General features: G+C 40.5%; 4 protein-coding genes across 10 annotated transcripts; 2 read left to right on the plus strand and 2 right to left on the minus strand.

The window, feature by feature from the left end:
* The first annotated feature begins 3,498 nt into the window (after positions 1-3,498).
* atf5a (activating transcription factor 5a) lies at positions 3,499-10,010 on the plus strand. The gene is made up of 5 exons (XM_053618297.1): positions 3,499-3,644; positions 3,774-4,111; positions 5,769-6,014; positions 6,372-7,590; positions 8,003-10,010. Exons 3-5 carry the CDS (start codon positions 5,873-5,875, stop codon positions 8,187-8,189), a joined length of 1,548 nt encoding a protein of 515 aa, XP_053474272.1. The 5' UTR covers positions 3,499-3,644; positions 3,774-4,111; positions 5,769-5,872; the 3' UTR covers positions 8,190-10,010.
* Positions 10,011-11,476: 1,466 nt separating this feature from the next.
* On the minus strand, positions 11,477-24,098 carry stk36 (serine/threonine kinase 36 (fused homolog, Drosophila)). Of its 3 annotated transcripts, none has more exons than XM_053618295.1 (20): positions 23,236-24,098; positions 22,991-23,131; positions 22,492-22,569; positions 21,471-21,601; positions 20,876-21,125; positions 19,456-19,549; positions 19,193-19,359; positions 18,126-18,298; positions 17,781-17,922; positions 16,694-16,819; positions 16,347-16,523; positions 15,469-15,560; positions 15,146-15,209; positions 14,917-15,027; positions 14,737-14,811; positions 14,512-14,629; positions 14,286-14,412; positions 14,017-14,188; positions 12,447-13,916; positions 11,477-12,094 (listed from the first exon to the last, which is right to left on the minus strand). In XM_053618295.1, the coding sequence occupies exons 1-20, from the start codon at positions 23,320-23,322 to the stop codon at positions 11,954-11,956; spliced, it is 3,936 nt and encodes a 1,311-aa protein (XP_053474270.1). In that variant the 5' UTR covers positions 23,323-24,098; the 3' UTR covers positions 11,477-11,953. The 3 variants fall into 3 exon arrangements, with proteins under 3 accessions (XP_053474270.1, XP_053474268.1, XP_053474271.1); XM_053618293.1 differs by having other exon boundaries at positions 14,017-14,191; XM_053618296.1 differs by lacking the exon at positions 11,477-12,094 and having other exon boundaries at positions 12,459-12,646; positions 12,786-13,916; positions 14,017-14,191.
* Positions 24,099-24,268: 170 nt separating this feature from the next.
* On the minus strand, positions 24,269-33,417 carry pou2af2 (POU class 2 homeobox associating factor 2). 2 transcript variants are annotated; one of them, XM_053618675.1, is made up of 5 exons: positions 33,263-33,417; positions 30,561-30,661; positions 29,187-29,229; positions 28,732-29,036; positions 24,269-25,914 (listed from the first exon to the last, which is right to left on the minus strand). In XM_053618675.1, the coding sequence occupies exons 1-5, from the start codon at positions 33,273-33,275 to the stop codon at positions 25,495-25,497; spliced, it is 882 nt and encodes a 293-aa protein (XP_053474650.1). In that variant the 5' UTR covers positions 33,276-33,417; the 3' UTR covers positions 24,269-25,494. The 2 variants fall into 2 exon arrangements, with proteins under 2 accessions (XP_053474650.1, XP_053474649.1); XM_053618674.1 differs by lacking the exon at positions 33,263-33,417 and having other exon boundaries at positions 30,561-30,867.
* Positions 33,418-34,911: 1,494 nt separating this feature from the next.
* On the plus strand, positions 34,912-44,405 carry gig2o (grass carp reovirus (GCRV)-induced gene 2o). 4 transcript variants are annotated; one of them, XR_008385098.1, is made up of 4 exons: positions 34,912-35,467; positions 35,574-36,226; positions 43,181-43,311; positions 43,666-44,405. XR_008385098.1 is itself a non-coding variant. In XM_053618572.1 (3 exons), the coding sequence occupies exons 1-2, from the start codon at positions 35,392-35,394 to the stop codon at positions 36,221-36,223; spliced, it is 726 nt and encodes a 241-aa protein (XP_053474547.1). In that variant the 5' UTR covers positions 34,912-35,391; the 3' UTR covers positions 36,224-36,226; positions 43,181-43,396. The 4 variants fall into 4 exon arrangements, 3 of the variants coding, with proteins under 3 accessions (XP_053474547.1, XP_053474546.1, XP_053474548.1); XM_053618572.1 differs by lacking the exon at positions 43,666-44,405 and having other exon boundaries at positions 43,181-43,396; XM_053618571.1 differs by lacking the exons at positions 43,181-43,311; positions 43,666-44,405 and having other exon boundaries at positions 34,913-35,467; positions 35,574-37,261.
* Positions 44,406-71,592: the final 27,187 nt, after the last annotated feature.

Raw genomic sequence — 71,592 nt, forward strand, 5'->3', positions numbered from 1 at the left:
GGAAATAACTGTAGGTTTTCTTGTCGTTTCGGTGGTACCATCAAGGGTACATCTTTTGAACCGTTATTATGTGTTTTTATACCTTTAAAAGTAATTTATGGTGCATAATTGGACTTTAAGGACCACTGATGTACCTTTTTAAACCTCTACTATAAAAGACATATAAAGGTACACCACATGCACATTTCCCAGATAAAACATACATACTAAAGGAACAAAAGATGCATGATGGGACCACCCCAGCGACAAGGAAAATTACAGTCTGGTACCTTTATGTCTGAGGGTGCCTTGTTCAATCCTGAGCTTGGGTTACTGTCTGTGCTGAGTTACACATATGCTCCTTGTGATTGCATGGGTTTCCTCAGTGTTCTCCAGTTTCCTCCTACTGTCCAAAACATGCTGTTGGATTAGCTATGCTAAATTGCCCTGAGGTGTGAGCGAGTATGTCAGTGTGTAAATGCATGCTGCCCTGTGATGTACTGCCATCTTATCTGGGGTGAGTTGTCCTGCCTTCTCCACAGGATTGTTGTGCCCAACCCTGACAAAGATAAAACGGTTGCAGGTTACTGAATGAATGAATGTCTGAGAATATAGGATGGCCAGACACCCCATAATTCATAGGACAGTTCTGTAATAGAGCTTAATTTTATGCATCACAAATTATTCTCAAATATTGTTTAGTAGGCTAGACACATTCCCTAACCTGGTCCTGGACTACCCCCTGTCCTACATATTGTAGCGTTTTTCTTAATGCACCCGATTCAACTAATCAGGGCCGAGTTTCCCAAAAGCATCACAACACAAAGGTCATCATTAAATGATAGAGTGAATATCACATTGATAATTTTCTCTACCAGTTAAGATTATCTTTCTCTACCAGTTAAGATTATCTTAACAATGCTTTTGGGAAAGTCAGCCCAGTTCCTTAACAACACTTCATGACTTGAGCAGAGAAAACATTTTAAAAATGTACTCCAGGATGAAGGTTGAGAATCTATGGTGTGTTTGTTCTGTATTTTAGCTTTTGATTGCTGTGCAGAATGTGATTTGTATACACTGGTGCATGCATAACACATGTACACACCATAGTATATGCCCCACAACATCACCAATCAGATTATTGCTTTGAAATATGAGTAATTGAGGTAATGCATAAAATCTGTCGCAAGTATTAGAAAGTTTCCAGAGACAAAATATTTGTAGGTAAGAGACGTTTTGCGATCAATAATTGTTTGATGCTTTTTGTTGGCACCCTGTGTGTTGATGAGAGCCTGTGGTGCCATTGCATTTTGGATTTTCAGACTTAAGTCATAACATCTGTTAGGGCTTGTTAATTGGTTTTTTATTTCTATTGGTATGTCAGAGATTTAGCCTGCTGTTCTCTTCACTATGTTGAACAAAATGAGTGTGATGATGCCTTATACAAGCCACAGGTTCCCAACCCTGGTCCTCTAATAGCTACCTCTTGTGCATTTGAGTGTTTTCCCTGCTCTAACACACCTGATTTAGCTGATCAGAATATTAACTGGTTTTTATTTCTATTGATATGTCCGAGATTTCGCCTGCTGTTGTCGTCACTTGTAAAAAGTCAGATGTCAGATGAAAAAAAAATATGCTATAGGCTATATGAAAAAATCACTAGCCTACCTGTATTGGACACAAACATTTCTGGTCACAAGTTCATGAGATAAGTTAGGGGCAAAAACAACTATGTGATGGCATATTATACATGCCACAGGTTCCCAACCATGGTCCTGTAGAAGCCCCTGTACATTTTATTGTTTTCCCTGCTCCAGCACACCTCATTCAGCTGATCAGCTCATAAACATAGTTGAAATGGGTGTGTTAGAGCATGGGAAAACAGTAAAATGTGCAGGACAAGGAGTACCTCAGGACCAGGGATTGGAACCTGTAATATAAGCTATGTTTGTAGGCTACTGCTGTTCTCAAAAAACACAAGTCCATTTGAAGCATTAGACTTGACTTTTAGAACTGAATTTTCAATAAAAACAAGCACTTAGGCCTGCTGACTGGTCTGATATAACTTATATTACAGGTGTCTTAAACAATATGTAAAGAATAATATTTATTGTAGATAAAGGCAGCTTAAACTGATCAAAGTCTACTTGTTGCAGCTGTGAACGTGAGGGGAAAACAAGACATTTTTTCAGGGAGTGACACTTCTCCAAGTTGAGAGGCAAAGCTGTTAGAAACACGGGCCGGGAGAGGGAGCAAATCCCATCGCAAATCCCATGGCAACAGCAACCAGAAAACAGGTCTAAAATAGGGGGCAGTGTTCGCTATTGCTATAGCAACAGGAAGACGTAGCTCCTTCAATCAGCTTTAGGATTTGCTGAGGCTGGAAAAACAAAGACTGATTCTTTGTTATTAAGCACGATTAAAACGTTTAATAGGATGCAGACTTGATTTGACCCGACGACCCCAAAGGCACAGCTAGGGGCCATTCAGTGAGACATTCTGACACAAACATCTAACAAAACTGACACAAACATCTAACTAGTGCCAATTCTATAGCCTACTACACTCGGTGTAAATTACAGACACGTTCAATAGCAACGTTTCAAAGTCGAGGAAGGAAACTATATAGTGTGTTATTTTAATAGTACACATTTATAGTAGCCTAATGCATGCTGTTTAAAAACAACATGCGCGTGCGCAGAATGCATCGCCTAGGATACGCTGTTTGTCCACAGTTCTATTTTACGACATTGTTTATATTTCACGAGACTATTTCGGGGTTACTGATGACAGTTGCGTGTCCGGAGAGATGTTGATGTTGGTGTGATTTCACCTGTTAGGATACACTCCGGGAAAAAAACATGTTGGGTCATTATTTCATGTAGAAATATTTTCGAAGTAAACATATCAGATCATCAGCATGGAAAGATAATTCCAGATGAGTGCAAGCAGGCAAACAGATGATGCTGAATGTCCACCTAAACAGAGCACCAGACAGCACCATAGCATCTTAAAACAACAACAAAAACTTAATTGGCACGGATTCCCCCACCCCGGTAGGCTGGAAGTACCTTTATTTATTAAACGACCTATAAAACATGTTCCTTCTTGTCATCGAGCAAAGATAAACGACATGCGGTGGTTAATTTGTAACCTATGCAAATACACACAACCTCCTGACCTAAAAATCATGTCTTCATTACACATTAAACAGGAGCACTGCTATAAGAACAGTGCTATAAGAATGAAAATAAACTGCAGGACAGATGAAATCAAAGAGAAACAGTAAAACCAAGCTATTCTCATGCTCTGAAAAAGTTGAGACATAGGAGTGTAAAACTTCTGCGCTGGTTTACTCTCGGGATGTTTACGTGGAACATGTGCACGGAGAGCGCTGAGGTAAAAAACCAGTTGGATGAAACGTCCCACTCGAGCCAGCCACTCAGATAAGCGCAGAGCAGGATTCCAGCCAATGGCAGCGCGGCGGTTTTAGCCGCCCGAGCCAATCTGCGCGCGGCTTGCGGCGCTGATGCAACTAAGCTGCAACAATAGCCTTGTATCTCCTGGGTAGCAAAAAGTGTTCTTCCTCGACGTAGCAAATTAAATAGTCCCGTTGAATCCATACATCGTGATAACGTCTAGTTTCTGTCTGGTTGAAAATCCATGTAAGAACTACATAACAGATTCTGCACGTATACCTAGATATTATGCACCGCCTGAACATACTACGATGTTTGAACGTGTACTAGAGCACATATAAGACTGTTTAAGTGATTTTTTTTTTACATTTATAGGGCATGTCTGGATATTTAAGCTCATGTGATGTAGGCGTTGTTTGCTATGGCGGCAAGTCTGCGAGGGCTGTGCAGTTGGGGCGGAGGGATCTACAGGACCGGCACATGAGCGCATGACGCAGCCGGTTGCTAGGTGTGGATGACCTGATGATGATGCTTTCACTCAATTAAGCTTATTCTCAGTCATCAACTCCATCACAACAAAGCGAGAGCAGCTCCACTTCTGTCCTGGCCACTCCGAAGGAGACATGGCTTTTTAATTCAGCAACCGCATCGACTCCTCTCCAAGCGCCGTGCTTTGCTGTAGCAACGCACCCCAAACTCAAAAACATAATGGAGTAAGTGAAACTTGCTTGTTACTTTGCGGAGTGTATTTTAGGATGTTTTCCAGCTGCTGTTAACGGTACAAGGACCGCACAGTGTAGCTGCTTTGTTGTTTCTTATTTAGGTCCACATGTTACATTGCGAGTTTTAGATACAATAATGAGAAAGTTTTGGCTACTTTAGTTACTTTGCCAGTTCATTCAACTGTTGCCAGTAAATAAGGGCGCTCTTCAGTAACTTTGTATGACAGATTTTTGTATCTGTATGTAACAAATAACATCTTGTTACTTATCATCACTATTGGTACAGTTTAACTTGAGCTAGTATGTAAATAGGACAAAGCCATTACAGCACTTTGCTCTAGGTTGCTGTATTTTGTTTGCTGTATCTTGTGTATATACTCACTAGAAAAGGATTAAGTGTACTTTGGACAGTTAACAGTTCCAGCTTTCTAAATGGTTTCTACCTAGAATCATAAAGTAACAGACAACAGAAGAATTTTAGGGTGCTACTGTATATTATCTGTACAAAAATTGACAGCTTATTATCCCTGAAACAGCAACAGTTATCAACAGCTTGGTTAAATTTTGACACTGCATGCAATTCATCCTAAGAATAAACTTAAATGTTGACACTGCATGTCATTTTTTCCCCCCTGAAAGTAAACTTTCCGCTACCTTCGTTTTGAGTAACCCTGTTTCACTTAAGTGTCCAGCTAGATGTATAACAAAGAGTATTTTTTTTGCTGCTTGAGGCAGACTACCTTGAAAACAAAGGGAGAAGGAGTTTAGAACATTAAGAACAAATGACACTTTGCATTACGTCATTGCCTACATCCCACGTGCCCGTCGAGTTTCTGGTCCTAGAATTCAGTGACTTGTGCATGTTTTGTACGACTGAGAGATTTCCTCTTGGCTCTGATTTCTAATGATCCTGTGCTTTTGCATGACTGCTGTTGTGAAGTTTACAGAGAGCAAGCTTGTGATTTTGGGTCCTGGATTAGAGTGTAAACACACATGTGTTATAGAGTGTGTTGGAGAGTGTTTTCATGCCGTGTTAGTAGAGCTTATGATTATGTTCGTTAGTATTTCCATTAATTCCAGGCTCTTGTGTCTGTATCTGATTCTTGCTATTTGCATTACATTAGAAACTGCTATTTAATTGGTGATTATCATTAACAGTTAAGTTACAGTAGTCATTTTAAGTAGCTGTGTGCGTGTCTGTGTTAGATAGAGAGAGCGATAGGTTTATTTGGCACAGATTGAGCATCCACTTGGTTCACTGGGATCTCAGCTGAGACTATTAAGTGGGCACAGGAGACTGAGATGGATGGAACAGGTCTAGCGGTAGCCTAAATTGGTCCCCTGACAATCACAGATGTTTCCTGAGTGATGCTGAAATGAAATGGGTCATTTACCTCATCAATGTCTAGTGTAATTGTGATGGATGCATTTCTCCAAGATGCAAACATTGTTTACTGGCGTCATCAAAGGCTGTATGTATATCGACAGCACTGTGATGGTCAAAGGAGGAAAGCCCTTTCAAACAGGGGATTTCTCTTCATAATTTTCTGCAAGTTTATTACACAAAAGAAATTATATCCTAGTCATCGGAAATTATGCGAAGTTCTTCGATAGTCTTCTCTGATCCATCTTCCCTCATTTTTTTTAGGTTTCATAATGCGTACCCAGCCCTGTTTTCTGTGGCTCAACTCACTAACGACACTTTCGTGCATCACAAGCTCGGACAGTTGAATTGTAGAATCATCGGACAGAATGATGGCAATGTCAGCGCCCATATGGAAGGCTCTACTTGGATGCCCGGCCGACCCCCTCGCTCTCTCTCACCCACAGGCTAACCACAGCCAATTGGAGAGGCGCAGAGGGGAGGGGCTAGAGGAGAGTCAGCACTTAATTGGTGAGTTGCAGTGAGTACAGTTTTTTATTTTCCCAGTTTCAGGTGGGCACCGCACTGCAGCACATTTTCTCCTCCTTGAACAGTGAGTAAAACTACCAATGTGTGTCTGTTTTATAATGTTTGTGGTGTGCATTTGAACTGTTTTGAGATAAAATAATGCTATCGATTTTCATGCTTTGCATTTATGAACTATATCGATCATGCGGTATCATTTTTAACAAAATCCTGAAATAAGAAACATTATATAGCGCACATGCTGTTGTATTTTTTTTTCTTGTAAATTACTCTTATAATTCAAATTTTTTGTAAATAATGCATTAGATTTACAGGTTTTGATTATTTTCACTTTCTCAATAGGTGATGGTCTCAGTGACTGGATGACGGAAGAAGTGGATTTCTCCTCATACCTCCCAACCCCTCATTCCTCTCCCTCCCCCAATGCATCCCTTCCCCCTTCGCCCCTCCAGCATGACATCCAGGTGCCCTCTGATTTGGAGGTCATGACTTCTCTGCTGCAGGAAGAGCTTGCTCAGCTGGAGGATTACTTCCTGTCTGACCCGCTCCCAGAGAAAGTCTCGAAACTTGGCAAATGCGACAAAGGGCCACCACCAGTGGGCCCCCCATCATACTACCAGTTGCCCTATGCATCATATTCTGCTTCTAGCCAATCAGAATCTAGCCCCCTACTTGTTACCCTAGCAACTGGGGAACTAGACCTGCTGAGCTTTTGTGGGGGACCCATTGGCCGATCAAAGATGCCTAGACACACCCCTTATGGTTGCAGCCGTCCCAATGCCAACGTTTGTAGCCGCAAGAGAGTTTCTGATGGGGTGAAGGTGAGTGAAGGCTATGAAAATGGCATCTGGAGTTCCAAAGGAAATACCTCAGGTAACTCAGCTGTTGCGCATAATGGAAGCTACAGTTGTGTGGAGGATGAACGGGTGGTAGGCAAAGGGTACTGCTTGGGTAGTGCAGTGGAGATCCGAAGATGCGCCATTTTACCCAAAGACGAAAAGAACTGCCGCTACTCAGATGAAGCTATCGGTATAAGCAAAGTTGTTAGCAGCAACTATGGCTTTGGCGGGCCCATTCAAGTTCCACACAAAAAAGAAGAGATGATGATGTATGGTGTCAGAGAAGTCAACATGAATGGAATGGATGGAAGTGGAGAGATGGAGATGATCAGCGAAGGCAAAACATCCATTGGTGATGTGGTCAAGGCTAACATACCCTGGAAGACCGAATCCAACGAAGGGTGCTATCTTCAAGGAAGACCACATGATGAGGCCTACCACAACTTCCTAGGGTCCATCAATGAACCAATAAAAGCAGAAGGTGTTGAGATGCATCGTCAACATGGTGACTATCAGTGCAGCTTTCTGGAAGGTCAAGGCACTGACTGCTTGAGTGGAGACAGACACGGACACGAAATGGGTGCTCATTGCCCCAGAGGCGTCTGTGCACTGAAGGAAGAGCCCTGCATTTCAAAACCAGACCTGGATGTCTCCCTAATGGAAAATAATCAAGGAGAACGTAAACAGAAGAAGAGAGATCAGAACAAGACCGCAGCTCACAGGTATAGCTTTTCCCACTAGCAAGCGGTACCATAAAATCATAGGACTGTGTGCTAGATTAATGACCAGGTATGTCTGGTAGGTCTAGTTTTATTACCTTGGTTTTTAAAATTCTACTTGTTCAGATTATTGTATAGTTATCGTAAAGTCTAAAGCGTGTAGTAAAGTCGTCAAAAAAAGTCGACTTCTTTATCCAATTCATGCACATCGTTAACTCCACAGGCCAAAAAGCTTTAGGATAGCCGGTCGTGTAGGTGTATAAAACACATTTTGTAGCTAAATTTCAAAAACTTCAAAATAAAACTTGATTCAAGAGACAACACCAGCCACACCCTTTCTGAGACTACAAATAGATAAACAGAGCACAAATCTTCAGTGATGCCAATATTTTTATCGTTTGACTTTCTTCAACAGGTATCGGCAGAGGAAGAGAGCAGAGCTGGACTCATTGGAGGAGCAGCTTCATGGTCTGGAAGGAAGAAACCGAGAACTTCGGGACAAGGCCGAATCGGTGGAGCGCGAGATCCAGTACGTGAAAGACCTTCTGATCGAGGTGTACAAGGCCCGCAGTCAACGCCTAAAACAAGAGGCCAGCGCCTGAGCTGAACTTGGTAGCCTGACAATTGATGATTGTCCTGCAAGTAGAATTGATAGTGCTCTAGATATGGATTGGAATTTAAGTTGGAATGATTTCTGATCAAATGTCTTTTTTTTTTTTTCCTCTTGTTTTTGGATAGGGGCGGGAGGGTGTACTCTTGCACGTTATGTTAACCAATAATTTACTTTTCGTTACAAACTGACAAGTCCATCAACAGCTGCAGCACAAACTTCCACTTTTTTCAATTCCAACTCTAAGTCAAATAAATATGCACTGTGATTCTGTCATGGGTTAAATGACAGTTGGCTTTTGTGTGGGCCTGCTTTTTTCCAAGAATAGATAAAACGGGTCCTGTTTTCATGTCCTTTTCGGAATTGATGTTAACACTGAACACACAAACAAATAAAGCACATTATTTTTAGTCTACACAATGCTATAACTTATCATGACCTGCACCAATTTTAATTTTTTAGAATGCAGAGAATTTTAATTTTTTTTTTGTTAAAATTATTTATACACGGTTTCAAGGTTTGTAGCACTTGGCAATAGCATAATTCTTCCATCAAAAATGAATAAGCACTAATATCAGTAAGCAATGTTTTTCCAAACCAATTGACTTTCAGGGGAATTACTCTTTTGAAAATGAATATTCCCTCAGGAATAACAAGCCTGAATTTTTTTTTTTCCATTACATCCCCAGTATAGGTTGGTCCTGCAGCTCAGGTATGCTATCTATGTCCAAAGTCAAGGAAGTATGTCAGTTTGTAACTTGATGCTGAAGATAATAGCACTGCCTAATGTTACGTGTGTCGAGTTCATAATGTTTTAGTCTTGCATGCCTAAGATTTCATGGCTTATTCAATGCCTTTGTTCTTTCTTTTGGTTTGAACGGGATGTTAAACATTACAGCATATCTCTCTTGCTAAAGACCTGTTATATATCCTCTTTGCTTAGTCATTTCATAGAACGAGTGGCATTTTTGAGTTCACAAACTACTGTTTGGCCCAATGTCTCTGCTGTAATTGCGAAAACAATCAGGGTTTGTGATTTTATAAGGCTTGTTTGATCTAATTTCAAATGGTGTCCTAGTGGGTAGCACAAAAAAAATCTTTATAGCTCAACAGCTTTTTTATATTTCCACTAGAATGCTTGAGATGGCTTTAAAACTTTTATTTAGCTTTAGCTCAAATTTCTGTCCTTCCTAGCAATATTTATTCAACTTTCAATTTTAATTAATGTAATCTAATATTAATTGCAAATACAGTTGCATACAATGAACATGAATTTAGGGTTTTTTTTATTTTTACAGTCTATATACACTATCAAATTTATGTATCCAGCTAAGCAGTCTGGTGATATTTTTTATTTGATGTGAGCACATATGGAATAAATCATCCAGAGGCAATTAGATTTTTTTTTTGTTGTTGTTTAATATTTTTGGTTTACACATAAAACGTTTAATTGAAGCTTCATGTGTACCTTAAAAACTAGCAATACCTTTATTTTCTTAAGCCTTCTGAATACGTAGCCTAGCACAGATATTGAGAGAGCTAAGCGCCTTATCGAATTTAAATCTGCTTTCCTCTTGGCGGTATACAATCATGTTTCTGAGAAATGAGCAGACTGTGGTGTGTCATCTTGTGAAGCTGATAAATGTTGGAACTCATGAGCTACGCGGCTGAGCCACGTTGTTTTACACACGTTCACACCAGCTGAAAGACCAAGACCAGACATTTCGATGCGTCTTTTTTTTCCCCAGGTTGATTGCTTTGTGTTTTCTTGTCATTCCTTTGATTCCAATAAAGTGATTTGTGTAAGCAGTAACGCATCTCGAAGCTGATCACTTCACGAACAGATTGGGAAACTCGGTGTTTGGTTGTTTATTGTTTGTTTTTTTGGGTGGAGGGGGATTACAGACAAGCGCTATGTCTAAAACCTCATACTGCTGAACTAAAGATTATATAGTAAAATACAAAAAACAAAACAAAAAAACAAAAAACAAACCAAGAACACGGATTCATACAATTTTTTTAAGTCTATTATTTTTAAATAATTGTCAGATGAACCAGTGATTAAAGCGGAAATTTGGCAAGAGGATACTAAATACTTCCGATTGCCAGGCAGGTCTATTTAAATATTTTTGCGTCTAATTTGTGAAGCAGCTTTTAAACCCACAGGCACATACAAATGAAAATATTTATAAACTCTTGTCAGACCGTTAGTTTCCAGGTTTTTGATCAATCTAAATACTAAGTAAGCTCTACGCCAGTACAGAGAACAAGAGGCTTGCTGTTTATCCAACAGAATGTGGACATGCTTTTTACTGACAGTACTGCACCGGCAGCCTTCATCTTCTAACCGCTTCATCGGGTTTCTCTCTCTCCACACACACACACACACACACACACGGAACTGAAATAGCACATCGGCAAAAATGTTCCTCCCTCCGCTCTTAAAATAGGCAGTGTGGAAATAACCCATATTTTCCTTTTAATATCAACCTATAAACGACTTGTAGGGTAAAAAAAAAATAATACACTGAGGTGAATAAAAGTGATTGGAGAGCTCCAAAGCGGATGCAGCGTTAATTAATATGACCACGTTCCCGAGTGTATATAATTCCCCCTTTAAAAAAAAAAAAAAACTTAATATTTAACAAACCTCACATTTTATAGTAGTTTTTAGAAATCACTGTAGTGACAAAATTACACTAAACATCTGTTTGTGACCGGCAGAAACCAAATGACTAAAATTAAGCTACACCGACCGGCATTTGAAATTTGAATCAGCTTTATTTTACTTTTTTTTTTTTGCAAGATTAATTAGTATTATTTAATCACTTGTCCAGAAACAACCGAGTAAACAGATCAGCTCAGTTTCTAAAGCAAAACACCAGAAAGCGGCACTTGTCTCTTTTTAGTAAATACGGCTAAAAAGACTACAATCTTTACCACACACACACACACAATACCATACCGACATTTTATAACTTATTAAATTATTTTAAACTCAGCAAAATATTTAACCATTATAACTTTTACAAACTCGTAATTATATAGGCTAGTAGCAGCTAATATGAGAAATTAAGAAAGAGCATTAAGAACTTAGACACCTGTTTGTAAATTAATTATTTCTATCATAAGCGAGAATGCATACTTTTTATCCTTTTGGAAAAAAATAAATAAACCAATAAAGAAATTTATATACATTATATAAAATTTATATATAAAATATTACACACACACACGAAAAATATATCTTTGCTGTTCCTGTTCAATATCTAATCTGAATTTATTTTTTAAATGATTTATTTAGTGTTCATGATGTTACAAAATCTCCTAGGACAGCTGCAATTTACAAAACGTCTATAAAAATTATTGCAATGTCTTAAAAATACAAACGAAAATTAGAGTGTATCCTGACACATCTGTTTGGACAAATTGTTTAGTGTTCACTAATCATAAGTAGCATTCTACAGAATTGTACAATACTGATCATTTGTATTTTACAAGTAGGCTCTGCACACACAGCTTAAGGTTAGTCTCAATCTAAATCACATTGCCATTGGGATTGTTTACATTACAGGCTTAATGTATGTCCAAGACCAGCTCCACCCTCCTCCCCTTTAAAACAAATAAACAAACAAACAAAAAAAATGTACAGGAACAATAACTGACGTTAAGGTAACTGAGAATGGCATCGGCCCTGGCATTCTCAGTGCCAGAGAAAACTTAATGACACGTTAATAATTAAACAATTATTATTTATTAATCACACTTTTTTTTACCCTGTGTTGAGTCTACATTATGCTTCATCTCTGCTTGACCCATCCATCTGTAACTGCTCTGATATGAAGAAATCTGGGATATATGGTGGAGTTTAAGCTCAGCTTCAATGGACTTCAGAGCCTTGTGGAGAAAGCAGTTAGAATACGAGAGTAAGACATGCTGGTAAGGAGTTTTCACTTGTTGTTCTCCAAGTCCCTCAGCACAATTGTCAAAATGATGCAATGTTTCTCAAATGTGTCTGCACACTGTTCGTTTCGTTAAAGTGTACTGGGGGTAAGTGTAATTGTTATGGGGCTGCACTGATCATAGCGCAATAGTGTTGTGCATTTTATTCCTTCTGCCCATTAAATTATGGTACTGGATATTTGCCCCATAATAAGGCTGAAACATACAAATGTATTAAATTATCATTACTTTTTTTGGGCAATAATTATGCAATACAAGCATGAAAAAAACCCCCCACACCTCTCACCTGCTGCAGTGTGTCCTGTTGACTAAACGCACACAGGGTGGACAAGGCTTGCCGCCGCACTGCATGATGGGAGTCGGCGCGGGCAAGGCGCAGGAGTTGATGGGGAGCATCCGCGCTCATCAGCGCACTTTCACCTCCTGTAATGGCAGCCATGCTCCCTAGGATGATGCAGCCTTGTTGTCGAATGACGGCATCAGAATCTGAGAGGAGAGAAACCGCAGGAGATGCTGCTCCCAAGGCGACTTTGAGCCACTCTTCCCCCTCTATATAAGTACCTAAAGAACTTAAAGGCAAGCCAGAGTTGGCCTTTATCTGTTGTCTGACACCCTCAACCCTTACCCTCATTCTTCCTCTGTCTGTTACTGCTGGAGCACTGATGGTTCTCCTCCTACACTCAGTCCCTTCCTGTAAATGTTGGTCTCCCTTTGATGTGACTTCAGTCTTTCTCATCATGCCTAGCCACTTCACCACAGCTTTACAAGCACTCCTGCGTACGGAAGGCGCAGAATCAGACAAGTGGCTTAGCAAGTCTTTGAACACCACTGGTTCAATGGTCCAGTTTGGTCCTCCATTTGATCTGGGAGAGGTCTGTCCTAAATCTGGCTCTAGGCAAGTCAAGAGGTTGCAGCCAGCGGCTCGGACCCCGTCATCATGGTGGCGTAGGGCAGCTCGGAGCATGACCGGGTCCACAGGCACGGCAAAGAGGGCCGAGCCAGGTGTGCAAGTCTGACAGAGCAGAGTCAGAAGCTGCACTGCACACCCAAACAGGGATTCGGTTTGCAGCAGCATGGACAAGAGAGAACTTGCTGTCCTAAATTCAGGTCGAGGAGGCTGACCTTTGACCTCTGATGCTTTAGGATGACCCTTAATTACACTAGTGTGACCTATGGAATGCTTAGGCTGCTCTAAACTGTCAATAAACCAGCTCATGGTGCTCTTCTGCCGTGCTGTGAGATGTCTGAGATGGTCTGAGAAGCCTTTGTGAAACTCCAGGCTGTCTAGAAGCTCCTCCACACCATCACTGTGTTGCTCTATACCATCATGAAGGTGTTCCGTGCTGAGAATTTTTAGATCTTGCTTGAGCCTTGAATGAAAGCCTCTTTCCTTCATCTTCCCAGGCTTGTTTTTGGATAGCTGGGAGTGCATGTTAGAAGGATCCCTCGTGTCCCTACTTTTACTTATATTCCCTCTTATTATGTCTGTGATTCTGTGAGGGTGATTCCCATCAATTCTGCCCATTTCTAACTGGTTTTTATGTGGGGTGCCAATAAGTCTTGGCTGTTCTGCTGCACTCTCAGACTGATTAAGGTTATCTAGGGTTTGGTCTGATGGTGCACTCTGGGGAAGAAACCCAAAGTCCTGGGCTGCTGTTATGAAGCTTGGAACAGCATACTTAGGGGAGGACAGACAAAGACGGAGCAACAGAAAAAGTGGAAGCTCTAAAAGAGCAGGGGATTGGACTTGAATCACCTGGAAAAGCACATACAAGTAGAAACATTTAAAGGAATTATATTCAACCCATATATACACACCTTACAAACCCTTGCTATAAAATGGTATATTTACTTGCCTGAACTAAGCCTTCCACTAGATTCAGGCTTTGATACGAGTGGAGAATTGCCGCCATTTTCTCCTGGGGCAGCTCCACAGCAAACGGAAAGCACAGTAACTGGCAGCTCATCACGGCTAGACTATTCATATCAGAGCCACCCCACAGGGGACCCCTTTTAAGTGGTGCTGAGCTGCTAAGAATGAGAGCACGGAGGCGGGTCACAATTAACATGCCTAAAATTAAGTTCATCCTACCAGGAGAAGTAAAAAGTCTGGAGGTTAACTGACCTATCGGTAGTCAGTAGACGAATGAGGGTGCGAAGAAGTTTTTTGTCATCATCATAAAACAGGCAAAGGCACTCATAAGGCTCATTTGAGAAAGCAAACAGAGCAATAGATAAAAGGACAGAGAGACCTAGGATGAGCAAAAATAACTGACTTGAATTAAAATGCAGTTCATGGTAAATAGTACTGATCATTTTTCTATTCTGAAATAAATGTTTTTACATTTTACCTTCAACTGAAAGAAAATCTGGTTTGGATGCTGTGCTTTCTAGAATAGTGCCAACTTTTGTCCATAAGTGACACCAAACCTCTGAGTTCAGAAAATCATACAGAACACTGCTTTCACTCTGCAATCGAGGGGAAAATCTGTTTATTATAATGTAGAATTTCAAAAATGTTTACTATTATAATAATTACATGATGAAATCTCACAAAATATTCTGGATGAAATTACCTGAGAGAGAAAATAAAGAATTAATGCCAGGACGCTGTCGCACATGCCCCAGCCAGGAGGTAAAGGGTAATGAGGCTAAGAGGGAGAAAACAAACACATCATGACTCCCAGGATTTATACAAATATCACAGCATAAATAAGCATGACCTTTAACATTATGGCAGAAATTCATGTCTGTACCTCTTCTGGTCCTGATAATACATCCTCCAGAAGAGCCGTAAGTCTGTCCATGTGGATGTTAACACACACACCGTAGTGAACAAACAGACTCAGGACTGCAGCTGCTTGTGGCTAGATGAGATTAAAACCCAGAAATGCACCGATCCATAATACTGTTGGTTAATTATTAATCAGATATCGGTATCAGTAATGGAAAACGGTGAAAATGTTGCACAAGACAGGGACTTACAGCCAGAGCGTTTAGGTCTGAATTTAGAAATAATGATATCAACAGCTGGCACAAATCCTCAGCTCTAGAGAGAGAAGTAATTATTTATAAGATAACAAATAATCAAGTTAATCTAATTACTCGTAGCCATCTGTGCACATAAAAATGGCTCTGTAAAAATTTTAGTAGTGTTTTTTTTATAGCAATTTATTTTTGACATTATTCCTGTACATCAATGCATGATTAAAAAAAAAAATCTTAAAATTATATTTATTGTACTGATAATCACTTAAGTTATCGAAGCAGAAGAGGAAAGTAATTAGTGAGGGTAGGTAAAATCAGACCTATTCTCCTTCATTTGCCAGTCAGGCTGATTCTCCCAAATCGGCAAAAGCACAGCCGTCAACTCTCCTAGCACCCTCTCGCTCCACGGCTTCTGCAGTCAGACCAAATTATGAGGAGTTAGTCTCATTATTCAATAGTAATATTATTATTATAGCAATCATAACAATATTTATCAGTGTTAACCAATGACTTAATTACATCAGCCCCTTTTTGTAGAAAGTGGTAAACCAATGATGAGTAGATTTACATTTATTAACATCATTAGTGCCAAGAAAACTATAAATAAAATCCAAATCCTGGATGAATAATAATTGTTCTAAAGTCTGATTCAAAAAAAAAAAAAATTGTTGATAGGTTTACTTATTTACCAATTCTTTAGGAGAACATAAAAAATGTCCGAAGTTAAATGATTGTTTTTTTTTTTTTAAATGGTCCTACAAATTTTTTTTTTTTTACTTTTATTGTGTTAAATGTTTCATCTATGATTTATAATGCAAACCATTATTCTGAATGATGATGAATAACAGTCATTATACTGCAATTCATAACTTTATTTCCCTCATGTATTTTATTTCTTTAAACACCTTTATGAGACAACGCAGAAGTAAGAGTGGAATGATTTTCTGTGTAATGAACATTTTTAATACAAAAAAAATTGCACCTCTTATTTAAGAAAAGCTAAAAGAACCAAATTTTTAGTTTCTAAGAATAAAGTTAGGATTAGGTGCAGGCATACCATTATTTAACTACAGTAAAACTTAAGTCAAAAGAAATGCCTCACAAAAACAAAAAAATTTAATGTGCATATATGTATTCATATATATATCTGATTTAAGTGCGTTTTAATAAACAAGACAGCTATATTGTTTTCTGTTACCTCCATTACTTCAGGACTGCGAAGCATCACTTCAATCAGACTAAATAAATTGTGTAGCACGTCTATCTCCTCGCCAATTCTCCTGGCTTCAGCAGGGTCAGCGGTCAGGATAATGTTACTGAGAATCTTTAGGAGCTGAAGTATAGTGGACGGCTCTTCCAACTTTCCATTAAGGAGCTGTGCAAAGAAAGAGGTGTTCAATTTACTCTATAATTCATTTAACAATGTGTGGATTTCTCTTTTGCCACACATTGTTAAATGTGTTTACAGCAAAGCCCTTGATGATAATTAAGCTTAACCAACAAGACTCTCATTTAATTGAAAGACAAAGAGTAATTTCAGTTTGCCTGCTCCTTGCATCTGAGGAGCTTCTTCTTCAGTTTCTGATGGATGTGGGGATCCATAGACACAGACATGTGATCTGTCACTTTAACCAACCGCTGCCACTCATCATCACTGTTAACATCTTGCTCCTGGGTGAAGTGCAGAGGGACATTTTAAGTAAGCGAGGTGTTGTTTTGTTTTATAGTTTATTGCAGATCCATCAAACCTACTTATAAATATACAAGGTGATATACACTCACTTGCCATTTTAATAGAAACACCTGTACACTTGCTCATTCATGCAATTTTCCAAACAGGTGGTTTGAGCTGAAACAGGTCAAGAGCTGACAGGAGACGAACCCGATGTGGTTTTTTGCTGTTGTAGCTCATCTGCCTTAAGGTTTAGCATGCTGTTCGTTCTGAGGTGCTTTTTTGCTCAGCACAGTTATAAAGAGTGGTTATTTGAGTTACTATCAGCTCAAACCAAACCAGTCAGACCTCTTTCATCAACAAGCTGTTTCTGGCTGCAGAATTGACACTAACTGGATGTTTTTGTTTTTCCTCAACATTATGTGTAAATGCTACAGTCTGTTGTATGTGAAAATCTCAGGAGATCAGCAGTTTCTGAAATACTTAAACCAGCCCAACTCTACAACGGTCAAAGTCACTGATGTTACCCTATTCTAATATTTGATATTAACATTAACTGAAGCCCTCTGACCTATATCTGCATGATTTTATGCACTGCACTGCTGGCACATGATTGGCTGATTGGATGAACGAGCAGGTGTGCAGGTGTTCCTTTCAAAGTGGCCAGTGAGTGTATATTTACTAAATGATTAAATATGATACCTTAAGGTATGTCTACATATACACGAGTTGTTCACATTTACTTATTTCAAGATGTAGGCTAGAAGGACAACAAACAAATCAGGCTGCAATGCAGGGTCAGCCACTGACATTATTCATAATATCCAATACAATACTGATTAACAATTAAATACTGATAAACATTTAAATTACACTTAAAATGTTCAAAATTCTTTAAACACTTATTTTCTTTTCTTCTGTAAAGTCTTTGAAAAAGTAATAAATTCCACAATTACTAACATCACTGTCCATCCTAATGGAAGTCAAGCTGGTATGTCCAGGTCTGGAACGTCTCACCATCAGCCTCGGTCCCACCTCCACTGAAGGAAACTCTCTCTCATAGTCCCTGCTGATGGGGCCCTTACATGGCGCCAAACTCACCCTGAGGACGCCACAAAAAACCCCACAATTCTGTGTATGAAGCATATTTTTACGCTGTGCAGTTTTAGCCTTTCAATAATTCTTCAATGTTTTGATTCTTCTTTTATAATCAAAAATGCCTTTGCAGTGTTTCTGGTGCAAGTTGCAATTTTTTTGAAGACATCTTTTTTCATGTTACATTCAAATTCGGAGCACAAATACTACCTGGCAACACCAATGTCATTGGCTTGATGCTGATTGGCTGGTGGATGAGCTGAATTTCGACACACTGTAAAGGTGCTGCCCAATGAATGGTTGCTGGTGGGGGCTTCTCCAGCCGGGGCAGTTTTGGTGCGAGGCTGGTTGTTAACAAGCGCTTTCCCATTCTTTTCCTGGTCCTGGACAATCAAAACACACCACTTCTGTTTAAAGGTCTTCAGATCCAACACTATCCATACTATTAGAATAAACTTTAGAGGAACTTGAAACAGGATACTCATATTTTACTGGGTCATATGGAATATTTTTGTGATTTTTTTCTGTTTTGATTTCTGTAATGTGATACCATTATCAGAGACCATGTCCTCAGTGTGTGTTCTTAAATGTAAATAAATAAATGAAATGGCAATGTTTGCAGATATTCTATAAATACTCTGTCAAATATTATATGCAATAATATATTATATATTCTTGCAAGCATCCTAAACTTTTAAATACTTTTAATGCCCTGTCAAATGAAATTTAAAACTTAATTCTTGCTTATGTGGATCATAAAACAAGAAAAATATAAAAATTTTCTTCATTAGGTCACTTCGTGAAAGACAGTTAAAAAGTCTAATGCCGTAGTGTACAGTGAGTTTTTGAATAGTCAGTGACACCATTAAGAGTATTTTAGTTGAATTTGTCATTTTCACAAATTGACGACTGTGTAGCCAACGTTAGCATCAGTTTAGTACAAGCACTTGCATCATGCGACTGACTCTGTATTATCCAGTATGCATGAGAGGAGTAGAGTTTGTTTATAAAATTATTCAATTGTATTTTATAAAAATAAATAAATAACATGACACCAAAGTAAGAATTGCATAAAATAATTTACAGTAGTAGGCTTAGGGCCTTTAATTAAAAAACAAATTTAGACTTTAAGGACCTGTGGACATGCTAAATTGGAGATTCATATGATCACAAACTACAACTATGAAACTCTAAAATAATAATTTATTTTTCCATTTCATAACAGCATTACGCTCATTATATTCTCTGTAGTGAACTCGTGTGGTGTATCAACTCACCTGTCTATTCTTCTGCTTTTTGTCTTGCATGTCTCTGGCTCTGTGCAGGAATTTGCCCTTTCCACTGCGAGGTGCAGATTTTTTTGCCACCTGCAGCTGCTTCATGGCTTGGACGTCTGGACTGGGTGTTATGGTCAGGGGGCTCATTGAACCGTCATCTGGTAAAACTGGCCAAAAACAACAATGCAATATATTACTCATCTTAATTTTTGAGAGTAGTCTTAAAAGCGTATAAGCCATAAAGCACCATGAAATGCTCTCACCTATGACTCCATCTGCAACAAAAGGATGGTGAAGCAGGCCAGGCCAGGCCAGCCTCTTCTGAGGGTCTTTATTTAACAGACCCTTCAAAAAACTCTGTCAAACATTAAGGGATTGAGAATAATCTCACAGATTAGTAGCTCAATGGCAAAATAGCTTAAAATAGCTTTTAATTGCACAGTAATTCTCATGACAAACATATGGCAACCATGATTTTGGAAGTTGTAAATTATAACATAACTGCCATTACATGTTGTGTTTTACTGACACTAGTGCATTAAATGATGCTTTAACTACATTTGCTTGCATATTCAGTTTAAATATAATTGCGTTCATATTCAGGGTTAGGTTTTTATAAACAATATATAAAATAATATATAAACAAAATAAATAAATAAATATAAACAAAATTAATAGGACAATGACCCAGTCTTACACTAATTAAAAACAACAACAACAACAACAACATGTAAACAATCATGGCTTAAAATGCATCACATAAAAGTAAAGCCTTTTTATTCATTCATACATTCATTCATCTTAACATTAACAGTTTTATCCTGATCAGTATTGCAGTGTATATGAAGACTAATCCTGCGTTTGAGGTGGGAATACACCCTGGATGTCAAGCCAGTCCATCACAGGAACCTCATACACGCTCAAACTCATTCAAACCGAGGACCAATATAGAAAAGCCGATTTAATGTAGATTATTAAAATGATAAAGCGCAATAAAGATGATGACTTTATTTTATAAGTCTTTTATTGAATCAGTGTTTTCCTTTTGTATTGTAGCTTGGTTTGGCAATCTTACATTGACAAATAGGAATAGGTTGAAAGTCTTGTTAAGGTGGCAGGAAAAGTTATAGGGGTAAGTCAAAACCAGCCTATTGATATTTATTACAGACAGGTTTTGAATAAGGCACATTCAATTTTAAGAAATTTAGATCATCCTTTATATAAAGAATTTCTATTGTTGCCTTCTGTGTGTCATTTTAGAGTGCTGTTTGGAAGAACAAAACGTTTTAAGGTTTTTTTTTTGTTTCGATGGCTGTTGGTTTAATGAACTTTTCATAGGTAGATTTCCTAAATGAATTGTGATTTGTGCGATGTATATTATATATTGTCTATGTCTGTTACCTTTTGCTGCAAAACTAGTTTCCTCTAAGGGGGACAATAAAAAGTAAACAAACAAAACAAACAAGCAAAACTATTTTGTTCCTTATTTGTCTGAGTAGATTTCAGTACTGACCACAATTATCATCATCATCATTATAATAATTGTAGTCATTATCATGCAGCTCCAGACACTTCTACGAATGATTCACAGTGTTGTCTAAATGTATGTTTACCCCCACCCATATTTAAACAATTATAAAATACACCGAGAGAGATTGTTTGTGTTGTTGTGAAACTCCGTACCATGCAGTCCTGGCTCATATTCTCTGGCCATTTGACCGGGTCCTTGACGATCAGCTGCGCGAGCTGAAAGATTGAGTTGGTGTAGAACGGCGGCGCCCCCGTGTGGAGCTCGTAGAGGATGCAGCCCAAAGACCAGAGGTCAGCTGTGTGGTCGTACGGTTTCTCTTCCACCAGCTCCGGAGACATGTACAGAGGAGTCCCCTTAAAGGAGGTCAACACCAACGTGGACACACTCATGGCCCGAGCAAATCTGGAAGGAGGGTAAGATGAGAGATGTGCTGAACATTTGGGTGTGTTCGACCAGTAAGAAATCTAGTCAAATGAATTTTAAATCCAGAATTATTTTTCATCTGATTCTTAAGGTGAGAAAAGTATTAGAAAGAACTTTAAAAAAACAAAAACAAAATTAAATTACCAGCAATGCGACAAAAAACAACAACAACAAACAAACAAAAAAAAAAACAAAACAAAAACAAACAATAATTGGCAACATAAAAACAAAATTCTTAAACTGTCTAAAGAATCTAGACATTTATAGTATGGTTGATATTTTACATAGTAAATGTATGGTTGCTACACCTTGTGCAGTACAAACCCAAAGTCACAGAGCTTCACCACACCCCCTTTGCTCAGAAGGATGTTCTGTGGTTTCATGTCGCGGTGCAATATACGATGGGAGTGCAAGTAATACAGGGCAGATACCAGCTGGCAAGCTATCTCGCGCACCTACACACAGCAAAACAATGAATGTAAGAAAGATGGCTATTCGCAGAAACCAGGTGTCTATTTCAGTTGAGCTGGCTGTCATTCTGTCATCCATGTGTACTGTATTGCAACTCTGACATCAGTATGACATATATCGGAACTAACTTCGCCAGTGATTAGCTGCTTCCATCCAAATGTTTTGCAAAATTGTAAAAGAAATTTCAAAAATGTCAGCAATTGTTAACAGCGAATTTTTTGAAGAGGGCGCAACAAAATGATGTAATGAAATGACAACGACTGGAGCATGTACCTGATACATCATCATTTATGTCAAATATCAATATTTATAGTGTATACTCTTAATGCAGTGGTTCTCAAAGTAGGGTCTGTGCAGCATAGCCATGGGGTGTGTAATTTGTCTTCTTTTACATTGACAGAAATCACCATTTTTATCCAAATAATTTATTATTGAGTTCTCTATATTTATTAACCTGTTTGACTGGTCCTTTGAATTGACTGTGTTTAATCCAAATCTCAGTGACTCCAAAAGAAGTTGGCCTTTAACTGCATTCTATCAGTGGAAAGTTCAGAAGTAATAATAATAATAATAATAATAATAATAATAATAATACAAACCCTCTATGGCTTCCAAAAATAGCAAACAATATTATTGCACACATTTAAGAAATGAGCCTAATATTTGAATAGTTAGATTATTTTCAGAGGGGATCTGTGAGAATTTGGGGCTGCACAAAAATTGAGAGCAAATGTGTTTTTTTTTGGAGTACAATATCTGTATTACCATTTAGATTTTTATACATAAATTGAAAACATAAAAAAGTAGAAGAGTCAAGCCCCACAATAGAGATCAGAAATGTGGATTAATATCTGTGACAGTATCCCTTATGTACCTGGCTCTCAGGTAAACTTCCATCATCCTCCAGGATTTGAAACAATTCGCCTTCAGCGTACTCGGTCACCACTACCACCTGCCAGGGGGAAAAAATGACCTCGTTATAGTGGAAATTAAAAATGCTATTACAGTTTTATGGGTTTCCTATTTTATTTTCTGAGCCTCCCAGTAAGGCAGACGTGAAGCCTGGCCTGAGAAGCCTCTCTATGCACAATAAACCATGTTATTAGATCTGTTATTAAGTAAGAAGTTTTTTTTTGCAATATAATTAGACAAATGACCTCCAGGGGCTAAAGAGATTTTTTTTTTTTTTGGCTGCAACGACTACGTTTTGCCTAACAGTGTCTTTTACCAAGAGATTTGAATGGGAAAACTGGAAATGCTGGCAGCGATTTTCGTTTGAGCCGTTGCACTGGATTCTCCGCCAAAAAGTTATAGCACATGTATAATGTAAAATGCACAATCAGCGACGACCTAAAGAGCATTTAACATATTACCTCCAGCTGTGTCTCAAAACTGTCCAAAAGCATAACTATGTTTGGATGCTTGAGCCCTCGCATGATCTCAATCTCTCTCTTCAGGCTCCGCAGCTCTTTTTCAGAGCGACCAACTTTAGGGATGAACTTTAAAGCCACAACCTGAGGGAGGGAAAAATAATCACTGTCCTATTTTGTCTTAAAAAATGACCAGTGTCGCTTTTATATATATGGATATTTATATAGTGGTAGCTGTAAGCACAAACCTGGCCGCTAAACTTTCGACGACCTTTGAACACTCGGCCGAACGAGCCTTCGCCTATCATCTCTAAAACATGGTACTGCTCCATCATAGACAGACTGGAGTGTTCTAGAAGATCAATCAACAACTTCTGATCAACCAGATTCGATCATTCAGAAGTTAACTCTTAATTAATTTACTTTGGCAGGTTCACAAGGAAAGAAGGGATTTCAATAACATCATCATTTAGCCATTTTACTATATAACATAACCGAGTCTACACACAATTCCAACGAAAGTGAACTTAAATAAATTGATATTAACGAGCGGTTAGCTAGTCTCAGGTGGAAAAAAACACACAACAACCCCCCCCCCAGTTTAGCCGGTTAACAGTTAGTTAGCTAGCCACGCTGTGATGAGACATCTCTTCTTCCGGACAACTGTAAATAACAGTAAACTGTCCATTAACCGGTTCTACACTACCGAGAGTAAGAGTGCATGAAAGATAAGTGTTTTCTAGGCTGCAAAATTATTTATTATACAAAGCTGAGCAAACTTTGGGAAAGTTCAGTTATCGTATCACTCATCTACGTACAAACACAAAAAGCGCCTAGCAACTTTAATAGCGGATAAGCTAAGAGCCCTGTTAGAAAATGCCCTTCAAACAAACAAACAAAAAAATGTATCCGTATGTTATGATAAATGTAGTACAAAGTTTTGAATCCTTATTTCGCGAAAGCTCGTTCAGCACTTAATTCACTTATTTTGTAAACAAACACGTGAAAACAAAACTGTTTAGATCAGGCGATGCTAAGGTTTACTATTTTAGCCCTCTCATTAGGGGGCTTTAGCTTAGCAACGTTTTGGCGTCATAGCAACGAATCGCCCGCCCAGTAGACGTCAAGTGCGTATGCTAAATGGCTCTTTAAGGCTGTTTTTTTTTTTTTTTTTTTTTTTTTTTTTTAAACCAGGAACCTTTTAACCGTGAAGTCATTTTAAACTATTTTCTAAACGTCCGACTTTTTAAACATCGAGGCAATTCATTAAATATGTACAATAACATTCTGGTTATTTGTCTGGATAATTGTTTTCGAGTTACTGAGTTTTGGATTAAACCCATTCAAATCAAGTGACCTGGCAAACAGGCTAACAATTATAAAAACTTCAATATAATATTATAACTTTGATAATAGTGGTAGTTATTTCCACTACTGTAATGAAAAAAAAAAAAAACCTTTGAGAACCACTGGTCTAAAATATACAATGCACTATATAAAAAAGAAAACATGGGCCTATTAGAAAGTAGTACTGATTGTGTGACCTGCACAAAGAACATGCAAATATGTCTGGTGCTGAGAAAACAAGTGTCTAAAAATCACATGCATCATTTGTGACTAAACAAAAAGTCTTTTATTTTCCTCTGATATTTTTTCTTGACACAAGAACATAAGACAAACAATATGAACTGCAAAACCTCTCTCTCTCGCTCTCTTTTTTTTTTTTTAAACTACCTTAACTACCTGTGACCAGTCCTATGAAGTCCCTCATAATGCTGGGATACACAACAGTATTAAAACAGATGCAGATAATTTTTGTTTACCATCACAGTACCAGTTTACTATTATTGCTCAACAAATATGTATAGACAGTAATAATATAAAAATAATTATATAATAATTAACCCAAGTTTCAGATGGACAGGCATGCTTGCGTCTGTCCAAGGAAGGAGAAAATGCAATTTCTGGAGAGACAAAATGTAGTTTTGCAGCAGTTGAACCTGTTTAATTTGATCTATTATCATCTATAAAATGCTAAAATGAAATGAATCTAAAAGGTCAGTATGAACACATATTAGAAAATATCACCTGCAATGGCTCTAAGCCTTAATATTGGTGCATATCTCTTGTCTGAAGCATGTTTAATATGTCAGTACCAATTATTCTTAAAAGATTATTGAAAGATGGTTGATTACTAAATCCTCCCAAGTTATTTGCCAGAGCTATTCATAATAATGGCAAATAAATCCAACAGGAACCTGTATTCGTTTGAGGTCATCTTGAAATAAAATGACTAATATCTACAAAATAATAATAATAATAATAATAATAATAATAATAATAATAATAATAATGTAGCTGTTTCACAGCTACAGACCTCATTGATATAGGCTTTTATGCTCATTGAAAACTTCAGCTGAAAATCCACCAGTTTTGGGGTGCCATATTTCAGGTTCAAGCTTCTTCCTCAGTTCAGTTCTCCATCCACTTAAGTGCTTCAGAAACTTTTAAAAAGCCCTCCTGGTCTCATAGGGCATCCACGAGCTGGTTCCATCATCCTTGGCCCATCCTTGAGCAGTGGTGTCACTGAGAGACGCAATACCACCGCCAGCCTCATCTGAAGACACAGACGCCATCTTCACCACAGTCAGATCACCTGGATTAGTCATGTATGGAGGACAGGAGTAGCTGGAAGCTGAGCTGTAGCTGGCTGCTGGATAATGGACGTCTTCCAGTGTTTGCAGAGTGTAAGGCTGGGAGCTGGAGGGGACAGATCCACTGCTGCGGCTCGTCGAAAGCCGATACGGAGAGGAGCTGCCCGAATCAGCACCCAGAGACGGGGAATCTGCCACCGGGGCTGTGCCTTCAGGGCAAAGAACCTCCGGCTGACTGACGTGATCTTCTGAAGGCTGCTCCCATGGATCTCTCTGTGGAACATTAGTGAGGGGAAAAAACATATAACAAAGACAGCATGACGTTATGTTTTGGAAAGAACATGTTACACCTTATTTCTCGTTGACTTTCTCGAAAAAATTTATATTCTGTTTCTTTTCTTTTTAACCCCTTAAACTTCAACGACAAGTCACTACAGTCTTCTCATATTAGTTTTACTGTAGTAAGTAATCACTGTAGATACTGAATACAATGTTTTATGATGAAAAACTAAATAATGAGACTGAGACAAAGGGTTAAGAAAACATTATAAATTAGCATTTCTCCTGCTTAGAATTTCATGTTAACTCTTGTTAATATAACACTTTTCATTTTAGGTGCAAATTTTCACAATGCTTTACATGGAAAGACACTGTGAATGATGAAACAATCTACAGTCATTAATGAATTGATTAGGAAAATGGCTCCAAATGATGAAAAATTACATAAAATAATTAAAAATAGGTCATGTTAAACAAGAATGTTTTAATCTGGATTCAAAATATCAATTGAGTTATTGATTCTAATGTAGTAATTCCACTTAAGGGTTTCTAATCTGTTCATCTCATGACAGAATTACAATAATTACAAGATTCCAATTGATAAAAAAACATTCTCATCCTCATTCAGAATTTTCTGAAAGTGCAACATTGACAGTGTATAATGTCATGTTGTAAACAAGCATACCATGAAAAAGCCCTGTATGTTGAAGTCAGAAAGACAGCATTAAGAAATATTTGACTGATATACACAACAGCCAATAGCAGTCGTGATGTGTGACAACCCTACCGAATTTAAACAAACTTCACAGTAGCTTAACAAACTAGCTAAATATGGAGAATAGTGAAGAGTTTAAATGAGAGCTTTGCAGAGTAATACGCTTCTAGATAGCATTTAATTGGTCTAACATGAAGGTTAGCACAAATATGCACCATCAAAGAATGTAATAATTTCCCCAGAAATGACGAATAACTCTCTCAAACTTTTCTTTTGCATTTTTTTTCTAGATATACTATCATATTCGATCATTAATGTCCATAACTGTGCAAAAAAGTTCCAAAAAGCTCTGAAACACCAATTTTCTGGGGCGCTTAATAATTAGAAAAATTAGAAGTATAATGTCACGATTAGGGCGCACGGTGGCTTAGTGGTTAGCACGTTTGCCTCACACATCCAGGGTTGGGGGTGTGATCCCCACCGTGGCCCTGTGTGTGCGCGGCGTTTGCATGTTCTCCGGGTACTCCGGTTTCCTCCCCCAGTCCAAAAACATGCATGGTATGCTGATTGGCGTGGCCAAAGTATCTGTAGTGTATGAATGGGTGTATGAATGTGTATGTGAGTGTGCCCTGCGATGGATTGGCACCCTGTCCAGGGTGTACCCCGCCTTGTGCCCCATGATCCCTGGGATAGGCTCCAGGTTTCCCCGTGACCCTGAAGTGAAGGATAAGCGGTATAGAAGATGGATGGATGGATGGATGTCAGGATTTAGCATGTATAGGTGCATCTCAAAAAATTCGAATATTGTGGAAAAGTATTTTTTTTCCTGTAATTTAATTCAAAAAGTGTAGCTTTCATATATTCTAGATTCATTACACATAAAGTGAAATAATTCAAGCCTTTTTTGCTTTAATCCTGATGATTATGGCTTACAGCTCATGGAAATAAAAATCCAGTACCTCAAAATATTAGAATAAAGAATTTTATCATACAGAAATGTCGATCTGAGAAGAGCTCTAATCAGCTAATTAACCCAAAACACCTGCAAAGGTTTCCTGAGCCTTTAATCTCTCAGTCTGGTTCAGTACACACAACCACAATCATGGGGAAGATGAAGTCCAGTGAAGTCCAGTGTGAAGTTTCCACAGTTATTGATGATTTGGGGTGCCATGTCATCTGCTGGTGTTGGTCCATTGTGTTTTCTCAAGTCAAGAGTCAATGCAGCGTCTACCAGGAGATTTTAGAGCACTTCATGCTTCCATCTGCTAACAAGCTTTATGGAGATTCTGATTTCCTTTTCCAGCACAACTTAGCACCTGCCCACAGTGCCAAAACTACTAGTAACTGGTTTACTGGCCATGGTATTACTGTGTTTGATTGGCCATCCGACTCGCCTGACCTGAACCCCATAGAGAATCTGAGAGACTCGAGACCCAACAATAGAGACGAGCTGAAGGCCGCTATCAAAGCAACCTGGGCTTCCAGAACACCTCAGCAGTGCCACAGGCTGATTGCCTCTATGCAACACCGCACTGATGCAGCAATCCATGCAAAAGGATTAAAGCCCAGACCAAGTATTGAGTGCATAAATTAACATACTTTTCAGAAGGTCGACATTTCTGTATTATAAATTCTTATTCTGATATTTTGAGATAGTGGATTTTTGATTTCCATGAGCTGTCAGACGTAATCATCAAGATTAAAACAAAAAGGCTTGAAATATTTCACTTTATGTGCAATAAATCTAGAATATATGGAAGTTCCACTTTTTGAATTAAATTATGGAAAAACTGAAAATTTTTTTGAGATGCACCTATATATATTTATAAGAAACTGACTGTATAATAATTACATTGCTATACAGCATTATACAGTGACCATAGAATTTCTAACAGTGTAGACAAGAATCTTCAAGCCATCATCGTGTAATTACCATAATTCTGACATTAAAACACACTATTAGAAGGTAATAAACTTTTAATATACTTAGAGTCTAAATGTATGTTAATATAATGGTTAACACAACCCATGATACTTCTCTTTAATAGGCCTTTATGCTTATAATGTGACTGGATGTTTAATTGACAGCTCAGTACCAGGAGAAGATGCGATGATGTCTCGCCAGACAGAGAAGGCAGCAGTGTAGACAGTGCAGATGGGGAAAACAGTGACCCTCCACCAGCTGTGTAAGCAGTCGCACTTCTGTAATCTCCGAATGAATCTGGTTGGTAGTAGCTGTCGATGAAAGAGGGGTAGCTGGACGAGTGCTCATAAGAGAAGGCCTTGCTGCCCAGAGCAGAGGAGTATGAGTCTGAGGAGTACTGCTTCATTGGGTGGCACAGTTCGGAATCGGGCAGGAAAGGCCTCCGCATGCTGTAGTATCCAGGAAGCATGTGAGCACCTGCAGGAGGAAGCAGGAAGTCAGTGTTGCTAAACTGAATGTCAGTGAATTAGCTCTGACATCACTTCCATCAGTCAGTTTTTGGACAAGTTTAATTAGATAGTGGTGTGTAGGAGCTTTATCAGATGATCACAGACAAGATGACCTCACCTGGCATTTGTACAAAAGCGGGCTGGGAGGAACTGGCTGCAGCCTGAAAACCACATAAATTTATAGATATAATTATTATTGCCTTCAGGGCAGTGTGGTAGTCACGAAGAAGACAGAATCCTATTAAACCACATTTCCAATAACGTGTATAAACTGTCAAAAAGGCAGTGGCGTGCTTTAGACAATACAGTGTAACGAAACATTACAGAACGTTGGTGGATGAGTTTTTGGTGGCTCACTGAATATGAAATCCCCGGCGTGCCACTCTGCTTTCACAAAGCCAGTGCGAACACAGAGTCGAAGACAGGAAGGCTCTAGTACACAAGCTGATTCTGTTGAAAGCCAGGCAAATTTTGTGGTAGGATATTTGAATGTGATTTGCCAGTGTCACAATAGCACCACCCCGTGCGTGTGTGCATGTGTGTGTGTGTGTGTGTGTGTGTGTGTGTGTGTGCGTGTGTGTGTGTGTGTGTATGTGTGTACACGGTTGCCTCCGGTGTTGTGTGTGCCTTGAGGGTCTAAAGAAATAATCAGATGACTAGGAACATGTCCCAATAGATAATACTCAGAAGAAAAGAGAAGGGGGTCTTTTGTGTTGTTGATATACATATAAAGAGGCAAATAGTTATTTTAGGATAACTTTATGGAATGTAGTACCATTGTTGAGTATTAATTGTCTTCATTCTAAAAAGAATGAGACCTGTATTTTATCCTAAGGTATGTTTAAATGATGCGCTAATTTTCTAAATGAAACAAAATACTTAAGAAGATCACTACTGGTGCTGACTTTGGCATGATTGTGTGTCAATGCCATGCGCTGCCCATGAGAAATTTGCATGAAGCACGATTAGGGCCATTAGTACAAAGTAAGGAGGGGGAAGGGAGTGGAAAGGGGATGTATGTATGTACACGCAGCAGCAAGCCTAGCACAAGGAATGATCTATTTTGTTTGTCTTTGGTTGAGGTTAAGGTCTCGGCAGTGACCTAATGCTACATTTAACCGTCTGTCTGCAACAATGCTCCACTTATCTGGACCCTTTCAGGAAGACAGTGCTTGTGCGGACAGGTGCACCTGATACCGATCTCTCAGTGGTGACAAGAGACATCTAACACATCCATCACATGCCAATGCTCACAAGTAGCACATTATATTATAGGAACTCTACAACTCTCCAAAGTTCTGGATTTTACATGAGAATCTTACATTTTACTTGAATTTCTTCACCTTGAAATCCATACTATTTAGTGCTTCCATTTCATGTGACCAGCTTCCAGATGATATGATTGTATGTCAGTAATGTGAAAATACTATGTATAAGTATATCTATACTTATGAAAATTCTCTACTAGAAATACAAAACAATGAAAACTTACGTTGAAACGTGGTACATTCGTTTGCCTTGATCGTTTCTCAGCTAGCAGGTCTTTGACTGTGTGCTTGACTCTGACGCCTTGGTACACTCTCTTAGAATACTCTGATGAATACAAAATGTGTGTTAAATACATTTCTGCCACATCCTAAAAGTGCTAACAACTGACTCAACTGATTTAATCAGAAGATCAACAATGTTTAGGCTGAGACCAGAACTAAGTTTTTTCCCCCTAATTATTTTGTTTTTTTTTTTGGCACAAACACCCAAGGTGTGGTGTAGCATTAACAGGTTATTATTACTTTTTTCCCCTCAAGCATTCATACACTCCATGTGTAACAAGACACTTCACAATGTTAGGCATCAACAAGATCAGTTTTAAGCTAATCCTAAAATGAAAGATATATATTCAACTCAATTTGGGAAACCCAGATGCCTGGAAAACATAATGTCAAATTTCAACTATAGCTTCCATAATCATAAAATGTACAAAAGCCAGAAGCATTTGTAACCTCAAAATGAACAACGTCAGCAATAATATCTGTTCATTATGTATGTTAACAAAGCTGGGTTTGGAACTCTGTCCTATAACAGATTAAATGACTAGTTGAACCTTTTTTAAGGAAAAAAACTTTTCAATGAAACATATCCAAGAAAAACACGTTACTTCCTTCTTCCCTGTTAATGCATGACAGAAAAGAGGAATCTGACTAAAACTGTAAAGTAAAACTTTAGTTAGATTAAAGTTTTTTGTTGTTGTGATCTTATATGTTTGCATTTGTTTTACAGTAACACACTCACTAGTCTCATAAAGTAAAACATTGTTCCATGGAATCATGATAATATGAAATAATCCTTCCTGGTAGTGAGTCAGGTACAGCTTAGTGACTCAGGTAACAGAAACAACAACATGAATGTGAAACATAGAAAATCTATCATTAGAAGGTAATTAAATAACATACATACACACACACACACACACACACACACACACACACACACACACACACAGAAACTGAGGATTTACTGCACATATGGTAGTAGTGGACAATATAGAGGATTTAAAGAAAACAATAGCATAACTTGGTTTTTATAACAAAACCATCTGATCAGTGTGTCAATTTTTTGTATAAAACGATGCTATAAGATTTAATAAACTAAGCTCGCTTTTCGTATTTATGCTTGGAATCTGAACTATAGTAAAAAAAAATTAATAAAAATATTGTGGAATATCACAAAACAAAAATTCTAAACTTCATAAAATTAATAAGCCCACTTCAGAACAATTAACATCATCTATTATTATTATTATTTAATATATATCAGGCACCTAAGTGTTTCTATAACCACAAATATAAGGTTTCATGAGAAGATCTAGCCCTTATTTCATGTGTGTCTACAAGCAAAAAGAGTATGATGACATATTGCCAAACATCTGTTCCCCAAACCCCTTACAGTGGGAAACTTGAATCACAATTTTATTGTTTGTTGCCCAGTTGCCAGAGATTTTGTGGTTTCTAAAACTACTTTTAATCAATAATTCCTAGCAGTGAAGAGTAAGAGGGTTTTGAATATTAATGCCAAAATATACTGGCTGATATATTAGATTCTACAATTGAATGCTTTCAGTCAATAACCAAATACTAATGTATATTATACATTACATGGCTGTCAAGTGTTATGTTCATGGTGCAGGCGTGCAATCATGAAGTAACACACCAGCCTATACATTGTTGTCTGTCAAGTTAAGGAATTCCAAACCATAACGAAATAAAGTAAATCTCACAACTAAGCTGTACACAACACACATGTGGTCAAATAGTGTTTGATTACAAGATTTTAAATAGTTGGACGTATATGAACACAGCTTGATTTTGACGCATGTTTGTGTGTGTGTGTGTGTGTGTGTGTGTGTGTGTGTAATCAAACACTGATGAAAAAAACATGGTCTAGACTGCTAGGAAATTAGTTTAGAAACACAGAGACCTAGGCTACAATTAATTTTCAAAAAAATAATATCCTATTTCTGTTAAGTATTTTGTTCATTTATTTTGTATCATTTATATTCCTTGTGCAACCTAAATCAAGTATGAATGCAGTTGTTTAAACCCCTATATGTATTTCTGTATATTTGTGGCTATATGAAAATTGTCACACTGTATATCATCTTTTGTTCCCTTTAACAATGAACAGCATTTAAATCGCTGTCATGTTTGTGTTTTTGCTACAAATCATACTTAAATTTTTAATTCTTCATACACTCTCAAAAATAGTACTAAACTGGACCGTTCCTTGTTGTACATTTAGTACATTTAGTACCGTTCCTTGTTGTACATACTTGTGAATCATTTACTTAGAAAGGATTCATGTACCTAAAACATCAATTTAATTACTATTTATATAAATTAAATTATTTTAAAGGTGCACTATATGTATTTTCCCATGTAAACATTCCATATAAAAGGTAAACAAGATGTACCCTTGAGGTACTGCCCAAGTGACAAGGAAAGTCAGTTTAATGCTATTTATTTTTCGCAGTGAACCGAGTTAAATTATTACAAAAATTGTTACAAGAAATAGCCCACCACAATTTGTTAATTAAATATAGTTTGTGCTTGACAAAATAAATCTCTGGTCTATAATAACTAGACAGAACTTGTTATTACATGTACAGAGCAAATACATTGAAATGAATCAAGTTCTCACCTGTCTCCATCATAACTTGTGGCTTACGGGCGACAGTGTGTTTGCAGGAGGTCACTTTGGCTTTCTAGTCCAGCAGTAGCGATACAGTGAGCCATTTAAAAGCCTTATGCAGACATGCTCACAGAGGCCCAGGTGAGCGCGCCCATATATTTATACCTCCCTCCTGGTGGCCCTGATCAAGCCTTCATGATTTGTGTACATGCAAATAATTGGCTGCAGGACGTTTCTTGGTTATTTGCATCCCAGGCTAACATGCTAGATTAGAGGAGGTCGAATCATGCTGCAGCAAAATGGAAAAATGGGACACACGTGTTGGGCTGATAAGGGATGGCAGACATGACATATCAATCGACGTTAGTTTTCAGCATTTGCAACAGTAATTCATAAACAGATGTTAGACAGTCTCTGTGAAAATGTCCCATGAGCACACAGAGGACGGGGATTTTCCTCCTGTTAACAACGGCACAATTCTTTTACTGTCAAACCAAGCACTATAGCTGCTGCTGTCTTTCACACGGGTTGCCAGATTGAATCACTTATTCCCATGGGAGGCATGTTGTATTACGCTATTGTTAAAGAAATAGAATTTGGTTGCTGGATAGAATTTGGTTGCAGATTATTTTTGGTCAAATGGACGGTTTTGAGAATTGCAGAAGTTAGTTGTGTCTTGGGTTCATAAAGTCTCCAAAACTACAATCCGAAGTCACTTACATCAACATAAGTTGTTTGGAAGGGCTTCAAGAAAAAAACCCTCTACTCTCATCCAAAAACAAACTCAAGCATCTTCAGTTTGCCAGACACTACTGGAATTTCAAATGTGGTCGGGTTCTATGGTCAGATGAAACCAAAATAGAGCTTTTTGTCAATAAACACCAGAGGTGGTTTTGGAGCACACAGAGAGGTAGCCATTTGGAAAAGTACCTCATGCCCACGGTTAAATATGGTGCTGGTTCTTTAATGTTTTGGGGCTGTTTTTCTGCCAGAGGACCTAGACATTTTGTTAGGATATATTAAATTAAATCAGATATTAAATTAAAACTTGACTGTCTCTGCCAGAAAGCTTAAAATGGACCGTCGTTGGATCTTCCAGCAGGACAATGATTCAAAACATACATCAAAATCAATGCAAAAATGGTTTACTGACTACAAAATCAAGGTCCTGCCATGGTCATCCCAGTCATCTGACTTGAAACCCATAGAAAACCTGTGGGGTGAAATGAAGAGAAGTCCACCAGCGAAGTATCTGGAGAGGTTCAGTATGGAGCAATGGTCTCAGAAAGATCCCTTGCCATTGAAGACAAGGGTTGTTATCTTGGCAAAGGGAGGCAGCACAAAGTATTGACTAAAAGGTTTCCAATAATTGTTGCACACCTATATATTTAACACACAAACACACACACACACACAAACCAAACACACACACACACACACACACACACACACACACACATATATATATATATATATATATATATATATATATATATATATATATATATATATATATATATATATATATATATATCAGATGGTGTCTCATAGGCCTCACAGTCTACTCTGCTCACTGAACTCTCATGTCATACTGGAAGTGTCCATTTTAATATTGGGCAAATTGTAGCCATAAAGGACTGTACATCATTACTCAGATAGGCTATGCCAAACAATGTTTAATTGGTATGAAGGCGCCCAATATGTGCCTGCTGACACAATGCAAGTTGCATCCATGGATTCATGATGTTGATGCCTCCTGGTGCAGATGCTATACAATATGAAAATAAAAACATATAATTAACATACTCCTGTTCAGGGTGTCCCGAGTTCCCTGGGATAGCCTCCAGGCTCCCTTGTGTAGGATAAGCAGTACAGAAAATGGATGGATGGATGGATGGATAATGAGCATAAGTGAACACATCCTATAGAAATGAAAAATAAAGCTATGGCATGGCATACAGCCTATTGAGTGTTGTACATGAATTGGTTCAGTTTAAAATGTCACCACCAGTATATAACCGAGTCCAACTTAAATGAAAACGCAGATCTACATTTTATTAATTTGCACATAGTTTCAGTTTCTTTTGATACCATAATGCAAATGTTCAAAAGCCAGGGCAACAGTGTTCAGGCTATTCATGCATTTCCCGATTGACTGCATTGCACTTACACTAAAACGAAAGCAAAAACAGGCGTCGAGAAAACCAGGAAGAAGTTAGCTTTTGATTCGTCTCTATTGATTTATTTAGATTAATTAGTCTTTTATGTAGCAGTCTGTCTGTAGTTACAGATTTGTCTCTTTTGTGTGTTTTTATTTAAGCAGAGTTCATGGAAGGTGCTGTGCGTTTTGCAGGGTGGTGCGCTGTTCAAGACAGCAACACACTTTCAGAGGATGAAGCTCCGGAATTGGGCCGGGTCTACACCATGTTTCATGGCACACATATTGACAACGCCAAAGACATCATCATCAACGGCTTCAAGCAGTCCACGCGCGGAATGCTGGGCAAAGGCGTGTACGTCAGCCGCAACATCCAGAAGGCCAAGTGCTACCCGCTCCGAACTGACAAGAACGACCAGGTTGTGTTCAAGCTCAAGGTCAACGTCGGCAAAGTTAAAAAAATCGACGTCAACAACCATCCACTGCGCACGTCCTGGCACGACGACGGCTACGACTGCGCATGGGTGCCTCCACACAGCAATATATCAGCGATCAAATCCGGCCGAGAGGAGGACTGCGTGTGGGACCCGAAACGCATCACTGTGGTCGACGTGGCGTGTTGCGTGGACGAGGGGAAACGACGCAAGCTGCGTAACCTCATCCGCAGACACGTGAGCAGCGACGAGTGTCCAGCATGCCGCCAGAGCTCTCCGGACTTACCGCACGACGTGCGGGACTGCTGGGCGTGCGGGGGCAGGATTTGTCCATTTGAAAAAGAGCATGTGTGTACAGCGCAGCAATATGTCCAGTGAAAGGTTAGTTCCCTACATCCAGTCCTGGAGGGCCAGCACAGTCAGGTATGCGGAACTAAAGGCCTCCCTGGGATGGATTTGGGGATCTGAACACAACTCTGCACTCTCAGGGAATAAAAGGGTACTACCTATCCTTGTCGCTTAGGTGGTACGCTTAAGGTTACTCCTTTGTAGCTTTTGTCCCTAGAAAGCTGCACCCGGTTTACTTTTAAAGCTTTACATTAAAACTTATTCATTCATTTATGTACCGTAAGTCCTTTAAAAAATAGGCCTACACTATCAATGTTTCCATGTGTTAGAGATAGTATTAACAATACAAAGGTACTACGTCATCGACAAGGAAAGGTAGAATTTAACAGCCTATTTTTTTTCTTTTTCTGAGAATATGGGTGGTCAGTCACTGTGGCCTATGCAACTCAGACAATTATGTTACTGTTTACATCTCACAAACAAAACTGAAAACAACAACAACAACAACAACAAAAAAAAACAACAACAACATGAAGGGTATTTCTATGATGCATTTGTGCACAATATAATAGTATATACTAGGCTAGAATTTGCTTTGTCTCTGATGGCCAGTTTCTTTGTCTGTGAATGTAAATTATATCTATGTTTTCTTTATTTTGTGATAATTGATGACATGACTCATCACTGTGTTAACTAACCTAATTTAAAATAATAATAATAATAATAATAATAATAATAATAATAATTAAATAGCCTAGGAATTAAACCAATTAGTAATACATTTAGAAAGCTCACCAGAAGGGTTCACAGAGTATCAGGATGTGAATAGAGGTGTGCAATGGGACTAGAATCCCACAGTATGCAACAAAAAAAATCACTCAAGTAGGAAAGTTTTGCTTTCATACTTTCATACTTGCTAAGGTCGCGGTACAAACACAACATTTGTTTATGAATAGGAGACACAGAGGGTTCTGTTTTGTCTATTATCAGTGATTTGCTCCTGTAGCCTGACCGAAATACTGCCTTAATCACACATTTCTGCCATATTTCTGTACAAACTAGCCTGAAATTCACAAAATAAATATGTTTTTGTTTATTGTAAATTGTCTGTTCCATAGCTCACATGCAGTGCACACAGGACAGCATATCTCTACTGGGTCTCCGAAAAACATTATTATTTAATTAATTAGAAAATTATTAACATGTATGTTAATTGTGTATGTCTTTCATTGTTCTTATTTGAACATTCTCCACAGTTAGTAAAAAAAAATATTCCCGGAAAATCATACAGATATTATATTGAAATGCAGGACTCTGTTTAGACGTGCAGCAGCAACGTGTCACAGCTTCATAGTAGATCTTTCTGTAATTTCATAAACCCAAAAACTGAAGTAAATCTGACAAATATTATTAGATGGCTATTGTTGTCTACTATAAACAATAGTTTAAACAACTGTATAAACAACTGACTTGGGAAAGAAATAATTGTTCTGATACATAGTTCCCTCGCTTAGGCCTACTCAGTCACATTAGATAGAAAGCTTTCCAGAAAGTTCCTGGTTGTCTGGTTGAGAGCAGTTATGAACTCAATTGAAGCAGCTGAAGAACTGTTCAGGAGTTTAATGATATTATGTTATGCAAATTTCTATTTGCTGTTATAATTTGTGAATGACAAATTACTTCTTATCCCATCAATCTGTTTTTAGTATTTCCAAAGGCATAAATTACTTCTTATCCCATCAACCTGGTTTTAGTATTTCCAAAGGCATAGTGAATGGGATCATATATAAAATATAATCCAGTCTAGACCACATCCACTTCTGGTTGAAATCCAAATACAGATCAAGATGTGAATGCATATACAAATACAGATAATGGCATTGTGTTACACCCCTACTATAGCCTAAATTATGATTTAGTTGTATTTGTATGATAATTCCCTGATCATTCCCTGACTTGCCCTGCTTGAATTAATTCCTGTTACATTAACATGTAAGTTAATTTCATGACTAAAGTTTTCTTGACATTCTGTGCAGTACCATATATGGTGGTGTTAAGCTTCAATTTCTATTGGATTTGTTTGCTGGTTGTCACGTCTCAAGATGTAACGAAGATAGGGACGGATGCAAATGCATTTAAACAGTTTATTTAATGTGAGACACAGGCAGGTAAATCCAAATCATGATCAGAAACGTAATCCACAAACATGCAAAGGTTAGGCGATCAGAAAACAGGCATACACGGGGCAAAGCAAGAATCAAGGTCGCGGTCACGGAATACAGGGTCGATATACAAAACAAGAAACATAAACTATAGCGGGAACTGGGAGCGGAGAAACCAGCATGGACTAAGTGCACTAATCTAACATGGAACATGACATGGACAATAACTAAGCCTATGACTGTGATAAACTATCGTGTGGAATCTAAACTAATCTAACCTACTATAACATATTGTATCTTATCTAATATTCCGCGCCGTGTGCTGGGAGACCCGCGGTATATATACAAGCACAATCAGCGTGTTGATTGCTGACGGCTGACAGCAATCTAGACACACGCTAAACAACAGCCAATGACAGAACAGGGAGGAGACTTAACAGAAACATAACAAAAGCACGTGTCCAATGTACACAATGTCACGATTGTCAACATACGAAAAGCAGGTGCTCACGCACCTTGCTCATGCATGCGCGCCCACATGCTCTCCAGCGCGCTGCGTACAGGGGAAACCATGACACTGGTGATATGAGAATAAAATACCTCTGGCTTGTCATTGACTATACCATGAACCAATGGTTATATTATGAACATAATCAAGTTGTAGGTTCTAAGTTGTGTGTATGGGCTAGCTAGCTGTACCTAATTGAAGAGGCTTACTTGGTGTGTCAGACTTCTGTGTTAAAAAGATAATTGCCTAGTTTTCACTAATAACACATTGTGTAGCACAATTGATGCTTTAGTGTCAGCAGAAAATAACATGCTAGTTACTCATTTAATACAGCTACATTCTTGATTTGACAGTGCACAAGTGTGTGATGAATAGAACCCCAATTCCAAAAAAGTTGGGACGCTGTGTATAATGTAAATGAATGTAAATAAAAACAGAATGCAATGATTTGCAAATCTGATAAACCCATGTTATTCACAGTAGAACATAGAAAACATGTCAAATGTTTAAAATGAGTAAATGTACCATTTTAATAAAAAAATAAAGTAATTTTGAATTTGATTGCAGAAACAAATCTCAAAAAGGTTGTGACGGGGCAACAAAAGGCTGGAAAAGTAAGTGTTACTAAAAAGAAACATTTTGCAACTAATTAGGTTAACTGGCAACAGGTCAGTAACATGATTGGGTATAAAAAGAGTATCTTAGAGAGGCAGAGTCTTTCAGAAGTAAAGATAAGATGGAAACTGGATGGAAGCATATGTTGCCCTAAAACCTCTATATAACTTTCAGCACTGATGGTAGATTTCCAGATGTGAAAGCTGCCCATTCCATAGGCACTAATGCACCCCCATACCATCAGAGATGCAGGCTTTCGAATTGAGCGCTCATAACAAGCTAGATGGACCCTCGCCTCTTTAGTTATCTTTAGTTTAGAATGTGGCTTCCATGGTTTCCAAAAAAGAATTTCAAATTTCAATTCATCTGACCACAGAACAGTTTTCTACTTTGCCTCAGTCCATTTTAAATGAGCTTTGGCCCAGAGAAGACGACGACGTTTCTGGATCATGTTCACATATGGCTTCTTCTTTGCATGATAGAGCTTTAACCAGCATTTGTGGATGGTACAGCGGACTGTGTTCACAGACAATGGGTTGCCCCTGTCCCAACTTTTTTGAGACATGTTGTGGCCATCAAATTAAAAATTACCAAATTTTTTTCTTAAAATGGTACTTTTACTCAGTTCAAACATTTGATATGTATTCTATGTTCTATTGTGAATAAAATCTTGGTTTATGAGATTTGCAAATCATTGCATTCTGTTTTTATTTACATTTATTTTCATTTTACACAGCATCCCAACTTTTTTGGAATTGGGGTTGTAGATACAATAGGAGAGGTTAACTTGCCTCAAATTTTAATTGAGCTCAGGATATGTCTGTAGTTGAGCAGATGCAAAATCGTGGATTAAAAAATAGTCCAGAGGGGGGAAAACGATTTTCAGTTTGGTTGAACTCACTAGTTGAAATAAATGTAACAGCCTTTTCCCGCTGAATTTACTTTTTATTAAGCATAATTGTTTATACAGTGCATCCGGAAAGTATTCACAGCGCTTCACTTTTTCCACATTTTGTTACGTTACAGCCTTATTCCAATATGGATTAAATTCATTATTTTCCTCAAAATTCTACAAACAATACCCCATAATAACAATGTGAAAGAAGTTTGTTTGAAATCTTTGCAAATTTATTAAAAATAAAAAACAAAAAAAAAGCACATGTACATAAGTATTCACAGCCTTTGCCATGACACTCAAAATTGAGCTCAGGTGCATCCTGTTTTCACTGATCATCCTTGAGATGTTTCTACAACTCGATTGGAGTCCACCTGTGGTAAATTCAGTTGATTGGACATTATTTGGAAAGGCACACAGCTGTCTATATAAGGTCCCACAGTTAACAATGCATGTCAGAGCACAAACCAAGCCATGAAGTCCAAGGAACTGTTTGTAGACCTCTGAGACAGGATTGTATCGAGGCACAGATCTGGGGAAGGGTACAGAAACATTTCTGCAGCATTGAAGGTCGCAATGAGCACAGTGGCCTCCATCATCCGTAAATGGAAGAAGGTTGGAACCACCAGGACTCTTCCTAGAGCTGGCCGCCCAGCCAAACTGAGCGATCGGAGGAGAAGGGCCTTAGTCAGCGAGGTGACCAAAAACCTGATGGTCACTCTGACAGAGCTTCAGCGTGTCTTTGGAGAGAGGAGAATCTTCCAGAAGAACAACCATCTGTGCAGCACTCCACCAATCAGGCCTGTATGGTTGAGTGGCCAGACGGAAACCACTCCTCAGTAAAAGGCACATGATAGCCCACTTTGAGTTTGCCAAAAGGCACCTGAAGGACTCAGACCAAAGTTTGAACAAAGATTGAACTCTTTGGCCTGAATGGCAAGCGTCATGTCTGGAGGAAACCAGGCACCAGTCATCACCTGGCCAATACCATCCCTACAGTGAAGCATGGTGGTGGCAGCATCATGCTGTGGGGATGTTTTTCAGCGGCAGGAACTGGGAGACTAGTCAGGATCGAGGGAAAGATGAATGCAGCAATGTACAGAGACATCCTTGATGAAAACCTGCTCCAGAGCACTCTGGACCTCAGACTGGGGTGAAGGTTTATCTTTCAACAGGACAATGACCCTAAGTACACAGCCAAGATAACAAAGGAGTGGCTACAGGACAACTCTGTGAATGTCCTTGAGTGGCCCAGCCAGAACCCAGACTTGAACCTGATTGAACATCTCTGGAGAGATCTGAAAATGGCTGTGCACCAACACTCCCCATCCTACCTGATGGAGCTTGAGAGGTCCTGCAAAGAAGAATGGGAGAAACTGCCCAAAAATAGGTGTGCCAAGCTTGTAGCATCATACTCAAAAAGACTTGAGGCTGTAATTGGTGCCGAAGGTGCTTCAACAAAGTATTGAGCAAAGGCTGTGAATACTTATGTACATGTGCTTTTTTTTGTTTTTTATTTTTAATAAATTTGCAAAGATTTCAAACAAACTTCTTTCACGTTGTCATGATGGAGTATAGTTTGTAGAATTTTGAGGAAAATAATGAATTTAATCCATTGTGGAATAAGGCTGTAACATAACAAAATGTGGAAAAAATGAAGCGCTGTGAATACTTTAAGGATGCACTGTATTAAGCATAATTTACTAACCATCAGTATCTTTTTAGTTTGTGGCTAGCAAGCTACTGTAGCTACACCAGGTTGACAACTTTGTCTCAGTTTAAATTATGGTTCAAAAATAATCACCCAATTCTCAATATAATACATATATTAAAACAGTTGTTGCATTTGTGTCAGCAGGTACAAAGGGAATAAAATGCTAGTTACACAATTAGTATGTTTGTCACTTTTCTCGGTTCCCAATATGCAAGCACCCAATGAGCAGGTATGATAGAGAAGATTTCATGTGCTTTTAGATATGTCTTGGCTAAATATTTTGGTTGACCCAAACTCAAAATTCACTGGGTTGACTTTTTGCAAAATTATGCACTAAGATAAGAATGCATTTTCTGCTGACACAAGAAGCTTTTCAGTTACAAATAAGGCACCGAAACAACATCCTAACAAAGAATGAAATATGACTTTAATAATAAAGTACTTCTTATATTGTTTTATGAAGATAAAGTGAGGGAATTTGCTAGTGAAACATATTTTTAGCCTATAAATAGGCTATAAATATAATATAAATTTTTGGAGCAACAGTTCAGTGCCCTCTTCTTTCTGGGCTATTGTGAGCTATCTGCTTGGGATGCTAACTCTCCACTGGGATCAAGCTCCTCAGCCAGAAGTCACCTTAGAGAATGAAAGGTCCACAGTACTGGAGGTAAGGCCATGTGCCATCCTGATATTGGACCTTGGTGTCCAACAGAGAGGTAGATGAAGTACATTATTTTGGCAGTGAACCCTAAGTTGAAACTACAGTGGTGCAAGGTATAGAAGTCAAATGATGGCCGAAAGAGGAACTCCAGAAAGTTACATTTGCTGTCTATGTCCAGCAAGAGCATGTCCAATAAGGAGTACACAAGCAGGCGGGCTCTAACTTCACTCTCTACAGCATAACTGTACAGGAAATTTAATGTACCCTGTATTGGCTAATCCTACAACCTATCTCTCTACCACTAGGGCATTAGTTGCATGTTCATACACACACCTGGAGAACAGAATGGGCATTATGAATCAGAGTGTATATTGTATATAATGATACCATAGCATGTATTCATTTTTTCACAATGTATTTGTATGCATGTAGCTGTAGAGTACTTAGTGGACATACTGAAGACAGCATTCCTGTGAACTACCGAGCTCCAAAGATGACACGGATGACAGAAAAAAGAAGCCCAACTGCCTGTTATGCCTTGTGTTACAGTCCAATAAAATAAGGTATCATCATGCATTTATGAAGTTATATAATTTCAGGTCACAGCTATGGTGTTCCAGTGTAATTGCCCCTAAACTCAATATTCTAGCTAGACAGCCACAGTGAACTATTCAGTGAGCCTCTGTCATCACAGATCTTTCTGTGGAGCTGTTTTTGTGAGGAGAAATATGTTTGCTAACTGCTAGCACAAGGTTTGTTTTCTAACCTCCTGCATTATACAGAATGCAAGGAAACATTTAGCAATAAAATGTACAGTGATAATGTGTTACTCATGTCACATTCTCCTTCCTCTTATTGTGCCACAGCAATTAAGGGTAGTCTGTAACACCCTTATGTCCATCATGTCTCCCCTTTAGATATCTAAGGGTCCTTGAGAGCTGGAAGGCTTTGTGCAGGAACAGGAGAGAAGGGGAAAAGGAGTTTCCTCAAGGGATTCTGTTGAATAGAAAGATACAGTAGGGAAAGATGGGGTTGAGGATTGCAAATCATCAGAAAACAGGACACGGGGAACAGGTGATAAAGATATCTTTGCTAGTGTAGATTGATCTAATGTTTGTCCTTTGGATTTTTTTTATAAATCAAAATTTTTTCAGCCTTTTATTTTGCATGTTTTTCCTAATTACTTAGTACAAAAATATCTGCCAATAAAACAAGTTTGAAATTAGAAACAAAAATATCTAGAAATAGATTTAAATATAATATATCTTATTGTAATTATATAACAGGAAATACAAGATAAGTTAAATACGACTAATACAGTATTTCCACTTGCTAGTCTAGGTTCTCGCTTTTGTCTTTTATTTGAGCACATAGGTAATGATACCCAAAGAACATGTGGGTAAAGATACCTTTTGATAAACTGATGTGCAGTGTGTTAGAATATGAAAACATATACACCCCAACACTCATATTAAGAAAGGTGTGGAGCGATGAGAATTAGTGCTTGAACTAATGCAGTACAGTGTTGTAACCACATGGGAGCACTGCCACTCCACCACACAGACACATATGAGGCTGGTCGGCTGGTAACTTTTGTGAAAATACTGTTTGCATTAGACTTCACTTTTATTTAGTTTCTTAAAATAGACCAAATGATTTATGCGCTTAAACACTAAAATGCACACCTCAGACAAAAATCTGCAGATATTCAGAATATGGTGCAGAATTTTTTTTTTGCCTTAAGATAAAACAAATACAATCCTCAGATGACTTAAGAATTGTCTTCATTTATTTAAACTACACTAATTTAATTTAGTAATGTAGCTTGTAGAAGTAAAAACAGCATATGTAGCTCTTATAATAAATCATCCAGTCCAGATGGTTATTTTCCAGTTGTTAATTTTTAGTAAGAACCCAGGCTGCTGGCTCATACAGAATATGTGAGTTATCTTTATAAAAAGGGTGAATGTGTGCAGACACAGCACTGGCAGATGTGGTGCTGAATATCTTGTGCTTTCTGATCACACGCACATGCACATGCACACACACACACACTAACACGCACACGCATACACACACGCACACACACACCCTTGTCTTACTAGATTTGTGAAGACTACAGTGGGTAGTGGATGAAAGTGTGTATCCATGGTGCCCTGCAATGGACTGGTCCCATCCAGGGTACACTCGAGCCTCACTCCTGGCGTTCCTGGAATAGACTCCGGATCCAAAACAACCCTGACCAGGATAAAGAGGTTACTGAAGATAAACTAATGAACTACAATTCTTGACAAGGCTTCTGGTTAAGCCTGTTTATGAAGACAGCACAATCTTTCATATTAAGAGAATCACATCAAAGCTGCCTCTGTAAAAAGAAAACACATACATCACATATAATGGCACATCACATTTTGCTGCTATGGTGGTTATCTATTTGGTTGGCAATTCACCATAGTTTCTGGAACAACTGAAAGCAGGTCCTATAACATACGCATGAGTTAAATGGTAGAGGAATGCAAATTTAAGTAAAGTGGACATATTGTCTTGGATGATCAAAGGCCTCTGCTACAGCCGGCCAACAAGATAATCAGCTTCCTCAAAGAACTGGATTCAACAGTTTGCGTCATTTGTCAGAACCAGACACCTGTAAGCTTTCACGGGGCATTCAAGCAATTATTGTAAAAAGATTACAGTGTGCTAAGATGATAACTGATCATAAAATATTCTTTTGGCCTGTGTGATCACTCATCTTCATTTGACAAAGATCATGATATGACCTGTTCAGAACAGTTCTATTGCTGCATTACATTTGAATCACTGGCACCCAAATAAAATGCATCAGTCTGGACCAAATGGTGATCTGGTCTTGGAGAGCATTTGATTCATGTCACAATTCACTAGTCCAAAATTTAGACATTAATAAACTACAGTCTGTAAACATTGCTTCTTTGTATACAATATGCTTCTGGCTCCTCAGGCTAGGAGAAGCATCTGATCTCTGGATGATGATGAGGATGACCTTATATGATCTAAAGTGGAGAATATTACTACAGCTGAAAATAGAGTCCTGCTAGTGTGGGTAGCCCCACACACCCCAAAAGCACCTCTAAGTTAGGATAATGGCATTCTTACGGCATGTGCTGTCTCTCTACTAATGTTGCCCACTTAACATGCCAACACTAATATTTGTTTGCACGCACAGTGAGCAATTCTTCAGTGAGCCTGTAATAGCTAAGCGGCACTTTTGTCTCTTTATCACTGGACTCCAACTTTTGAATTTTTCATAGTCACTTACTGAGTATGAGCAGGCATAGAAAATAAAATTCAGATGTATTTTTATGCTCAGGAAACTTGTTTAATAGCCAGATACTTGCAAACAACAATGCTATAAAGATAATCTAAATGGTGTGATATTTTTTATTATTTGGAATAACTGGTACCTTTGCCAGCAGCAAACATAATTATGCACAAATATGAGAACATTGAGTTATATAAACCTTTTTTTCATTCCATCATTTGGAGCATATCTCCTGCTGTTTCTTTTTATCACCTAGGCTAAATAAACATTTTGTCTTAGAAAATCCTGACACAGCTATAATCCATGTCTTGACAACCAGTGCTTTGAGAAGCTGTCTATAGTCTGTCTGTAGTTGCTAATACTCTGGAAAAGTAAAGATAATTAAAGCCAAAGCCTGAACAATTGATCAATTAATGGTGATTTTCTATTGAATGTACTATAATGAGGACACACCTTATTGAATGACACTAGTGGAGAATGAGGTTTACAGAGTAAATGGAATTTATAACTAACAAGCAGCTTTGCCAGGTTTGAGCAAAATTTCCAGCACCAATGCATCTCAAAAACCTAAAAATAAATACTTAAAACAAGCCGTTGATGTTATATGACTGAATGTCATATCACAGCAAACCAGTGACTACATTCCCCATCCTGCACTGCGGCCTACAAACATGGCCGCCATGGACTACACTTCCCACACACACACACACACACACACACACACACACACACACACACACACACACAGTCACCTTCTCCAGAATTCTCATCACACACACCTGTTGCCAATCTCACACTCACTCACTCCACACTATAAAAGAGACTGCTCATTCATAACATCTTTGTGAAGTAATATGCTTAGTTGCAATTGTCTCTGTCATTTACCAAGCCGTGCTATTGTTATTCTGGTTTTTGACTTTGTTCCTTTGACCTTGAGTTCTGCCTTAGCTGATCTAGCCCGTTTATCTGATTGCCTGACCTCTGCCTGTCTTTGTTGTTGTTTTTGCCTTGCCCTCTGGAATATATTCTCTTCAATAAAGCTCTTAACTGCGATTGCATCCATCCTAGACCTCATTAAATGACACTGAACAGTAACGATATACTTAATTTTTCTTCATTCACTGGTTGGAAAACCCCCACAAGTAATTATTTTAGTCATCTGGCTTGAAAATTAATATCTGTATTTTTCCTTGTGTCCTCCTGATTTCCCCATTTTCTTTATTTTCTTTTATTACTTTTCTTTTGCTTTTTTCACCTGCAACCTTTTTCCAAAACTTACCCAATTTGGTGTAAAAACTGTTACCTCTACAACCCTGCTGACAAGACAGGTTATGGTGGCATGCTCGGTATGCCTATTATTTAGAAATCCTGAAAGATTAATGTTCAATAACTCATTAGTATGTCTGTGTGGTGTTACTTTATATAAAATAACCTCTTATCCCTTTGACATGCACAGAACAGGAGGTGTGAGAGCTGAAACCACCATGGCACTATTCTTAATAATGATGTTGTCCCTGCTAATAATTTTTGTGGGTTTTTCATCACCAATGCTGGGCTGTTTATGTGTTTGTGGTTTAGAATGGTAATGGATGGTGAGTATAGTTAGCATGCCTGTGGCTTTAAATGACCTTTAAAGGAGCCCAGCAAATTAATGGTGTCCCGGGCTCAGAATGTTCTGGAGCTGGTTTTGGGCCTTTGACCCTTTGCACTTGGGTCAGTAGCTAGTTTTGGGATGTGAGTTTACAGACAAACTCCAAACTAAACTAAAGCAGGATATTGTGATACCACTTTACTTAAATATAATGTTTATAATGTTATGTCACCTGTATGAGCTGTTACTGACATTACAAAATCCTTTATAAACATTTATAAATTTTTATACATTCCAATAGGCATCAGCTGTCATAAAGATTGATTTAGTCAATGTGGACATCAAGCTGGCAGAACACTCAAGTAAGGTGAGATAGATTTGTGATGACATAAGTTTGTTATGACACAGGCAGCTGGTATAAATGGACTAGCAGGGCTAAGCCCCATGTCTGTCATACATAAAAAGACATCAGTATAATGTTTCATTTTTGGCTTCCGCATCATATTATTTGCTGTTAACAAATGTCTCAAGGTTGATTATTTTGGACTTTTGTGGAACAAGGTGCATCAACACCACCAATGGTCATAAGAATGATAGATACACAAAAACACAAAATAGTACGAAAAAGCAACACTGGGGTTGAATTCATTCTAGTCCAGTATATAGATTCACTCAGCCCATCAGTAACAGTAATGTAATTTGATTACACACTCCCTAGCTCTCATCTTCGTTTGAGCTACTATTTTTCAGCCCACTTCAATGACACATCCAAAATACATCACCAGTAGTGACTGAGAAGGCACACATGAAATGCAATGAACAGCTAATGGATGTGAACAAAGTGGGTTATTTAATGTATCATACTTTGTTTTGCCAAAATGTCTTTGGAGTAGAAATGAAATGTAGACTCAAACACACATTGCACAAATGTACAAATTACTGAAAGGGACAGATGACAGAACTGTACATTATATGTTTTTGGTTTGAATGTGGTTTGAAAAGGACTTTTCTGTTTACCTTGTCTGGTATTCGGAGGAAACACAGCATGTACCAAGTTGGGCACTACAAACATGAAACTTCCAATACAGCTTTGAACAATACTTTGAAACAGCTGTCTATCTATCCTTAAGTGTGTGTGTGTAATACTTTGCCCCACATCATTTACATCATGCCATCAATAAAACCTCATGCTATAATGCATTGCTCGAACTTAATAGTTTCATTGCCGAGTTACTGATAGATATGAGATTTTAGGCTCCCATCTAATATCTCAACACAGCTATGTTATGACATTTTCCAGGCCGACAGATGTTAAAAAAACATCAACTTTGTTTGACTTTTTCAATTTAACCCCCACTTTGCAAGCTTTGTCAAATGACCACCATTGTGTTAATGTGATTCAAAATATCTCAAAATGTTATACACTCACTGTTCACTTTAACAAGAACATCTCAGAACACCTCTGCTCATTTATGCAGTTATCCAATCAGCCAATCATGCAGATACAGGTCAAGAGCTTCAGATAATGTTCACATCAAACATCAGAATGGGGAAAAAATGTGATCTCTGTGACTTTAACTGTGGCATGGTTGTTGGTGCCAGATAGGCTTGTCTGAGTATTCCAGAAACTACTGATTTCCTGGGAATATCACAAACAACAGTCTCAAGACACCAGTTGGGCACAGAAGACACAAGTTTATCAAGCAGAATTTCCCCCCATTCAACCATTATGCATTTCTTCAGCTGCGCAACTGAACGGGGCCTTCGTTGCCTTATTTTGTGCTTCATAATGCTCCACACATTCTCAGAGACAGGTCAGGACTGCAGGCAGGCTGTACTGTAGCACCTGGCAGCAGTGAATGGTGTTGTCTGACAAAGTATTACCAAAGTATTCCTGAGCCCATGTCAGGATATCTATTACAGACTCATGATGGTTTTTAAGACACTGACGTCTGAGGGTTCGGCCTTGCCCTTTATGCACCTAGATTTGACCAGATTCCTTGAATCTTTTAATTATATTGTGCACTGTAGAAGGTGACATGCCCAAAATCCTACCGCTTTGTATTTGGGGAATGTTGTTTTTGAAAGTGTTGGATTATTCACTGACGCATCTGTTGGCAGACCATCCTTGCTCTTGAAGGACTAGGCTTTTTTTGGAGGCTCCTTATATAATATGATTAGATGATTACCTGTTTCACATCACCTTCTTATTTCAACTTGTCACAGCACTATTAGTCCTAAATTGCCCTTGCCCCGACTTTTTTGGAACGTGTTGCATGCATCAATTTCAAAATAAACGTTTACCTTCAAAAAACTATGCAGTTGATTAAGTAAAACATCAAATACCTTGTCTTTGTACGTCTTTTGTACAAAGACAGTACAAATCACTCCTCTTTGTTTTTATTAGCAATTTTCATACTGTCCCAACTTTTTTTTAATTGAGGTTGTAGACTAAATGAAGGTTTGCTATTTATTGGCTCATCAGGAGAGAAGCTTTCTTCTGGATACACTATGAGAAGTACCTGATGACAAGAAGCAGTCAGTTTAATTTATTTTGCCTTTTGTCTATAAACTGGACAATTTATTAGTTATAAAATGTACTTAAATGTTCAGTTGTAGTTTTTGCTTCACAGAGTGGCCAGCCAAGGACTTCAGATGTCGATTCTGCACCAGCTGCATCTGGCAAATGCTTGAATGGGAGAACCATGGGCCACAGCACAGTATTTTAGAAAGGCCCAGCCTCTTGGAAATTGGTAGAAGAAGAAAAACAAGAAGACAACAATAAAGAAGAATATGTCTCATTCAAATTTCAGATAATCTAGAAGCAGGCAAAAATGCGTTGACCATTTTTGGCATTTCATCTTTGTCTTGGCATCTCTCAGGCTGAGATGATGTTGGCCCCACATGCTCCACAATTGCAGTGATGTGCTAAAACACTTGGGCAGACAAGATTATATGTTTGAGCATGAAGTGTGTGTCAAGTGTGTGTAAAGGGCTCTGTTAGCCCATTTCTTAATGAGGTAGTAAACTGGCATTGTTAAATCATCCTGACCTGTGTTAATAGGCCACTTCAGGTCGATTCGAGAAAGCTTCAGGACAGTCTGCATCTGTCTATTTGTGTGTTCCTAAACGTATATCACTGAGCGTGACAGCTTGATGAAGTTGCCAATAATCTGTTTATTCCATTTGGCAAAGGATTTTAAAACACTGTGTGAGTAAGTATGTGTTTGTAGCTGTCTGCATTCCTGTCGAATCATTAGTCCCTAAACAGATATCGTAGATCTAGTTTGAGAACATTGCAGTGGGATGTCCTGGAAGAATTTTTTTGCCCATTTTCTTCCATTGTTCCAGGGGTTGAGGATTTCCAGTGTTTTAGTTAATGTGTGTGTGTGTGTGTGTGTGTGTGTGTGTGTGTGTGGGCATGTTTTTTCATCTTGATAGGGAATATCTGACAGTTTTGACCTTGTGGAGACAATTGGCTGGTCCCATTTATGTAATATTTGATTAATTTTTTTTTATATTTCTTTTGGGTCAGTGGTGTTATTCTTAGAGTAGTACTGATCAATATGATCATATACCCTTTTGAGAGTATAATATACAACCTGGACAGGCCCACTCCAGACTGCCAGAGGGCACCCTTGCTCTAGTTTGAACTCATTTCCTTCTCACATTGTGTCCAATAAACATGGATCCTTTATACAGGGATCCTTACCCTATGTCTGAGCATAAGGCTCAGACAGAAGGCTTTGTCTTACAAAATAGATCCAGTGAGATTGAGTGAATTGCAATCAGCCACTGTCTCTCAAGGTCAACTCCTAGGTGACAATAAACAAAACCTTCAGCATATGGTTTCCACCAATGAAGAAGTGCTCTGCACCAATGGCGGTGCTGTGAGGACAAACAACCTTTCATCCAGGCCTTCACAAGATTAACATGGCAGCCACTGTGTATCCAGTAGTAAATTTTCAATGTGTCCCACTAGCCTTACCCAACAAATATGATTGCTCCCTGGGAAAATGCAGTGTGCTCTCCTTTTTCCAAACGAGAGTTTTGATAAGTTTTCAGCCACCTGAAGTCTGAGCTGATTTTGCACCAACCTTCTGCATCATTTCAGCAGAGAGCAGTTGGAATGAGTCAGCATTAAAATGGTATTCAGGCAATGCCTCAGTGAGCTGCTCCAGGCCAGGGTTGCCATGCCAGGACTATGCACTGTCCCTTAACCAGTTCATGAAATTGACCATTCAAGCTGATCATCTGCTCAGGTCACAACATCCATGCATATCTTACCACTTACTCAGTGCCCATCACCACAGACACTGAGTCCATGGAAATCATTCAAGTCAGACACTCACCTGAAGAGAAGGAATGCTGCTGAAGGTTTAGGCTGTGAGATCCAACTGCATGATTCCCTCCAAATGCTCACGAGAGTAAAAACTCTCCACACAGAAAAACACTCTCTTTATGATCATGAAATCTCCCAGTCAGCCCATAGTCCTAAGGTCCGGGTCCACTGTCCACTTATGTTCCGGTGATCTCATGGAAATAAGGCCAGTTCATGACCTGGAACAAATCCTGTGTTAACCACTCTCTGTCTATCCTATGTCTATCCACCCACATAGAATGTCCAGACACACTGACCTCTTGGCAGGTATGATTCCCCCTAGAAGCAGAGCAAGTGGAAGACTGCCTTCATTATGAACACAAGTCATTATGACTATGACAATCTGATTTACTGAGGGGGGCATATTACCCAGGTACAGGCTGTGCTCAAAGGACTACTGTAAAAAGCAATCTGTACATCAAACCTGAGTAACATGAGTTTCAACAGCTATCTGGAAAGCACCTAGGTCCTCAACAAGGGTGGGGTCTCAATGGACCAGAGCAAGGTAGAAGATTTACTATGGCCCTGATTCTCCACCACCTGGATCCTGAGCAGTAGTTTGAGGTCGAGGCTGACATGTCAGAATTGGGGCAATCCTTTCCCAAAGACAAGGTAACCCCTCAAAAAGTACCCATGTGTCTTCTATTCCAGAGAGTATAGAAGGCAATTTAGGAATCAAAAACTACTCATCATTAAACTGGCACTCGAAGAGTGGAGACACTGGCAAGGCTGACTCCTTATCTATCTATGAAAATTCACACTTCCACCAAGCACCAGAGTCAATTATACCTGAGTCCTGTTCTTTAGCTACAGTACCATCCTGTGGGAAATAATGGAGGAGACCCATCAAAACCAACATGATGACCCCACGCTACCAGCAAGTCCAATGGATAAAACATCTGTACTAAGAATAATGATAGAAGGAGAGGTAATCCAGGCATCATATGTACCCAAATCTTAGTGGAAAACAACTTCTGGTGGTCAACTATGTGAAGAGATATTGAACAGTACTTTAAAAGATGCACATTGTACACTCAGACCAAGCCCTCATGCAAATCACGTGCTGGGCTATTCTGCACTGCCTCTAGTCAGACAAAACACTGTAATTCATTACTGATCTTCCTAACTCCCAAGGAAGCACCACTATTTTAACCATCATAGACCACTTTTCCAAAGCCTGCTACCTTGTCCCTTTACCCAAATTACCCATGGCCATGAAAATGGGAGAAATCCTGTTCAAAGAGGTCTTCAGTTTACATGGCCTCCTCAAAAATATAGTGTCTGACTGGGAAGTTCAATTCACATCTCAAATCTAGCAAGAGTTCTGCAATAGGCTTAAAATGACTATAAGTTTATCTTCAGGCTATCATCACAGCTTAATGAACAGATGGAAAGGCTGAATCAAGAGCCTGGAATTTTTCATCACACGTACTGCTTCAATAACCAACATGACTAGAGCAGGTATCACCCATGGAGTTTCCAACTTCTGCTTTTCCTGTGGTCTGGAGAACCCTCAGATGTTCCTGCAGTGGATGACTAGATAACATGAAGTGAACATACCTGGGAAGCGGCCCATGTCAGACTGGAGACTGGACATCATAAGGAACAAGACAACTGTCACCACCACCCACACCAACTCTTACAACTGGGATATAAAGAAATAAAGAAATTTAAGTCCCTGATTAATAGGCCCATTTAAAATGTTGAAACAGATAAACCCAGCATACTACCAAATAGAACTCTTACCACACTATAAAATTACACCCAATTGATGTCTCCTCCCTCTCAGCAGGTACCCAAAGCCAGATCACCTCCCCTTTTGGAGATTGAGGGTACACCAACATACAACTTCAGAATCCTCCTGGACTCCAAGCGGTTGGGAAATATTACGTACTACCTGATAGACTGTGAGGGATATGGACCTGAGGAATGCTTCTGGATTCTAGATCCTTCATTAATTGTAGCGTTCCAATGAGAACATCCTGATTGTCCTGCACCCAGAGTAAGACCCCGCCTCAGGGTTGGTTTGGCTTCAGATGTGTTCCTGTAACAACCAACCCAGATTATTCAACTCCAAACTGTCAAAGGCACTCTCACCTGAGTTTTTAAATGCTTCTTCGATGGTACTTCTCATCTCCTGTCTTATCACTATATAAAGCACATAGACTTTTAGGTTAATGCCTATATTCTAGTAAGCCCTAGTGAATATCAATTATAACTGAAACCATGTTTTGTCTTTATTATGTGATGTGTTTTTAACAAGTTAGCAATTACAGTGAATGTATCTTAGCTGTAACATAAGAAAACATTAATTTAAATGATATATTCTGAATGAAATTAGTGCATGTAGAGCAGCCGATCTTACCAGGGAGTCTAAGTATGTGCATGAATGTGTTGCACACATTGTGTAGCAGCAGTTACAGCCATCACACACTCGCCCCTTCTGGTATCTTGCTGGGACAGTGGGACAGCTACCCTGCCATGATGCTTTCTTGGCCTGGCACATGCTGCACAGTGAAACGCCAGGGCTGCATTGCAAACTTTGGGACTGAATTGAGTTGGGAATAGCTAAAGTCATTACAAAATCTGACTGTACCATCATTCTTTGCCACCAAGACCACTGAATGGAACCATTTGCTTCTTGAAGGCTCAATTGTTCCCAAACTCAACATCAAGTTGACCTCTTCCATCAAAGCTCTCTGCAGAAATTCTGGGACTCTGTAAGTCATGCATCTCACACAAGCACCAGCATTAAGCACAATATTATGTTCTCTCAGCTGTGTTTTTCCCAGTATTATGCCATCCAAGATGGCAGCCAAGTCAGTTTATTGTTTGAGTGTCAGTATCTGAGGTCAGAGTTTTTATGTTTTTTATGTGTGAATGATGTGTGATATCTCCTAAGGACAACATATTTCCTTCAGTCCAGGATCTCTGGATGATATGTTTTTACTAGATGTTATTGGACCTTTTGAGGCCTATGGCTAGCTGGAATCCACTTGCTAGTGTACAGAATTTAGAAGAGCTAGAGCAGCACGTCATGGATCCTCTAAGTAGTATAGTGGATGCCAGATTATCACTATTCTGCCTTTTTTTGTAAAGATTGCACTGTTAGTGGTTTTGCTGCTCTATTTTGATTAAAGACCCCCTTTTGCTGCCAATTTTTGGAGTACAACCTTGTTGCATGCTGACTGTGAATTAGCTGTAGACCCTGGGTGAGCTGGAATGATTGTGCAACCCTGGATTAAATTAATTTAATTGGCACAACAGGGAGAGTGAATTCAGATTGTTATACTCCACACATCTCTCAACTTCTCTGATGAAAATTATTGAGCTAAATCTTCAGTCTATCAGTCCACTTCATCAATTAAAGATTTACCACCCTCAAATGCAAGTCATTGAGATCCTCAATATTGGTAGGGACACCCACCCTGGAATAAAAAGAACTGTTTAATGTTGACAACAAACTGGTTTATTAAAATATAACATCTATATTGTGACCCCCATCTTCTCCATGAAGCTGGCCCAGACTCGTGATGTGAATTGTGGCCTCCTATCACTCACGATCTCTTCTGGGATCCCAAAGTACCTGAACACATACTGGAACAGTAGCTCGGCAGTGGCAAAGGCGGACAGGATGGCGATGAGTGGGATGAGGCGCAGAGACTTTGAAAAGCGATCAACGATCACCAGAATTGTGGCATTCCCCTGTGACTCTGGTAAGTCAGTAAGACCAATAACCGGTAGGTATGATGTATTCCCGGGTGGCCCGTTGCTAGTGCCGTGTGGGCCCAGGTGGTGAGCTCCAGTCGGTGTTGCTTTGGGACAAACAACACCGGGTGGGCATGCTGCCGGGATTTGCAACCTGGGGAGGTGTGCTAGGGTGTGGTCCAGTGCCCATTCGATGGTGCTGATGATGAAGGAGGGGTAATGGAGGCAATGGAGCCGCGACAGGGTGTCGGCTTTGGTGTTCTTCGCTCCTGACCGATAGGACAAGATAAACTGGATTCTGGAAAAGAACAGGGACCAGCGGGCCTGGCAAGGCGTGAGACATTTGGCCGTTCGCAGGTACTCAAGGTTCTTTTGGTCCGTGTAGAGACGGGTGCGTGGCCCCCTCCAGCCAGTGCCTCCACTCCTCCAGGGCCAGTTTGACTGCCAGGAGCTCTCAGTTCCCCACATCATAGTTGCGTTCTGCCGGTGATAACTTTCAGGAGAAGAATGACACGGGGTGGAGCTTGGGCTTGTCCCCGAGCCTCTGAGAGAGAATGGCCCCTACTCCTGCTTTCGGGGCATCAACCTCCATGACTAAGTGTTTGGAGGGATCTGGGTGCCTGAGGATAGGAGCCGTGGTGAAGGCCTTCTTGAGCTTGTCCAAAGCCTCCTGGGTGGCTGGGGTCCACATGTGCCACCTTGGCTTACCCCGTAGGAGGGACGTTAGGGGGTGTGCTATGGTACTAAACCCTTGAATGAACCGTCGGTAAAAGTTTGCAAAGCCGAGGAACCATTGTAACTCCTTGATGTTTCGGGGCGTGGGCCATTCCACCACCGCTTCAACTTCACGTCAGTCCATGGTGACCCCCCTGGGGCTCCTGACATATCCCAGGAAGGAGATCGTGTGTTGGTGAAATTCACACTTCTCGGCCTTTACTTAGAGCTGATTTTGCAGGAGACGGTGCAATACCTGCCGGACGTGGCCGATATGCTCCTCTAGGGATGCTGAATACACCAGGATGTCATCGATGTATGTAATAACGTTCCTCCCCAGCATGTCTCTCAGAACGTCATTAATCAGACACTGGAACACTGAGGGGGCATTAGCGAGCCCATAAGGCATGACCAAGTACTCGTAGTGCCCTGAGGTGTTGCTAAATGCCGTCTTCCACTCATCCCCCTCCCGGATACGGACCAGGTTATATGCGCTACACATGTCCAGCTTCGTAAAAATGGTCGCGGATCTTAGCTGTTCGAGGGCTGCAGGTACTAGTGGCAGAGGATACCGGTACTTAACTGAAACTTGGTTTAGGCCCCGGTAATCGATACATGGTCGTAGGCCCCCATCCTTTTTCTCGACAAAGAAGAATCCGGCTGATCCGGGGGACGTGGAAGGTCTAATGTATCCCTGTTGGAGCGCCTCCTGAATATACTCCTCCTATGTTCAGTTATGGGAGAGAGGGTATACACGACTTCGAAGTGGGCTGGCTCCAAGAAGGAGCTCAATTGTGCAGTCGTAGGGGCGGTGTGATGGTAATCCGCTTGCTCTCTCCTTGCTGAATACCTCACTGAGGTCCAGATATTCGGGAGGAACCGAGACCAGTGCAGGCCTAGAATGACGGGGTGCCAGGCAGAGACAGTGACATACAAGACTATGGTTTCGTGGTGGAGGGCACTAACTTGGAGTACCAGAGGCACTGTACAGTGGGAGATGATTCCCCCATCTATGGGAGACCCGTCGATGGACTGAACCTGACATGGCTGGAGCAGGGGGCGAACTGGAAGACCGAAGTCTTGCACAGTTTTCTGGTCTATGAAGTTGCCAGCAGCTCCTGAGTCGATCAGCGCTGAAAGCACAATAGACAGCCCTGAGTGTTCTATCTTGACAGGTAACACAAATACATGTGAGGTGTGTGCTTGGGTTTGACTCACCATTTGATGATGGGGTCGGCTGTCCGCACTCCCCTCGGCTGGTCGCGGCTTCTTGTGGGGGCACTGACGGATGAGGTGGTTGCCTTCGCTGCAGTAGAAGCAGCGGGACTCACGACGCTGGCTCTAGCTGCATGGGCTCCGGCGGCTGCTGGCTCGGGTGGCAGGGGACCCCATAGCGCGGGGCGGTTTGTACGGCGTAAGTGGTCCAGCTGGATCGCAAGGTCACTGAGTGCGTCGAGGGTGAATTGTTGATCCCGACATGCCCACTCCTTCACCAACTCAGGATTCAGCCCCTGACGGAATGTGGTCTTGAGGGCCGGCTCATTGCACCCACTCCATGCCACGATGGTGTGGAACTCCAGGGTGTACTCCACCGTGTCACGCAAGCCTTGTGTGATATTCATGAGCTCCTGGCCGGTCTCCCATCCATCAGGGGAATGATCGAAGAAGGAAAGGAAGTTCGTGAGCGAGGGGCGGGCTCCGCCCCCTCGTTTCCACTTGGCCATAGCCCAGAGCAGGGCATGTCCGGTTAAGAGCTCCATGAATGCGTGATCTTACGAACCTCTGGCATGTCAGGGTAACTACCAAACAACAGCGAACACTGGAGTAAGAAGTCCTTACATCGCTCCGGCTCCCCTGTGTATCTCTCTGGCATGGGAAGTGGCGGAAAGTGCACAGCTGGTGGTGGCTGAACATGCGCCGGCGTGGGAGGTGGAATGTGTGCAGGCGGCGGAGATGCAAGCGGGAGTGCGGGTTGCCCCATGTGCGTCAATTACCCCTGTAAGCGTGAGATCTGTTCTTGCTGCGCATTTATCGCTAGGTTCTGTTCTAAAATATAACATTGCCATTCCGGGGTGCCCGCTGCCTCCATAGTGAGGCAAAGTAATCTGTTACGGTACCTTGTGTGGAGACAAGCGCGGGCGGTGCAATAACAGGAAGATGAGGATCAGGCTGAAGACGGAATCCGGAAACAGACAAAGGTCAGGCGATCGGGCGAACAATCCATACTGGGCAAGGCAGGTAATCGTAATCCAAAACAGGCAGCAAATCCGAGAATCAGGGAAATCCAAAACACAGACAACGGCTTGGTGAAACGACAGAGTTACGACTGCTGAACGTTTACTTCTCAAACCTCCATTGTTCTCAGCCTGTCCTAAATACTCTGTGTGATCAACCGGTATTTCAGTGCAGGTGTCTGCAATCAGAACTCCGGAGAATGCGAGCACATGCGTGCATGGGAAGTGCAGTCCTTGACAGCCATGTTTGTAGTTCGTGCTGCACTCTGGGAACTGTAGTCGCTAGTTCGCCACAACTTGACAGATCCCCCCTCCGAAGGGCTCACTCCAGGAGCTGAGTCCCTTTGAGGCCTCCCTCTCCTCCGTGGTCCTGGCTTTGCTGGGTGAGTGGCATGAAAGTCCCTACTCAGGCTTGGGTCCAGAATGTCCCGGGCCGGGATCCAGCACTGCTCCTCTGGGCCATATCCTTCGCAGTCCACCAGGTACTCTAGTTTACCTCTCCAATGCCTGGAGTTTAGGATGGTCCAGACGTGGTAGGCTGGTTGGACGTCGATTTCCAGCGGCTCCGATGGGGAGTCACCTGGCACCGCCGTGGCTAATGGGCCCGGGATAACAGGCTTCAGGAGAGAGACATAAAATGTTGGGGCGATGCGGCTGTGCCTGGGCAATTCTAGTCGATACGTGACCTCATTAATCTGTTGCTTGATTTTGAAGGGGGTGATATACCTGGGGTTTAGTTTCCTGCACAGGAATGGCTGTTTCAGGTCTTTCGTAGAGAGCCACTCTGTCCCCGGGCTGGTAATGGGGATGATCCCTCCGGTGGCGATCCGCCTTTCATTTGGCGGTGCGTGAGGCTCAATCCGGTGGAAGCACTCATCCACCACTGGTGAGTCAGTGGGGTTGGCGTTCCAGGGGAATAAGGGTGGCTGGTAGCCCAAGACACACTGAAAGGGGGTGAGCTGTGTTGCCGAGTGTTGCAGGGAGTTCTGAGCATAATCCGCCCACGGGAGGAATTAGCTCCAGTCCTCCGGGTTCGTGGCACAGAAGGTCTGGAGGAACCTAAAGACCTCTTGGTTAGCCTGCTCTACCTGTCCGTTAGCCTGGGGGTGGTAACCTGAGGTGAGACTAACCCCCAAATTATTCTTTTGCATCCTGTGTTATAATAACTTGCAACTAAGTTAACTTTAAAATAGGTAGACTATGGTACTTACAATACATGTAAATTGGTCATTTACAATTAATCCATAATAGCATATGAAGAGTTAATTTGCAAAAACAGATAACCATCATTTTAATTCATTTTCATAAATCATTTTTTAAATTGTGCATTCCAGGTAATACAAATCAAGCTGCAATTTGGTTGTTTTAATTACATTTATTTTCACTTAATTAAAACCACCCAACTGCAGTTTGACTGATATTACCTGGAATGCGCAATAAAAAAAACATGATTTTTAAATATTCATAAGAATGGACATATCTGTTTTTGCAAATTAACTCTTAAGATAGGCCTATGTTTAATCGCAGTATCATTTCAAGACCTCACCTGAAGCCCTGAAGGTCCAGCTGATTCTCCCTCAACCTACCCCACAGCATCTTTAGGCCTACTTGATTTCTGAGTTTCCTTTGTGTAATCCATCCATCCATCTTCAACCGCTTACTCCTTTTCAGGGTCATGGGGAACCTGGAGCCTATCCCAGGGAGCATCGGGCACAAGGCAGGGTACATCCTGGACAGGGTGCCAGTCCATCGCAGGGCACCTTTGTGTAATAAAATTATGCATTTATGAAGATACATAAACATATATTTAAACTTTGGATCCCATTTATTTTTGAGGGAAATATTTATATTGAATGAATAGGATCTTTTGTTGTTTTGATGTAAGATTTTTTTCAAAACAAACTCATGACCAATATGTTGACTTTCAAAGGTTATTCTGTATAATTGCTGAACATCCTAAAGACTGATTTTAATGCTGATGCCTCCCTACAATTCCAAAATATAATTCATAATTAGGACCTCACCTGATACCCTGAAGACACAGCTGTTTCATCCTGCTCTACTTCAACCTGCTGCTGCTTTTCCTGCATACAAACTAATTCATTAAATGATGACATTTTCATGGGATTTCTAGACTAAAATTCAACTCAACATAATTTCATATATGCACCTATTTTATGTTCCAGCTAGCAACCTGACTGCTAGCTTGCAGATGACAAAAGCCAGGGTTAGCTTGCTAGTTAATGCTAGCTAACATGGTTAACTAACATCAGTTAACATTACTTTCCACAATGCAAGGCTGGTGACGTTTGGTCGCTAACAGGTTTTCATTTTAAATCAATGTGGCTACTGGACAGTTAGTTTACTACCTATTACTTACACTTTGGGTGGGGAAGAAGTTACTGATGTCTCGTCGTTTTTTTGGTAGCATGATATCTACAAAGTACAAAACGTGTTGGCATGGGAAAAAAATACTTTATGTATGCTGTGCCATGCAGGCAATAGAGGAAAGAGAGTAAAGTCATCTGAAAGACTAAATTTTTTGCCCATGCTTGAGGTATGGACTGACAGCCTTGATCAGCCCTCTCCTCCGTGTCTGTACTCTACACTGGCAGTTCGATATTTGCATGTAAGGTGAGCCTTCAGATAGCCCCTCCCTTTCAGCCAATCAAATGCTAGCATGCCTAAATCCTGGAGCTTCTGGGAGAGTAGCTATGGAATTTACATGACTTCACTCCAAAGATAATGTGAATGAGTTCGTGCAAATATTGGTAGGGACATGTAAACCTACTCCCTTGTTAAAACTTTAAGAACCTTAATGATCAGAAATTCCAAATAAGAGTTTTATTTTAAATCAGTTGTAACCAAGTGGTAAATGGTCTGACTATTGCCTAAGTTGTCCTAGAGGTGTCAGTACGTAGCGATGTCCGGTACAAGTGAAGAGGCTAGGCATGCACACACTCAACTACACAATGTTCTGTGAGAAGTGTGGGAGAGAAGTCTGCTCTTGGGTTTGCTTGGTAGATTTCACACCATCCAGTGGTAAGTGTAATAGTTCATGACAATATTTTGGTTAAATACCACTTCTGGATGTATGTTTTCTTAATTTATGGCAACAAAGTATCATATTAAGAGAGTTATATCGCGTGTAATGTCTGCGATGGTATGATGCAATGCCATGTGGTGCAGTTCTATTTATTTATTTATTTTCCTTTGCTAGTTCGCGATGTTATATACTTCAATTTAAATTGTGTTCTTATGTGATTTGTTACTTTCTGTTGTTTTATACAGTGTTCATCTAAAATGTTGGGAGTTTCGACTCCTGGGAATTGAAGGTATTGTGCGGTGCAGGAGCTCATAATTTTGTGAATGTTATTTCATTTTTATTTGTTTCAAATGATGTAAGTGGGCAAGATGAAGAATATATTCATTTGTTTTCTTTTTCTTTTATAAAATTAGCCCCACTGCCGTATTGTCAGATGTAAAACTTGTTAGCAACACTATAGTCAAATCACTTATCAGATCAATTACTGAATAAATGTAAATCTAAAGAACCCTTTAAATGTGTTCCTGGTGGTAAATCTAAATCCATGGTCACACAGTTAAAGAGAACCCCTCAAAATTCTGGAAAATAATTAAATCCTTGTCAGATACATGTCACTTCAAGCCTCCTTGAACACATTCTGGTTGGCTCAGAGGAAATAAAGGATAAAGCTGCTATGGTCAGTCAGTTTAACAAACACTGTATCAGTGCTGGGTCTGTATTTGACAGCTCAAATGTAAATATATCTGTACCCTGTTTTGAATCTACTGAAATTTATGGAAATCTGAATTTGTTTGATTTTAAACCTATTCCAGTTGCTCAAGTTTACAAAGCTCTGAAAGACATTGACCACAAAAAGTCTGCCGGTACAGACAATTTGGATCCTTATCTCTTAAATGTGGTGGCAGATATTATTGCTAAGTCCATTACTCATATTTTTAATTTGGGTCTTCCTTCAAACTCCAAACCTATACTGCTTTGAAAACGTATGTGCCCCGATCCTGATTTTTACTGTTTTTGTGGCTACTTTTTATTTTACCAGTTTTGACAGATCTCGGAAAAACTGCCTTTTCGTATTATGCCCCTTGGACATGGAAAAATTAGCAGAATGATTTAAAATCACCACCAACCATTAAAATCACCACCAACCATTAAAATCACCACCAACCATTATCCTGATTTTTTCTGTTTTTGTGTATATCTCATACTAAATTGAGCCTTTATACAGTGTACCAAGCATGCTTACATTTTACTACAAATGCAAAGTCTCTTACCATTGCATTCTTTATGATTTGATTGGTTGGACATCATTGACCACTCACAGAAAATAGCACTGGTATATTTTTTATCTATAAAGCTATACTGGGTAAACTTCCAGCCTATATAAGCTCTGTACTCTTCTTTGTCTCAGCTCTGGTAGTTGTTGCACTCCTCTAAGTGGCTACTTTTTATTGTACAGTTTTGACAGATCTCGGAAAAACTGCCTTTTCCTATTATGCCCCTTGGACATGGAAAAACTAGCAGAATAATTTAAAATTAGACACATTTATATCCATTTATGAATTTAAGGGCAGCATACTGAATGTGGTGAAATATTTGTGTGTGGGTTTTTTGTGAGAGGGCTTTGTGTTTAAATAGCTTTATTGTTTTTTTGTTTTATTGTGGATCATTGCATATTGTGTTGTATATGTTATATTTTAATTTAGTTGTGAGTTTGTATACTGTCGCTGCTACCTTGGCCAGGTCTTTCTTGTAAAAGAGAGTTTTGATCTCAATGGGACTTCCTGGTAAAATAAAATGTAACAAACTTCACAGACAGCAAGGAGGAGGTGGGAACCGGCTGATCATCAACATAAACTTTAGTACTGAATGGAATTCAAACAGAGTGTAAACACACAAGAGAATGTAAACACACAAGAGAACATAAACACACAAAAGGAGAGACAAGGGGAGGAAGAGAGGAGATAGAAGGAGCAAGCAGGAGAGACAGCAAAGGGGAGGAAGAGAGGAGATAGAAGGAGCAAGCAGGAGAGACAGCAAAAGGGAGAGAGAGGAAAGAAAGTAAAAACACTCCGGTCCCCAGACATGCTGTCATCTGGTCCTCAGCCAGCTGGAAAGCGATCCCCCACAACATCTTTCGATGGCACTGGACTTCCTGGTGGATGGCTGTGGCTCCTTCCCTTTTCAGGCAGGTGGCAGCAACACATCCACCTCCCCGATGGACAGCAGCAGGTCCTCCATCCCCCGAAAGATGGCATCCGCTCCTATCCTTTCCAGTGGATGACCATAGATCTTCTGCCTCCTGTCGGATGGCAGCAACTCCTCTGTCTTTACTGGCAACCACTCCAGCACCACTGCCTCCTCGGGTTTTGGCACCATTGTAACAAACTCAAACGATGGAGATGGAGGCGGTGGGAACTGGCTGAACATAAACATAAATTATAATAATTGAAACTCAAACATAATATAAGACACACAAATGGAACACAAAGCGCAAATGCGTCTCTCTCTCTCTCTGGTGCTTCCAGCTACTCCATTTTCCACTCTCTCCCACTGATTAGACAAGTCCGTGCCAGGCGTACATCCTCACAGATGGCATCCGCTCCTCCCCTTTCCAATGGACGGCCATAGATCTTCTGCCTCCTGAAGGATGGCAGCAACTCCTGTCCTTACTGGCAACCACTCCAGCCCCACTGCCTCCTCGGGTTTTGGCACCATTGTAACAAACTCAAACGATGGAGAAGAAGGCAGTGGGAACTAGCTGAACATAAACATAAATTATAACAATTAAAACTCAAACATAATATAAGACACACAAATGGAAAACAAAGTGCAAATGTGTCTCTCTCTCTCACACTCTCTTTCTCTCTCTCTCTCTCTCTGGTGCTTCCAGCTACTTCATTTTCCAATCTCTCCCACTGATTAGACAACTCCGTGCCAGGCATGCATCCTCACAGCCTGGCCCCTCCCTCCTCCTCATCACATAAAGGTAAATAAATAAATAAATAAATAAAACATCTGGGCTATGCATGTAACCCTGTTCTCTTTCAAAGGGAACTGCACGTTGCATTTAGCATAACACTATGGGAGCACCTTCGTGTGCGACCGGCATCTGAAGCTTGTGTAAAATCATGCCTACTTATAGGCCTGCCATGATCAGGTGACGTGGCAATTAGCGTGTTGCGTGATATATATATATGGCACCTGTGAACCGCGCCATCAGCCTCTATTATCTGAAGAGAAGACGCAGTTCACAGGCCTGCCCTGCTATGACAAAGCTACGCAATGGCTCGTTCCGTTCTCAGGGAGCAGGGTTGCATGCATAACACAGATGTTCCCTTTCAACGAAGGGAACTTCGACGTTGCATTTAGCATAACACTATGGGAACGAGAATACCCACTCCGTCATACCGAGGGTACGGCCTGCTCAAAAAGACCCAAGCCCGAGGGTCACTGCAAGACACTCAAGCTGGGGCGGAATGAATATCCAGACTGTAATATCGAATGAATGTGTGTGGCGTAGACCACCCTGCAGCAGCTCACACATCCTGCAAAGATACCCCTTTGGACAAAGCCTTCGAGGAGGCGACAGCCCTAGTGGAATGAGCTCTTATGGCCAGAGGCGTAGTGAGACCACGTGCCTCATAAGCGATAGAGATTGCTTCCACTATCCAATCAGAGATACGCTGCTTTGACACAGCATCACCTCTACTGTTGCCGCCAAAGCAGACCAGCAGCTGCTCCAACTTACACCACTGGCCGGAACGGTGGACATAAGTACAGAGAGCCCTTACTGGACACAGCAGGTGCATTCTCTCTTGTTCCGGTGTGAGAAACAGAGGAGGGCAGAAAGCCTGCAACACCACAGGCTGGGCAGCAGATGTAGGCACTTTAGGAATATAATCCGGCCTAGTATACAGGAAGGTCTTGGCTAATCCAGGGGTAAAGTCAAGGCAGGAAGGGGCAACAGAGAGCGCTTGTAGATCTCCTACTCGCTTGAGAGATGTTAGGGCCAGCAGAAGAGCTACCTTTAGAGTCAGAAGCTTCTCAGAGGCTGACTCTAAGGGCTCAAATGGGGCACCTGACAGACCTTCCAGGACCACAGAAAAGTCCCAGGAAGGTATGCGCAGCCTGCAGATGGGCCTCAGCCGCCTGACACCATGCATCAACCTCAAAGTTAGAGGATGTTGCCCCACAGAAGTGCCATCAGCAGGGGTGTGGCTGGTCGAAATGGTGGCCACGAAAACCCTGATTGTAGATGGAGCCCATCCCGCTGAGAAACATCCTTGTAAGAACTCCAGGACTGTAGCTATTGCACAGTTCACTGGGTCTAGCTGGCATTCCTCACAACACAAGACAAAAAGCCGCCAACTGAGTGCATACAATTTCCTCGTGGATGATGCCCTAGGGTTCAACATGGTCTCTAAAACCTCAGTTGTGAGACCAGAATCTATGAGCTGATGCCCCTCAGGGGCCAGACCCACAGTTTCCATAGTTCCGGTCGAGGGTGATAAATCAGCCCTCTGGCTTGAGACAGTAGACCCCTGCGGATGGGAATCTCCCAAGGAGTGCCATCTAGCAGGGATATTATCTCAGAGAACCATATTTGAACTGGCCAATAAGGTACTACTAGCAGCAGACGCAGACTGTCTTGGCAAACTCTCGCTAGAACTTGTGGGAGCAGAGCGATGGGGGAAAAAGCGTACAGATGTGACCTCGGCCACATGTGCACCATGGCGTCCAGCCCTAATTGTGCCGGAGGAGTGTGGGCAAACCACAGTGGCCAGTGTGTTGTCTCCTCGGAAGCGAACACATGCAGTCCCGCTTGGCCAAATGGACTCCACCATATGAATTATATGGACTGCACCACTTCTGGATGGAGCCACCAATCCCTGGGCCTCAGCCCCTGCCTAAACAGGATGTCTGCCCCGACATTCCAGTTGCCCAGAATGTACATTGCTCTCACTGACAAAACTTTCCCTCTGCCCAGAGAAGAATTAGTTGTGCCTGCCTGAACAGGGGGCGCGGACATAATCCTCCCTGGTGGTCAATATGTAATGATAATGAGTCTTTATTGGTCACATATACAGTAGAGCACAGTGAAATTGTTTTCTTTGCAACAACCCAGCCTGTCAGGAAGCTGGGGTCAGAGCGCAGGGTCAGCCATGATACGGCGCCCCTGGAGCAGAGAGGATTAAGGGTCTTGCTCAAGGGCCCAACAGTAGCAGCTTGACAGTGCTGGGGCTTGAACCCCCGACCTTCTGATCAGTAACCCAGAGCCTTAACCGCTAAGCCACCACTGCCCCGTATGAGAGCACCGCTGTGTTGTCTGTAAACACATGGTGACCTTTCAATTGAGAAATATGGCCCACATTTCTGGGCAATTTATATGCCGTTCCAGATGAGGGCTGCTCCAGAGACCGTGAGCTGAACAACTGTCTAAGACCGCGCTCCGGCCCATGAGGGAGGTGTCTATCATTACTGACTTGTGCTAAGGAGACACCCCTAGAGTGTGACCCAAGGCTAGAAACCGGGGACACTTCCAAATTCTCAGAGCACATAGGCATCACCGCGTGACACTGAATACTCTCAGAGGTCAACTTCTCAGCCACCACTGAAACAGTCTCCTGTGCAATAGGCCCAATGGTATGACGTTGGCTGCTGCTGACATAAGCTCCAATAGTCTCCCATAGAGACTGGAGGGGATGCCAAGATCCAGCTTTATCTTGCTCAAAGTTGATAGGACTGACCCTACGCATGTAGGGGATAGAAATGCCCTCATTGTAGTAGAATCCTTATAACCCCTAGAAAAGTTGTCCACTGCACTGGAGAAAGCATACTTTTCTGAGGTTCTGAGGCAACCTGAGCCCCAAGCTCTTCATGTGGGTGAGAACAACATCTCAATGTTGAACCGCCAGTTCCCTGGATCGTGCTAGAATTATTTACCAGTCATCCAGGTAGTTTAGTACACGGATGCCCTGGAATCATGATGGAGCCAGAATGACGTCCATGCACTTTGTGACGGTGTGAGAGGATAAAGCTAGCCCGCAGGGAAGAACCCGATCTTGGTATGCAACACCTCCAACGCAAACCCCAGGAACGTCCTGTGACTGGGTGATATTTCTATGTGGAAATATGCACCTTTTAGATCTATTATCACAAACCAGTCCTCAAACTGAATCTGTGGAACTATAAGTTTGGGCGTCAGTATCTTGAACCTGTATGTCCGAAGAGTATAGTTCAGATGACGCAGATCTAAAATTGGCAGCATACTCCTCTATTTTTTGCACACCAGGAAATAACGGCTGTAAAAACCTCCCTCCCTCAGGGAATGGGGTACATGTTCTATGGCCCCTTTGTCCAAGAGGGCTCTTACTTCCTGTGCTAACGTGGGGCTCTGGTCTGTGCTGACTACTGTGGTGAGCACACCTCTGAACCGGGGGTCCAGCTCTGAACTGGACCCTTTTCTATGGTAGACAGAATCCATGAAGACACATTTGGCAGTAGATTCCATGCTGCCAGATGGTCTTTTAGTGACGTTAACTATTCCACATTCTATTGGAGGGAAAGCATCAGTTTTTCATTGCCCTGTGACAGCTCGCTGATGAGAGAACACTGAAAACTTTCGACAGTGTTGGCTAGGGGAGGCCCTACAGTAGCACTGGGGGCTAACTGCCCTAACAACCTCGTGTCCCCTGATACGTCCCTCCACGGCCCCTCAGGACCGCTCCTCTTTGTCTGCTTGGCCTTTATGACCATTCTCAGATCAGGCCTAGTAGCAGGCTATGACTGTGGCTGCCCGGTTCCCCTGGCTGTCTGCAGGGGTTGGCGGGCTGCCGTATTCGCCTTCTATGTCTCCCTCGCACTAGCGCTGGCCCGGGCTCCATTCGTGAATGCCCGGGTGAATTTGACAAAACAGGGAAGGAACTGCCTGAATGCCGCCATATGTCGAGCTCACTCAGCAGGTCTGCTTGGTGGGCCTACAACACTGTCATTGTCTGCAGTGACTCACAAGCAAGACTACTACTGCATAGGCATTGCCCACCAATGCCAGGGTGACCTTACACGGTGGCTTGGACGGCAAAGCCGGCCCCCCTAATTACCTGCTGTCGATGGAGAGAGGTAGCTTGTAAGCGCCTCCACCACCTTCAGCATAGCTAAATAGCCATGTCGTTCATTCCCCACAATGGCCGAATAATCCAACATTATAGGGTTATAAATACGGCTTATGCATGGTTTTCCTCCTGAAGCCTGATATTTTGTCATGCACTTATGGGAAAAAAAGGGGAGTTTTCTGCAGTGTGAGGGATTTACTTTCACTTAGGAGAAAAAAGCTCATCCAGCCTTAGTAATCACTTCAAGTAGCTGTTTATATGCTGCTCTCAGTTTTTAGCACACCCTACTGGCTCCTCGAAGTCAGAGAGGAATTATTAGTATTATTTTTGTGTGTGTGTGTTTTTTCTTTTTCCATAGCGGAAGGAGGAGTCGCGATGCAAGCTCCAAAATCTAGCGGAGAGCTGGACCCGGAAGACAGAGCATAGAGATAGAGCAGCGCTCATCTCCGGCTTCTCTTCCAGATCCATAAGCGATCCCCCGGACCTGAGATCTGCCTTGGCAGCAGCCGGCCCAGATCTGCGAGGCACTGAAACCCAACTCGCTTCGGCTTTCGAGAAGAGAGTGAGTCACGAACGGAGCTGCCTAATGTAGGCGTTACAATGCGCAGTCAGACCTCTCGAGGGCTGCCGTTGCATACTTATCATCTATGTTGTAGAAAATCTCTTCAACCTAAGTCAAAAACTTAAAGAGACAAGGGGTTATGGATGTCAAAAGATCAAACTTTATTTGAAGTCAAATAATGCTGAGACCTCTGCAGAAAGTCTGAACCATACAATCATGACATGCACTTTTTATGTTGTCTTCCAACAGCGAGCTCAACTTCAAAGGATGTACTCCTTCTTCTTTTTTGGAACAACATCTTCTCTCCACCATTAACTCCTTCTAGTCATATACTGTTTACAATTGTGGTGCAAGTCCAGTCGCTTAGTCCACTAATAGGTTTTATTCTAACAAAGTTTACTTTATCAGCATAATCATATGTCCAAATGTAGTCTTTGGCCACCACAGTTTCCTGTTTTATCATCCTTTACATTGTTATCATTCACTTTTTTCCTCTTCAGGTCATCCTTAGCGCCTTAAGCACAAGGGCAGACTTTTCCTTATTAAGGTATTCCTAACCCAAGTCCGCCTCAGAGCTCAGGCATAAAGCAGACCTTCCCTACTTACGCTCCCTAAGCCAAGTCTGCCTCATGGCTCAGGCACAAGGACAGACGCTTCCTATTATGGCTCTCTTGTGCCTTAAACTATGCACCAGATCTTGGACTTCCTGTAGAATTTGAGCTATTGAGCTGGCCTAAGCCTCTGAGAGAGTCTTTTTTACTTTGCAATATATATATCATTCTTCTCTGAGTCATTATCAGAGTCAGTGCCTGCCTCCTCTTCAGCTTTATTCATGTATGGTATTACATGAATACCTATACTCCTTTGTTTGAAGCTGAGTGATGTTTGCTGGTAATGACACATTTAATGGAAAATCAAATTGCGACTTGGACTTGGTCATCTGTTACTCCACTTTCACACATTCACACACAGACTCTCACACACATTCAAGGTGCTAGACTGCCATTGGATTCAATATCTTTCCCCAGGACACTTCAACATGTGGAGGCACATGGGCTGGGAATTGAACCACCAACCATCATGATTAGTGGACAACTCGCTCCACCACCGCTTCCCGCTTCTCTGATCCACACCTGTAAATCAGGAGACAGTATTCAGAAGTATGGTTTCAGTATGATCATTTCACATGTTTCTTCTGGTGTCTTACCTCTTACTCAGATCCATTTGCTATACAGATCTTTTAGTCAGACAGAGTTCCCTCAGATATTCCAAAGGGTGAACATCCAGGGCATGGAATCGCTGCCAATAAGTCACAAAGTTTGTTATACTGTCTCAAGATTGCAGTTTTTTACCTTTTCATAATCAAGAGAATCATCAACCTTTAGTAGGGAGATTAACTGAAAAATCAGATTTTGCCCATCTGCATGCTATTGCAATTCTCTCAAAGGTAATGAGAAAGTGCTCTATTTCATCTGTCTAATTTTGGCATTGAGATTAATCTGGATTGATCCAGGCCCATGTTATATAGATGAGGATTTAAAAGGGTGCCCTAGTGAGGCCAACTTCCAGTTTCTCACCCTCATCATGTTCATCCAAGTATGCTGGGAGGGGGTAAGGTGTTGGAGTGGTGTGGACTTGTACCTCCATCTACAAAAGGCTGAACTGATGTTGAAGTGCCGTATAGTGATGCTGCTTTTGTAAATTCTCGTGATTCAATTGTGATTCCACCTCATATGCGTCCACTTGTGCTCGAAGCGTTTCATCTAGGTCTCACAGGTTGGTTCTCAGCCACTGGAGGGCTCTGGACCTGTTTTCCACATCTCCCCAGTAGTAGTGTTGTACAGATTTCCTCCAACTGCCCAACCCTCCTGTTATTCCATAGTCTCTGACGCTTCCTTTTGACTCATTATGTCCTTTACCCTAACCTCCGCCATTACTGTCCTTTTTCATTTGTGAAGAGAAATGGGTGAGGAAGTAGAAAAGAGGAAAACATCCAGCAAAAATAATAAAAATAGAAAGAAGAAAAAGTAAAAACAAATCAGGTAAACCTGCACCCTCTACTGGCTGATCCCACTGCTGCCACCAAATGTGAAGGCCCAAAACAGTAAGACCCAGTGAAAACAGGTAAGCTAATCGAAAACTGGGTTTTATTTTCTGAAAAAAAAAAAAAAACTACAAAAATAAGCACAATGTAAAAA

Source organism: Ictalurus furcatus, chromosome 28 (genome assembly GCF_023375685.1).
Source record: "Ictalurus furcatus strain D&B chromosome 28, Billie_1.0, whole genome shotgun sequence".
Taxonomy (NCBI): Eukaryota; Metazoa; Chordata; class Actinopteri; order Siluriformes; family Ictaluridae; genus Ictalurus; species Ictalurus furcatus.

Excerpts from the sequence above, each read along its gene's own strand:
- atf5a (XM_053618297.1), top strand. The coding sequence starts at position 5,873 with ATGATGGCAATGTCAGCGCCCATATGGAAGGCTCTACTTGGATGCCCG. Across the intron at positions 6,015-6,371 it reads GGAGAGTCAGCACTTAATTG|GTGATGGTCTCAGTGACTGG; the intron begins GTGAGTTGCAGT and ends CTTTCTCAATAG. Across the intron at positions 7,591-8,002 it reads AACAAGACCGCAGCTCACAG|GTATCGGCAGAGGAAGAGAG; the intron begins GTATAGCTTTTC and ends TTTCTTCAACAG.
- stk36 (XM_053618293.1), bottom strand. The coding sequence starts at position 23,322 with ATGATGGAGCAGTACCATGTTTTAGAGATGATAGGCGAAGGCTCGTTC. Across the intron at positions 15,210-15,468 it reads TGGCAAATGAAGGAGAATAG|AGCTGAGGATTTGTGCCAGC; the intron begins GTCTGATTTTAC and ends TTCTCTCTCTAG. Across the intron at positions 12,095-12,446 it reads AACAGGACACACTGCAGCAG|GCTCTGAAGTCCATTGAAGC; the intron begins GTGAGAGGTGTG and ends TTTCTCCACAAG.
- pou2af2 (XM_053618674.1), bottom strand. The coding sequence starts at position 30,692 with ATGTATTTAACACACATTTTGTATTCATCAGAGTATTCTAAGAGAGTG. Across the intron at positions 29,230-30,560 it reads CGAATGTACCACGTTTCAAC|GCTGCAGCCAGTTCCTCCCA; the intron begins GTAAGTTTTCAT and ends TGTGGTTTTCAG. Across the intron at positions 25,915-28,731 it reads CATCATCGCATCTTCTCCTG|AGAGATCCATGGGAGCAGCC; the intron begins GTACTGAGCTGT and ends AATGTTCCACAG.
- gig2o (XM_053618572.1), top strand. The coding sequence starts at position 35,392 with ATGCATTTCCCGATTGACTGCATTGCACTTACACTAAAACGAAAGCAA. Across the intron at positions 35,468-35,573 it reads GTCGAGAAAACCAGGAAGAA|CAGAGTTCATGGAAGGTGCT; the intron begins GTTAGCTTTTGA and ends TTTTTATTTAAG.